This window comes from Manacus vitellinus, unplaced genomic scaffold, assembly GCF_001715985.3.
Source record: "Manacus vitellinus isolate BGI_N305 unplaced genomic scaffold, ASM171598v3 scaffold_3_pilon, whole genome shotgun sequence".
Lineage (NCBI taxonomy): Eukaryota > Metazoa > Chordata > Aves > Passeriformes > Pipridae > Manacus > Manacus vitellinus.
In genome coordinates this window covers 34,052,148-34,124,236 of record NW_021940535.1, presented here as the reverse complement: position 1 = coordinate 34,124,236, position 72,089 = coordinate 34,052,148, and the positions used below count along the sequence as shown (strand labels likewise).

Sequence of the window (72,089 nt, the reverse complement as noted above, 5' to 3'; positions counted from 1 at the left end):
TTTTTATGGATTTTAATCATCCCATTTGAGTCTTCCAGACTTTTCTCTCTCTTTAGCTTCTTTAATGGATGATTCAGTGGGGACCAACTTCCTTACTCCATACTCATTCCCTTCTTTGTTTCTTCTGTGTTCAGAATTGGGGAAATTCTTCATCATTTACTGAACATCAGGAAAAGTATCACTGAAGGCCCAAGACAAGATAACTTTAACTGTGGATGGTACAGTTAGTGAAGTTTTGATATTGAGATTTTGGGGCTAATGGTCAGCTTTTATTCAAGGCAGTACAATAACACAGTTTACCATACCCATTTAATTATAAATATAGCAGTTTGTGCATTCCCCAGGCATGAGTTCTTTACAAAACAAAAGCTGAAAGGCAGTTTTTCAGTAATGACATTAATTTCTTAGATCTGGTATGTTGCAGTCAGATGGTTCCCAAGATGGTCTTTAACCAAAGTTGTAATTACAATATAAAGATGTCTGATGATAACAGTGATACATGCCTGTGACTTGGAAAAGACATTTACAATACTGCTTACTTAGCATATCCCTTTACAACTGATCTTTTCCGCCTTACTATCCATGTACCTTATTTCAAAACCTTCAATACCAAAAGCTTGGATAATTTAAAACAGATTGATGACAACTGAAGCAGGCCAGGTAAGCTCCTCTAATCCTTTGGTTGAATACCGTGGCGTCAGGATCGAGGTCTCTGTTTTTGCCAGGCAGAAGCCGGAATATGAAAGTGAACTGTGTATAAATGATTGCAGCACAAAACAAGTTCAGCAGTAAGGCATCTGATTTCCTCTGTACACCATTTTTTGCAATCATATGTGTCAGCATATATGTTCTGATAAAAATAAGAATATATATTATGCTACTTTACCTTCTGAATGTCTGGGACTGGCTGGATGATAAGCATCATTTTGTAAAACTCTCAGATGCATATGGAAAGAAAGTGCTGTGAAGCCTTATTCTTTTGAAGCTGTGTCATGGGTATCCAGCTACAAAAGGGGTATTCCTGGTTACATTCTCTATTTTCTGAATGATGTAATTAAAAACCTAATGAAAAAATGGACAATTAGTCCGGGAGGCCAGGTCTGAAATGCATAATCTGTGGGATAAAGTAAAATTATCTTACTTGTTTGTTCTCTTGATTAAATTTCCAGTTGCACAGTGGCACATGTGAGCTGAAAAATATTGTTTTACAAAGTTCCCTTCAGCTAGGATTTTGAAGAACAGCTTATTGTTAAGTAGCCTGAAAGTCATTTCTGCCACTTGGTGGATGAGCCCCTCAGCATTAGGAGTTATTTATGCAAACCAAAAAAAAAAAAAAGGCATTGTGCTGTTCTGCCCACATTGTTCTGCAGTAAACTTAGTTGTGCCATGTGATCCAGTCAGAAGATTTAGGAATTATGCTCTGCACCATCACCTCTGGTGATAGGTGAGAAATTAGCTCCTAGCTGGTTAGTCAGCCATGGGGCAGTACTTCTGGACAGAAAAACAGCATGCAGAATATAGAAATTGTGTTTCAGGTGTCTGAACTCTATGATTGTCACCCATTAGGTGCCTGATGTCCATTTGGGCTCTAATTTTTACCTCCTAGGTTTCTTGAGAATCTAGGCAGATAGAGTTTATTTTCTCCATGTCTAGTGCTTGAACGGAGTTGACACCACTCCAGTGTTACCAGAATTAGTTTTCTTTTGCTGGTCTGCAATTTCCTTAACCAATCACTGGTCAAATTACTGAGGAGATGTCTTGGGCTGTTTTGCATGTGACTCATACAGTAGAAGTGGCATGCAAATAAACAACTTCAGGAAAATGAAGTTTGGGTTTTATTTACTCGTTTCTTTATGTTCCCCACTACCACCGATGATGTAGTGGAGTTTTTAGCATTTGGAGGAATCACAAGTTTCAACATGCTGGGAATGAGAGAGATGTGCCACACCCTGTAGGGAAAAGTCTCTTTCCTGATCATGATGTCTCCTCTCGGTGCCTGTTTCAGTTAATGCTTCTGTTACAGCATGGGGTGTGTGTTGGAAATGCCTCAAGTGTTGCAGCACACATCCCCAAGTGGCCAACATGAGACGTATTTGCAGTTCCTGTCACAAAATTTTATCGTACTTGTGCACACTCTGAAAGCAATACCAGTGAACACAAAATTTCTTCCTCCAGCTGTCACTTTTTCTCACACATATAGTCTGTGCTGTTTTTCTTGTTCCTCGTACTAGCTTTTTTGCTCCTTTTGTTTCATTTTTCACGACCTTTATAAGTTGCTAAAAAGCCTATTGCTGTCCCAAAAAGTGCCCACCAGATGTCACACTGGTACTTCTAATATGGGAATATCAGCCCTTGTTTGATGGCTTCATAACCTATACCTGTTTTTTACCATATACAAATGTAAGTTCTGCCAAAGGTAGAAACAGAACTTACCTAGATAAACCTCAAGTACCTGCTGCAGGAGTGGCAGGTACTGCCAATTCCTGAGCCAAAAGGAATTACATGTGCCAAACTCCCTTTTAAATATGTGTCAGTGGTGTAGGAGTTTATATATAGTTTTTTCTATTGGGAAAAACTTAACATAGGCTTATGCATATATTTTCGGAAATCCATTCTGAAGTTTTTGGCAAATATGTAAATGTTTGGATATGATAGTTCTAAATAACTAGATTGGTTAAGCAGTGTAATTTCTAAAATTAACCATAAATCTGCCACTTAAAGTATTCTATTTTACCATATTTTATATGAATCAGGGAACATTTCTCCTCCCTTTGTTGGGGGTAAGAATCTTTTTGTCCACCTAGAAAGAGTGAGCACTATCTACAAATGAGGTCATGATCAGTATTGTTGCTTCTTTCTTGTCCAGTCCTGAATCCTTTCATACATTGTTAATATGTACATCATAGGTGATTATTCCTTATTCTTTCAGTAAAATGATTATAATTTTCAGGAAAATAAAATACAGGTTCTGCATCACCTCTTAATAAAAACATCCACATATGTTGTTTGAAACTATGTGCAGGGCTTATGAGAAAGCAAAGGGATAAAGAGACCAAATGGGCTGTCAGTTGCTGTACTCTGTACTGCCAAACGTTTAGGGTTCTCCAATTTAAGAAAAGCTACAGAAATTTACTTTTTTGTTTTCTGATAACTGCATAGTGTCATCAAGAACAATACTTACTTTTTTATAATAGACTTGTTCCAGGAATCTTTGCAGATGCTAATAATCACTTGGTGTTTTCCATTTGTGTTGTGCATGCTTTGCGTGTTACAGTCAGGGATGAATTGGCCTTGAGCTGTCTAGTAGCACTCTGCAAGTTTACAGCAAAACTTTCTGATTTAATTTGATTTTTATTTAAGCAAAAGTTAGAGCAATTGGTTGGTGGCAGTAAACATTAAAAACACACTCTGAATTTTGGAGCTGCTCTCCAATGTGGGAGCCCAGTCTGGATAAGCACAGTCATCTCCACACTCTTCTGGACTAGCGTGTTTATATAACTCTAAGGATGTTCCCATCCTCTTCTGTTTCTGCTTTTATCCACAGGTTTTGTGTCTTTGTTCATTCCTGATGTTTTTCATCATCTTTTATATTAGTGAATATCTAATAATGCCTTTTTGGTAGTTTAGCTTAAGCACAATGCCTCCACATCTAACACTGCAAAGAATTGACAGACTTTCACATACATATTTTACATACATACTTAAAAAATTTGGTCAAAACTAGTGTTCTCTTCATGTTTTAGCATAGAGGCTAATGGAAATATTGAGGACTGGAACAAAACCCTGAAAGATATGATCTGATAAAACTGCAAATATGTATTCAGGGCAGAGCCAACTGTGTAGTAGTTCTGGCACATGAGATGGTTTTATGACAGCTTATGACCATCCTTATCTTGGATTTAAGGAGCCACAGTTCTTCTCTGGTAGTGGGCCCAGTGAGTTATACTTGCATAGTCCTATTTTGCACAGGAACTTACAATGGTTGTAAAGATTGAATCAATCTTGTGAAGCCCTTTGTTGAAAACCTTCCTGGGAGCAGAGGTCACAGGTATCTATCACCATGCTTGTAGAAGTAGCCAGGACTTTTTTTATCTGAGTGGTAAAAAAGTCTGCTTCCTCTGGAGATTTGTGAGTGCAGGGAGAGGAGGGGTGGAGAATGAATATGGATTAAGTGCTTTATTTTGTTTCTCTCGTGAACTCATAATAAAACTGGTCAGAAAGCTAAAGAAACTGCCCTTTCCTCTCTGGAACATAACATGGAGGCATGTTAAGGGATGTCCTTATCCTGGTTGAAAGATCTGGTTTTAAAAGTTGTCTTCAATGTAGATATACATTAGATATGAGTACTTGGCACCCAAAGAGAGGTACTTGATTTTCTTCTACTGCAGTAGTTAGAGCTGAGGGTGTCAAGAGTGGTCAGATGCCTCTAGTTCTATGGGTCTTTGAACAATAGCTCTTTACTTCCTTGAAGACAAGGCTTTTCATTTGTTTTTGTTTTTGTTTTTTTTTTTTTTTTCCTGGGAGTCTTTCCATTTAATTTGTAAAATCTTTAGGTAGTACTTCCGTAATTCAACTAAGGACAACATGAATATTCAGCAGATGTAATCTTATTTAAACATTTATTATGTTCAAGGTGGGGATTTATGGCACATTCCCAGAGTACATTAGCACTGCCCCTAGTTCTAGCACTGTGATCCCTTTTCAGCTTGCTTTTCATGTCATATGTAACAGATTGAATTTAATTAGTCTATTTTATTACTGTGTATTTTCTAAAACCTAAAGAACCCTACTTAGGAAGTTGTTGCTATTGTATTTTCTGCTGAATTTATTTTTACTGTTTTTCCCAGCACCTCTCTGACAGAAAAAGTGTTTGGACTGATCACTGAAACTTCTCTCCAGATAGCTAAGGGGAAAATCCATGGCTCTTTATTTACACATACTCTGTGCTTGTGCTAGATGACCTACTTAAAAAGCTCTTCACTTTTTTTTTTCCCTCATAACTGTGTGGGGAAAGAAGGAGATGATGAAACAGAATGATCATTTTTTCAGTTGTCTTGTTTTAGGAAATCTCAGAAGAATAAATGAAAGGTATGCAGGTGGTAGCATTCACACAGTCATTCCCATAATTTAGAGAACAAACAAGGATTTTGTGATGTAGTGTAACCTTTGGCATTATGCAGGCATTTAACATTTAATCTAATGCTGTTGACCATATGCTAAACTTGGTGACTTAAGCTTGACTAAGGCATCCATGCTTGACCTGATGTTTGCAAGAGAGAATCCACCCATCTTAAAGAATACTCACCTGATACCTGAGGATGATTTTTCAACTTTTTTTGTCTTCAAGGCACATCCAGAAGGTTTTTAATGTAATTTGTATACCTTTATCTCTGAGCTTTTTTTGTTGTATCTTTCTCATGCTGGGATAATGATATTTGATATTGGCGTTTCGTCTCTCTAATAGTTCTAATGCTTCTCCTAACCCCAAGCATTTACAGCTTATTACTCTTCATGTTCTTTTTTTTTTTAGAAAGGGAAGTTGTAACTGAGCCATATATTTCCTTATGTGTGTTCTTTGAAAATAAGTACAGCAGCAGCAAATATATAATACCTAAATTTGGGAAGAAATGAACAAGTTTTTTTACTCTCAGCCTCTGGGTAGAGTGATTTAAGCAGAGTTTCAACTTTAAATCAAGCCAAAGCTGCCCAAGTACACTGTGGTTTTATCTGAAGCTTATGTGATACTCCCTGTATCTTCTCTCATATCCACTGCTCTGTTAAACAATCTCAGAGTTGCATATGTTTGTATAAATTAAGTTTTTTTCTGCTGTTTCATAGAAGAGACAAGCTGCTTTCTCTCACTTCTCTAGTTACTGGATTATGACATCTTGTAAGTAGAATAGTGATGTGGGTACTTTTTATTACATTCACCTCTAAATTTTTTTTTTTTGTAAAATGAATCAATTAAATTCCTGTAGTCTGCAAGTGCAAGAAATTTCTCCACATTCTTGCACCATTTTTGGTGTAATGGAGTTTTTACCAGAGTCTTCACTGTCCCTTTCACAGTGTGAAACAATATGCAGCCACTCATGAGCAGTTGAATAACTTCTCTGTGCATTTGAAAATCACAAAAGCATGTTAAATCTTTCTCCTGTCCTCTTTTTCCTGCCCACTTAGAATTTTTGAACATGGTTCATAACCCTTTCTAGTAGACCCTCTGTGAATGGTTTTCAGCTGGTGCTTTCCTTGGGCTGGAAGCATGACGTGCAGTCTCAGTCTTTTTTCTTCTACAGTTGCCTTCCTCAGAGCTGCATTCAATGGGGCTGTGGCTGAAAATGCACCACCCATTGAATTGCTTCCATCTCTATCTGTCCTCATTGGGCATAAGGATTTCCAGGGTAATATAGTTTGCACATTTCCTCAGCGGTGATTTTCTGCCACTAATTCCTGAGAAACTCCCTAGAAACCGACTTATGTGGTAGTTGTTCTCCATAAGAATTTACCAGAGTAGGTTACAAAAACTGTAATCTTGCAGGTAACATCCTTGTTTCCACAATGTTATTAACAAACATTTATTAGCTTTTGTTTGGGGGATGGGGTTGGTGAAATTATGGTCAAGTTTGAGATTGTTCATGGTGACTGTTAATATTTTTAGTTTTTTACTTTTTTAGGGTTTTTTTTAATTTTAAAATAAAAAAGTTGTAGTTGGAAGTACCTCAAATTTTTCATTGTGATCACCAAGAAGTTTCAGTGTGTGGTTGAGTTTCCACATATGTAGTAGGACCAGTTGAATTTATATTCCTCTATATCTATATTTGTATCTATGTATTACACTTTTTCTTCTTTTACCTGGGCTTCTTCTCTGGAGTGATCTATATGTTCCATATATTGCCACCATTCTGGACACTTCAGATAAGTCATGGAAATCATAAGTTATGTTGGCTGAATACTACAGTGAAAAAAATCCAGGCTATATATTGACTTGAGGGTAATCAGCTGTCAAAATAATTTGCCAAAAGTTGTGGTGAGCTCTCTAACGTTTAAATCAAGTTCAGCAGTTCTTTCAGAATATCTCTAATGCAGCCTGTTTTAATGGATTACCTGCCAGCAATAACAAATGGTAGCTAGGATAAAACTAAATGTTGTCAGGAAGCTTAAACTTTACAGCAATCTGTATTACTGTTGGAAAATTTGTAGCAGGTCTGTGAACCGAAAAATATGACAACTCCTGATAATTCAGAAAGGAATTAATTTAGGCAGTGTCTGCAGCTCATGTTCTGCAGGAAGAGAGAATAGCTAATCACAAGGTTGCCTTCTGGCTTTCTAATCTGTAAAGCTCCTCGTAATTAGAGAACTATCCTTAGCTCCAGGAAACCTGCATCCAATTCCTCTCATTGCCTCTGACTTCCTGTGTGATGTTTTATGAGTTACTGACACAGGGATCATTAAAGAAACTTGGGATATGTCTGTGATGACAGTTAAGTGTGAATCTAAGTGTCAGCTTCTTTGTAAAAGACAGGGAAGACAGCTTTGCTGGGAAACATGGGTTTGTGCTTGAAGAAGAGATGTTAGAAGTTATTCAGTGATGTTTGTATATATGATATTGTTCCAAGTCAGCCTCTTCACCCTTCTCAGACTTTTGTAACTGGACAGGGGATATCCTTCAGGCCCTGTCAGGACTGGGTATCCTAAGGCTTTATTTATCTCAACAATGCCCAGGTAGGCTTAGTAGTAAAACGAGACTGGAGTTTCTGTCATGTGATTTGAGACTTGACCTTTAGACCAATCCAATTAAAGATGGGATTTGATTTTCAGTCTTTGCTTATGAGATTGGAAACCAGAAGCTACAAGCAAAACAAACAAACTGTAATCCTGTATGTATTTAACATAATTCCCTACGATTGCTTCTGCACCCATCTCCTGTGATTGCCTGGGTTGGTTCTCAGGGACATGGACACTACATCTGTCCTGCTCCTGGGCTCCCAAAGCTCTGTTTCATCTCTAGACAAGTGGGAAGGGGAAAGGACTACCCTATCCGCCACCTCTTCAGGTTCTGCTCAGTCTGTCCAGCTCTCACTTGTCTTCTTCATTGAGTACTGTAGTCTTTCCTTTAGTTCAAATTTTCATTCTGCCTTAATGATTTACCCTTTCTTCAGTGAGATCCTGAAGATTTTACTTCTTTAATTGTAAAATGAAGATGATGGTGTCCCACTTTGAAATATAGCGGTCCATTAAGCAGTCTCCTGGACAATGGCATCCCTCCTAATTCTTTTACCCCAAGGAAACCATTTTTCCAACTATATTCAATTCTAAGACATGCAAATTATGTGCCTGATGCACAACTGGGTTTGCTACTGCTGCTGCTCAACAGTGAGTGGTGTGGAGTGGAGTGGCAACTATCTTTGGAAAGGTTGTTGTAAAGGATGAGAAGCAGATTTGTACCCATTTGACTGGGTAAAGAAGCTTATGGAGGGATCCTAAAGGGTAATTTGGACTCCAGGACTCCCAAGATCAAACGCGTTGTTTAATTCTTTATAAGGTTCTGAAATAATTGGTACCATGCAATCAAAAATATATGACATTTTCTGTCATGGAGCCAGCAGAAAAAAAGAAAACCAGCTTTGTCTTCCTCCTTTTTCTTTCCTTCTCTCTCACTTCCTCATTCTAATAAATTTTTTACTTTTGTTCCATATACTTTTCTCCAGAATATTTCATTAAAAATACCTTCCTGCTTTGATGCCAACACTCTATCATAGATAATATGTCCCAAAAATGCCTTTTTTGGGACATTCTCATTTGGTCTGGTGATGTTCAACCACTTGTGCCCTATAATTATTAGCGTATTACAATAACTTAAGTTTTTTCACTTTTCATTTATTTCTTTCTGAAGTCTCTAAAGAAAGGATTATAAAGACTACTCTTTACCATCTTCCATAAAACTGGGGACCAAAAAATTAATGGGTAATAAAGTAGGAAAGGTCTATGCACTGATGTTTAATAGCTTGAGACTACTGACTGCAGTTAAGCTTTTCCTAGTTTAAATCTGAGCAAGTGTGAAGAAAAGCAAGCACAAGGAAGGGGCTGCATCTCAAATAATAAACAAATCTGGATGTGGAAGCAAAACCAAAGACAGGAATAAAGGGTGCTGTGAAGCCACATGGACAAAATATTACCCCTTCTGGTTTGCAGCATTTGGAGGCATTAGCTAAGTTTTATGCAGTTCTCTGAGGTCTGTGAATGTTCTCTCAAGGTTCTGCAGTGTATTTTTCTTGTAGCACTGAGGTTCCTTATAAGAAAATAATATGTAGGGGTCCAGTCTTGTCAGAGCTACTATTTATGTCTATTCTGTATTTGTAGATTCAAGAACATTCAATTAAAGCAATGTGCAAGAATAAGAGATGTGCAGTTTTTTGTGGTAATAGATAAAAAAATTATGTCTTGATGAATGTAACTTCTTTGAGGGAGTGAACCTTTTATGTTAAGGTCAGGAATTTGTGATAGAAATGGAGATCCACACCAAAATGTATAATGCAGAGAAAAGAAAAGAATCTCTGTAGGAGAGAGCAGCTTCCATAGTGTGTGGAAGAAGCCATATTTAGACTATTATGGGAAAACTGGATGCTTATTAAATATATTAATTGCAGTATGAAAGAGCAGCTGAACGTAAGTTACATAGCTACTGCAAAAGTTCATACTATACACTAGTTCTTTATTTGGACTAGTGACTCCAACATGCTCACCAGTGTTTGAAATAAAAGATGCTCTTGTAAAATCTTGTGTCTGAGGAGGTTATAAGAGCAAAGCTACAAAAACCTGACATACGGCAAAAAAGGAGCTTCGTAGGCTGGATCATGAAACCTCATGTCTTGGAGTGAGAGGTGACTGTTAGATAAGGTAGAGAAGCCTGACAGAAGGTCATGCTGCAGAACAAAACAAGCTGCAGATCTCAGGACTTGCAGTGCAGTGTGGTGGAACTAAAGGGAATTGCTCAGATCTCAGTGATTCAGGATCCAGCAGTGTCAGCTGTGCCAGTCAGATGGTGTCAGCTCCATCCCCTGAGGCCAGCATGTGTCTGACATCCCATTCTGTTTCAAGCAAATCTAATTAATTCACTTATAAGTGAGCATTTTGGTTGAAATAGATATTCCCTGGGTATAATAAAAAGGCAAAGAAAGTGAAGTTAGCTGTATCATGAAGGATGTAGAGGTCTACACACACTATGTTGTCTATCCCACTATGCTGTGGTGCATCAGAATAAAACTTTCTTATGCAATGAAATCCAAACTTAGTTGTTATCATGACAATACCCATGTGACCACTTATTTAAAAAGCTGTAATTTCTATTTTCCAAGTGTTGACTCTGATTTAGAAGTAGATCTGATAATCAATGCTGTATTCCTGCAGGAATTCTTAGAATGGCATTATATATATATATATTATATATATATATTTATATATATATATGCACATAAAAGCTCTTCATGGCTTCTGGGAACCATAGGTAAAAAACCTTTTCCAAAATTCCTTTCATGATTCTTCTGATCTTCTTTTTGACCAGACTTTGTCAGTACATGACAGAAAAAAAAAATACCAAGAGCTCAGCCACGAGAAGTGTATACAAGCTACCAACAGTTTTCGAGGCACTGGTTGTATTTTTCAAAATACTACCATTGAATACTTTAACTGTCCTGTATGATTACTGAAGAAATTGATTTTCTCTGCCATGTTCAAGAAGTAAATATATAAATTTGTAAAGCAAATACTCCCCAGCTGCCCAAGAATAAGAGGACATGAAATCCTTCACTCCATCTGGAAAAACAAGTGCTGATGAGGATCTGACCTATTATCTATGTAAGTCAACAAAGCACCCGCTTCTGAGTTCAGATGCAAGGGCTCTGGATCTTCTCCTGAGAGCTGCTGCACACCCCCCATGTAAGCAAACAGTATTGCCTCCTCGGTTTGTACACAGCAGATATTGGCACTTTATCCTTGGAGCAAACAGCAAATTGCAAATTGTACCCAGCCACTTAGCATTTCCAGTACATCTTGGCCTATGTTTTCACTTAGCAAAACAATAAGGTATCCATCTCCAAAGAAGTTCTCTTGTCTTTCCTGCAGGAGCGACAATCCTGTGGGTGTTTGAGACTGTGGTTTAGATGGCAGTGAGTGTACAAGGCAGTGTTCAGTCAGGCCACTGTTACTTTGCACTGGTTCTCAGTGAGGGTAAAGAAGACCTGGTTGGGCCTGTGATTCTCCTTAACACAAGGCACTCAGAAACACGCAAGAGCCTGTTTGCTGGACGTAAAGGATGCAGAGCATAGCTTGTAAATGGGTGGGACTTGCCATGGCTGTTGCAATTTAAACTCCAATCCACTGACTAAGCTCTGAGAGAGGAAGGGTAGGTTTTAGATCAGGTTTAGATAGGTAGAACCCCCAAAAATATATCCTTTAAAAACTGATATAAAACCCCAATATGTGTCAGTGCCTTGGAACTGATGTTACTTGTGATAATATAAATCTCAAGTAACTGTGTCACTGAGACTAGAATTTGCCACCAAAATGGCAAATCTAGAGAATATTAACTGAGGCTGCTGGTACTTATTTTCTGCTCTGTCTGTCCCTTTCTCTTTTACCTATATACACACACAAACTCTCTCTTATTCTGTCTTGTTTTCCTTCTCTCTCTCTGCTGCTTCCGCCCTCTCTTCTCTGGGGAGCTGTAAAGGTGTTACAGGCATCCTCACAACAGTGTTGTCATTAGGCCTTCTGCAGGAAATGATTCTGTAAGATTAATGTGGAAAATCACTGAAGGAAACTTGAAATGTGGTACTACTCCATCATGGCACAGGTCAAGGAAGACTTCTGTAAAGACTTGTATCAATATATGCATATCAGTTTAGAACAAGTATAACATATGCACCAGTGGTGGTTAGTGAGAGTACTTGGTGCCAGAATTATTTCTAAGAAATCTGGCTCCATCAATTGCTGATATCCCAAACTCCTTTACCTTTCTTTTGGGTATTAAGAACAGATTCTTTCTGGGCCAGAGGATCACATGAGAAGGGGATGTGTGTCTGGAATTAAAAAAGACTCCATCGTTGAGAAATGTTTGGAAAAGTATCATTCAGATAGGTTGGTTTGTTTGTTTGTGTTTTTTTTTTTTTATTATTTTTTTGAGCTGCTTGATAATGCTTGTTTTAAAGCACAGTTATCTATACTAGTTAGCATGCTCATACTTTCACATGTGTGAGTATTCTTTGAATGGACAGGGAGGAGGACAACAGAAAATAAAAAAACAGTAAGCAATTCTCTTCCTATAAAAACAAGCACATTTTGCATTTTCTTTATTCTCCAATCCAAAGGACACTGTTGGATCCTCTGTTTGCAGTTTAAGAGGAGGTCACCATCCCAGCTGAATCCTGTTTTTCCACAACATCCTCAGCCAACTTGGTTGACTAAGCAAAGATCTGCTTATGTGAGCATCCAAGAAACAAAGATCGGGGAAGGTGAGTCCAGGCAGCTGGCTGAAGGCAGGATCCCATTTTATTATGTGTCCTGAAGCTTTCCAAAATCTTTGTGCAACTGAGCACACCAGCAGCTACATCATAGCAAAAGAGGTTCCGGAAGTGATAACAGAGCTCAACAGTGTAAAAAAAAAATCTTTATTGTCTTTAAAATATGTGTATTTTTATAGAATATTTGTAATATAACATCCAAAGATTTGTTTTTTTAAATACCAACAATATTATCTTCATGAGATATAACTATGACATATAATACAACTGCCTCATACAGAAAGGATTTTCCTTCAGTTTCTTTCCTTACAACTCACTGCTTACATAAAAGATCACAGATCATTTTTTGCCTATACTTGAGAAGTGATGGCTTGTGAGCACTTCTCACATCTCTCTGCCATTTTGATCTTTCCTCCTTCCCGTTGCCCCCAAATTTCTGGTAGAGCAGTCCAAGCAAAGATTCAGCAGTCCTTGACCCATACCCTTTGAATATCATTGTACATAAACTAAACAAATCTTACTCAACTATCTCTAAGGTATGAACATAGATCTCTTTGGATCAGATGTTAATGGAGGGATAAACTAATGCTAGGAGGAAGAGATAGCATCCATTGTGCATCTGTTCTTTTGGTGCTGGTGGATTCTGGGGGTGGAAACAGGGAAAAGTGTGGAAATACATGCAGGTGTGTATATGGATCTCTGTGGTGCGTGTGGACCTGAGTCCCAAAGGGCAGGATAGGGAAGAGGAGCGGACGTTGTCTAACAGCAGAGGTTACTGTGGATCTGCCCAGCTCTGGAGGAGGTTTGAAACTACAGAGGAGGGACGTGGATCACCACTTCCTTCTCACATACTCTTCTTAGAAATGGAGGGTAAACAGGCAAGGGGGAATATATAGAGCAGAAGAGAGGGCCTCCACCTGTGTGAAAGACTGCCTGGGGTGTAGAAAATCAATGGCCTCATTTGATTTGTATTTTAAGCTTGTCATTGGGATAACTTTGTTTCACACGGGGTCTGGCCAAGTTTTTCACTTTTTCTCTCCCCCTCCAGATAGAGCAGGCTCAAGATTTCATTTTTATGTGTCTTCATAATATTTTTTGATGATACAGTTTAGTCTAATTATACAGCAGACTTGTTTATAATGTAATTTGATTGTTCCGAGGATTTGGGATTCCTCTCCCAGCCCTGTCGAATTCGTGTGAGAGGTTTGTCCACACAAGGAAATATCAGCACAAATTTGACTACCAGTACAGCACATGGCACAACGAGGGAGAGCATATAGATGTTTGGAAGATACCATTTGTATGCTGATGGGCTCAGGAACCATTTTCCACCGTAAACCAGCGTGTGCGCAGTACACAAAATCAGTGTCAGATATCCCAGTTTGGACTAGGAGAAAATGAAGGAAAGAAACAAAGAAAGAAAGAAAAAAGTGGAGATTAAAACAGAAAATTAAAACAGAACAAATGCAATTTTAAGAACACAGTAAGATTTGTGGCATGTGCCAATTTGGGGACTGGTGAAATGAAACTGTTTTATATAAAGGCTCTTATTGTTTTTAATAAAGATTAATTCAAATGGATATTGGGGAAACACAGTTGGTTTTTCTTCTCTGTCAATATCCATGATAATTTTTCCTGGCTCATGCATATTCCCTAGTAGCTGTCATATTTGTGAAAAAGCAGAGAATGTGCTGACATTCAGTGGAGAGATCCAAGATTTTTTATGCTCTAGTGCTATTCATCCAGAAGTACCATACTGTGCAAGTTTTTCGCCTTGGTAAAACATTCATTGACAGTAATTTCCCCTTCTCTTGCCCCCCTTCCCATCCAGCTCAGCTCCTGCAGAGGCATGGCAGCTTGCACCAAACTTCCTCTTAAAAGAGGGCTGAGATTATAGTGAGGGCAGCCTGTTTATAGTCACATCAGTTTTTACACTCTGCAGAAATTGTGGATTCTCTTTAGATGCTTGGCATTGAGAAGATTTGAGTTACAAAATAACTTTTCAAATCCATTTTAACTGAATTATCTTATGACCAACAAAATTATCCCAGTAAATGGCTAAATTATTTTGCAACTTAGTGTAATTGTGGAATTTGACATCAAAGTCAGCTTCCTGTTTGTCATTTAGGAGCTCACATCTTCCCAACTTTCTCTTGTTTACGTAGTAATCCCAGTTGCACCATAAGCAGCCATCAGAACAGTTGTGGGTTTCTACAGTTAAGCTCTATTGCCATGTAGATTTTTTTTTTCACTATCTGATCATGGAGAGTACACACATCACATTTGGAGATATTAATGGAGGAAAGACATAAGTCTCTAGTAACCTGCCTGTGGCCATAGTTTATAAGGGAAGAAGTTTTTTCTAGAAGTCATTTTCTTACCTGTACAAATCGAAATTCTCGCCAGTTGACACTGTTGCTGACTGAAGGCAAGGAGGTTATTCCCACAAGAACAAAGAAAAAAAACCCTATAATTCCCAAAGCCAAGTAAGAGTCACTAAGCCAGGCGTTAGTCGTGTCGAGTGGTTCTGTTTGATTGTTCAGTGCCTGAAGAAAAGAAGACCAGGTATATTTTCATGATAGCAGTTTTAGGATCAATAAGCAGAAAAAAAATCCTTTAAGGTAACTAGGAGATAAATGTTATACATTAACTCTCTGAAAATCATTGGAGATTTACTTTGAATGCCTGCTCAAGAAGGAGGCATTATATTATGTGTGGTTTCCCTGTACCTGTAATTGTGGTACCTGTTTTACATATCTGTTTACCTACCATTGAGGACAGATATGTGATCCTTTCTTGTTAAGTAGAATCAGAAAGTAAAAATATATTCTATTCTTAAAGGTATATGAAGAAATAGGGAAATATGCTTCTTTAAAGTAGTCTTTATGTTTATATTTTTCCTGATTATTTTATTAATATATCAACTATCTAGAAGGAAGACTGGGGCCAGAAATCCCCTCCGCTCAGCATAATGCCAACAAACTTAAATATATCAATGATTAAAAGGAGCACAGAAAGTAGGAATATGACCCTATTGTAAAGATCATGAGGCTGTCCACATGGATTTCTGAAGCTCAAGATAGATGGTAGTATTTATAACAAGGCCAGAATAAAGGGAGACCTAGCACGAGGAACAAAACTCACCTGGGAGATTATTGGTTTGGCGTTTCTCCATTTTACGAAGGAGCGGAGTGGACTAGCAAGAGTGAACACAGCATGCAAAGAGGCAAATGCCAAGGCTATTAGTCCAAGTTGTTTCCTACACAGCATCCATTTGTCCAGCCAGTCTGGAAAACGGCGGTATTTAGTGCCTCTGTATAACTGAATAATTGCAGCAAGTACACCAGGAAGATAAACCAAGCCAAGAAGGATGAGTGCCACTACAGGGCAGACCCGATTTGGAATGGTCATTGCAATAAAAAATGAAAAGTTGTTGTTTTCGTATATGTAAGTGTAAATTACATCAAGAGCCAAACAGTAGAAGAAGAAGAATACAGTTAGGCCAAGGGACAAAAAGATGGGAAACTTCCACATTGGAAAGAGCTGCAGAGGGTAATTTTCTATTTCCTGAGCAGCCAAGAGGGATCCCTGATCAAGTGGAGTGAGACCCAGTGCACGAACAATATTCATCACCATTTCTTTAGCTTCCGTGTCATCTCCACAGACAAACACCTACAGCCAAAAACAAATAGAAGTTTTATTTTGACAGATTTTTGTGACATTCTCTGCTGCCATGCTGGTCCTGGATATAGACAATGAGCACAATCTTCCTAGGCTGCTTGCTGACTTCCCTGCTGACCTTAATTAAAACAGGCAAAAAGTAACCTATAGGTACATTTGGCCAACCGGTCCATGAACTTAGAATATGATTTTTTTCTTTTGGGAAGGAGATTGTTTCTAGTGGCAAAATTTTATATCTGGAAAGAATAATGTATAACATGCTTAGTATAAGCCTTTGCATAGAAGATTTGACCTTTGGTTTAGCCAAAACCATTTATCTGGCAGCAGAAAACAAACCTAGTAATGGTTTGAGTAGTTGGGTGATTTCATGCATTGTACAAGAGCACTGTCCCTCAAAGTGGCAGAAAATAGGGTAATAATAAATGATTTTTCTTCAAATAAGCTGCCATGTTGCTTCCTATGCCCAGCTCTGTGCTTGCTGGCCTGTGGTTAAGGAGCAGGTTAAAATGCTTTGCACACTCTGATGTTGTGTTAAAGTTAGGTGGTGATAGATTCTAATTTAGAAAATTTTAGTAATTTATTCATCTTCTAGCTCACTTCTGTTGCTGGCCTATCATATCCCTTACCTCCCTGGTTTTTCTTTCTTCATTTTGTTCTTGCTTCATTATATTCCTCCTATCTCCTTTCTGTTTAACTTTACGACCCTTATGAACAACTGATGCACCCCTCATGTCCTCCTGATTTGCTGTCTCTCTCTTTGTAGCTCTGCCATCTTTCTTTCCTTGCTTCTCTAGCATCTCTAAACACTGAGTTCAGAGGCAAGCTATTGATATTCCTTGTCATGCCATATTACAAACCCAAAGGAAATTTTAGCTCAAATTATTTTGAAATGAGGGATTATAGAGAAAATACCATTTCAGCCCTATCTGATTTTTATGTCCCATGTGTGTTTTGTCTAGCTAATAAGAAGCCATACGATGAGTAACTCCATGACAAAGGAAATCCCTGTAGCTCAGACTTACCTGCCGGCTTGCATCCAACGCTCCCGACTGCAAGGCCCAGGCTGACACGGTGTTAAAGGCTTTCACAACCCTGGCACCCGGCAGCAGCTGAGCAAGGTACTCTGCATTGGATTCAGGATACTGGTTTAATTTTAAGTTGTTGCTTATGTCCACCACAACTTTTCCACGGAGAATTTCTGCTAGTGGTGTAAGGAAGTTGTAATGTTGCCTCTGGATTGCTATAATGATGATGGCAGCTTTCTGTGCTGCCTCTGCGTGGCTCAACACCTCTGCATCCTTGGGAATCAGGTTTGATATCTGGGTGCTCCGACTTCCATACACCACGTGGTAACCACACTGAATCATTTTATGCCCCAGAGCTCGTCCAAAATCTCCAGTTCCAAATATGCACACTGTCTCTCTTTTCTTGGAAGTGTTAGGAGCCAAGGCCATCATGTTGGAAGAATTTGTATTCATCTGTTAAAAAAAAAAGAGGAACAAACTAAGCAAAACATGAATCTCTTGAAAATGAAAGGCTAGTATCCACTCTGGAAGTACAGCTCTCAGGAATCTGAGAGTTTTCTTACTGCTTAATATGGTTCCTGCACACTCTTCTGAATACACACTCTCAGAAGATTTCTGTACAATTTTTAAAAGAACAGTCTGAATACTCACTTCTCCATCTCTCATATGGTACCCTCTTTTCCATTCATTTTATGGATTTTAACATTCAGCTGAACTGTTGCAGTGTTTCTCTCTCAAAGGGAAAACAGGAGGAAAAGACATTGGAGCACAGAGAGTAAGGGTAGCCCATATGTCAGAGTAATTTCTGCTTACTTATGCTATAGAAAAGCATTGAGGAGGAGTGCGTTTCTAATCAGATTAGAACCTGGAAGGTGTTTTTCAGAATACTTGAAGAAGAGATATTATAAAATGTAGCTACAAAACTGTCTGTTGTCCTCAATATTTCCTTAATTCAACTAGTCAGTACCAGTTTGTTTTATTGTTGTTCTGCGGTTTTCTGAAGAACGTTCCATGAAGCATTTAGACAGTGGACTTGGAATATTTCATGTTGAACATAGATTTATATATTACTCATAATAAAATTCTCTTTGAAATTTTTATATATCACAGTACCTGGTAGATTCCAAGTCTTTAATGTATTATCCATTCAATAGCAGTATGTATGTTCTGTACTTGCAGAGTGAGACCCATGATACAAACACACAATCAAAAATGTCGAAGGTCTTGCAGTAGGTCCACATGCTGTTTTCCCTTTACAAAAGGTAAACTCAAACCAGACAACCTAAGACCTCCAAGAGGAGACCCTGAGAGACCCCTCTCTTGAACTGGCCATCAATTTGGTACTTAGAGCAGCAATTTAATTAGCAGGACCCCTGATTGTAAGTCTTACACTGCATCACAGGTAACTGTCCTTATTAGAGCTGTGGGAATAACAGATATTCTAATTTGCAGGAAAGAAATGTGTGAAATGGTTAGCTAAACACAAAACAACTGCTTTGCTTCTGCTATTTATGAACCTTTTGCATACATTATTCTGTGAAGCACCATTCAGAATGCTGAAATTTAAACATACTGCCATTTAAAAACACTGAGATTATGTTCTTCACTTTCTTTTGTAATTTTCTCTAGTCAGAACTGTTTTTGCTTTTTAAAAATCTGGCACGATTTTAAACTGTTTGACCCAAACCTTGCATGTTTAGTGAATAAACAATCAAACCTGAACTTTCCCCTACCCTGCCATGACCTAGAGATAAGGGCCATAAGTCAAGGATTCAAACATCCATGGCCTATGCTGTAGAGTGTAAGCCTTGCTAGTGAGATGGACACATAAATGCTTACTCTGAGAATTGTATATGAAGATTTTGGCTTGGACTACCTCTGTGTGTAGCTATGTAGCCCTCAGTTGGCATCAGTGCCTGCTCAGCACCATTCTTGCAATGAGCTATGGGAATCCTGTAATTTACAGAGCTGCCAACAGAGTTGTTTTTGATCATTAGGGGAAGGTGTGGATTCAGGCAGAAAAGGGCCTGAGTGTCTGCATGCTGGAGGATCTGTGTGGCTTGAACAGGTCCTGTTGGAGGCTTTGCAGCGCAGCAAGGCGTTCAGCCCGGCTCTGCTGAGCTGCAGTCCCAGCTATGCATGTACATCATCAAGTAGCACACTGAAAATGAAAATAAATCCTCATAGATTCCCATCTGAATGTGTCTTGAATATCTGGGGACTCTGGCACATGCATAAAATTGCAAGTCCTTCGACATATTTAAAAATCATTCTCTGAGGGCTTTATTAGTGTCCCATGAGGCTCTAATGTGACTAACACTATAAATTTCCTTTTTGGGGATGGTCTGTATTTCAAAAAATGGAGAAGAGTTGCGTATGTAAAATTAATAAATGGTCCAACTCAATACCTAATAAGGCTCAACTTTCCTTTCTTAATTTTTCTTTTTAACAAAGTAGGCTCCTATCTAAAATCAAAAGTAAAACTTATTTGTAACACACAATCATCCAGTTGAAAACATCTGTATTTATCCTCAAGAAATCCTTAAGTTATTGCCGAGTGAACTATGCAAATCATTCTCCTCTCCAAAGTAAGACTGGAAAAACACCCTCCAAAACTCAAGTGGATGTTATCAGGTAATATATTTGGTAGATCAGTCAAGTTATATTTTGCTTGAGCTTAAAAAATATTTATTATAGAAATGGATCCACCAGCAAGAAATAAGTCTATGGAGTGCTTCTGTTGTTCACTTATACTGAATACCTCATTTGCTAGTGAACACTGAACTCGTTTTGCCAGAGAAGAGAAAAAGATGGAGATGAAAATAAAAAATTAATGGAAAAATTAATGGAAGGAACATTTTTTCTTTAAAAATACGGTTTCTTGGAGCGCTATCTAAGATGTAAAGGGAATGTAGAATACATAGAAAGCTGAAGAGAGTTAAGGTTTTCTTTAGTATTGGTAGTCTAATTTATCTTAATGCAATTTTTAACAAGAGAGACAATTTGCTTGAATAAAGTAAGCAGAATTTACCTTTTCTTTTTAATAATTACCTAATAGAGATGCTCATAGCTGTTTTGATGGCACATATTATATATTAGAAACAAACTGTTCACCAATGGCCTTTTTAACAAATTAAGTATACTGTAAAGCTGATAGTAATTTAATAGTGCCTCTGCTACTTCTGAAAATCACATTTAAGACAAGGCAAGTTTGCTTTTAAGTCCCAGGCCTTCTGGACCATGCCTCCTTCTAATAAGGACAGAAATTAAGTTAATTTTCTCCATAGAATTCTACTTTTCCTTTCTTTCAACATGTCTTTGTGCCAGCTGGCTGTTTTTGAACTAAAAGAAGGTTGTGGGCTTGGCAGTTCTGGAGGTTAACTCAGGCAGTAAGTTGCAAGCATATAGAGAGCTCATAGAAAAATTCTGGATTTGGTGTGTGTATCTGAAGAAAATGCAGCATCTAATGGCAACTGTGTGGTTGTAAAGTCAAAAGAATGGACTCCCAGATTCATGACAGCGATAGCTGCAATGCAAAAGGATAGTAATTTTCTGTAGGACAAGGTGTTTCATTGTCATGTCATTGTGAAAGATGGGAAGCAGAAGTATATCACAAGGGACACAAGGCTTGTTTAGTAACTTGAAGTTCAGCCCAAAGGCTGTCACTGGGCTATCAATCAGCAGCTGGTGGCAGTGGGGCTCTGCTCCATGCCCATAGATTATGCTGGGATCTCTCAAAGCACCAGAGGAAAGCAGAAATACCAGCAAAGAAACATGCGGTAACCATTGTCTGTTCCTTTACATAAGTAGCCAAAGATTAACTGAGAAAAAGCCAAAGAGTTTTGTATCCACACATAATGTTTTTGCTTATATCCATTCCCTTAACATGAGAGCACTAGTGATGCCTTTTGTTATTTAAAAGGTAATCCATGTAAGCTTCTCCTCTGCATTGTTGCTGTATTCTTGTACACTGAATTATCCTGTTTTAAGGAAAATGGTGGCAATCTCTGAGTTTATTTGGTCAGTAATAATAAAAGGAGGTGCTGAAGGAAAAAAGAACCTAATTGCAACACTGTCATTTTTACCCATTGCATAAACACTTAGGGGAGGTGAATGAAGATACAATGTTTAGTTAAGCAGTTATAGGCAAATGCTTTGATTATGTAGGGAATTGAATTAAGACAGGCACATTGCTTTGCACTTGGGCAAAAGGAGGGGTCCTAGCAGAAGCAACACCACAAATAAAGTACAGTGCCAAAATCAGAAAGGCAGAGATGGGATCAAGACATAGACTGGGACGGATAATGGAAAGATCAGAAAGATGTGACATGAAATGCAGATGGAAGATCAGTGGAATGATTCAAAAGTTAGACAGACAAGATGAAAGGAGCAGGAAAGAGTAATTTTACTATTTACACTTAAAACAGAATCAAAACAAATGGCTCTGGTAGTGATCTCAAGGGATTGTCTAGTCCACCTCCCCTCCTAAGGCAGAATGAACTGTGTTTAAACCAAGTCTGACAGATGCTTGTCTAACCTGTTTGTAAAGCCCTCCTGCATTGTGGATGCCGAAGTCTTCCTGGCTTACTGCTTTCTCAGCCCTTCTATTAGGCAGATTTTCCTATTAGCAATCTGTATTACCTCCCCCACAGTAGACAGAGCTGTCAATTTATCCCCCTTCTCTTTGCAGCAGCCTTTGTTGGACATGAAAGCTGTTACCATTTCACCCTTTTCTTCTCTAGATAAAACAGTCCCAAGTCTTTCCCTACAACTTGTGCTTCTGAGAGTGGCGATCTTTCTTATGGCTTTCTTCTGATCTTTCTAGGCTAAACTACTCCAATTGTTAATTAAAAGTATGTTGCTGAAACTGAATGCAGTACTCTTGCAGACATCTTACCAGACACTAGAAGGATTGCTTCACTTGTGTCACACATCACACGTAATCCTGCTGTCACATTTGTCTTATTCACAACACAGCTGATTCATAGTCAGCCTGTGATGCTTTAAGGTGATGAGTGCTTTTACAAGTAGTGTGTGTGGCAACAGGAACCATGATGTGGAGTGCAACAGCTGATGCTGAGCTCATGATTTTCACACTATCCATGTGTCAGAGATTGCCACCTTGGACTAATTCTACTTAGCTAGCTATTAGGTGCAGTGCATTTGAGTCCACCTAAAACATGTCTTCTGGCTGAGATTTTGTGGAAAGGAATCTAGTTTCATATGTTCCAAGAGCTCTCTGTGTATAAAGCAAAGCTTGAAAAGTGACGATCTACTTCTACATCTCATCAGAACAGAAATACTAATGCAATGGCATCCTGTTACACCCAATCCTTTAATTGGACTGCTCCCACACCACTTATTCCATCCTTGATTTCTGCAGTGTTTTCCAACTCAGAGCTGCATTGTGCAGTCCCTGTTGCATAGCACCATATTTTTTCAAACTGTAGCTTCGATTTGCCAAGATCATTTTGATTTCCAAGCCTGTCCTCTAACGTGCTTGCAGCCCTTTTCAACTTTGTCAGATTGTCAGCTTTCATGAGTATAGTGTCTATTCCAGCATCTATCCCAGCCTTTTAATTAAATTCTGGAACAAGACTTTTACCACAAGAGACTCCCTGTATATCTGCAGTAAATGCAGTCTTCTACTTTGATAATATTTAGTGGAGAGACTGAAAATGTTTCTTTTGTTATTTCCACAAAACTTTACCTTATATAAGGTTAATCTGAACTGCATTTTCCTAGTTTGCTTTTGAATTTTTTTCCTGACATATAACACACTAAAAACTTTGCTCATGCCAAGTTGTATTCCCAAGACCTATTGTCCTTTTATAAGAGGAAACAAGGTTTGTTTGAAATGATTTACTCTTGATTAATCCTTATGCCTATAACCCATTTCTTTCTTATGTTCTATTCACTTCCTCTACTTGTTTGAGAATTGTATTTAAATTGATTGGGCCGTAATTCCGCACCTCCTCTTTCTTGGTACATTTAAAGATAGCTTTTATTCTTGCCTTTTCAGTCTTTTAAAACTTTACCTCTTCCACACAATTCTTAAAGATAGTTATTTACAACTGTGGAGATGCTTCAGTTTTCTCTTGAACAGTGTGAGGTGAATTCCATCAGCCTCGTTGATCTCAGGTCATTTAACTCACCTAAGCAAGGCCTAATCTCTTTCTTCTGTCATTTAGCAACAATTTCCAGCTCTTTGCTACTGATATAAACCCTTTTATCATGGTTGACCCTTCTAGTGAACAAAGAGCAAAATAGACATTACAAAGTTGGCTTTCTTGGAGTTGTTAGTCAATGGCTTTCTCTCAGTTGAGTGGTGGATCAATTCTCTCCTTGATTTTTCTTCCACAGTTCATGTTTTTATAGGAAACTTCTTGTTATTCTGTATGTACCTTACTAATTATGTTTCTTTTTGTGCTGTGTCTTTTCAAATCTTACCAATATATCAGCACAATTCTGTGCTAGTCCATAGATTTTGGTTTCTGTATGCTATTAGATTTTGAAGTTTTGGAAGAACTGACAGCTCCAGCTGCATGGCTTACTTCAGCCCTTGCTCTGCGTTGCAATCTTTATGTCTCTACTTTTAACAGTCTCTATAAGCAGCTGCCAAATCTCCTGACCTTATTTTCTCATCAAATTATACTTCTCATGGAATATCACCTTCCCACCTTCAGAGTCTAGTATACTCTGCTTATTATTCTGCTAGGTGGACAAATCCATTTTTGAGCGCTTGCTGTTGCCTGGTGGCCTGTGCTGGCTCCCAGCTGTGACAGACCCTCTATATTTTTCCCTCTATCATTTTCCAAAATCTTCTACTGGGATTATATTCTTTTATCTTTTGACTCAGGGCAAAAATTTAGAAGACAAAGCAGGATATAAGGACTGTGAGAAGAGAAGTGGCCAAAGTATTGCCAGGAATTTGATCTGCTGCCATGTAAAAGAAAGGTTTATAAGTAGGTTATGGTATTGCCTACTGTAGGAACTAGTCCCAAGATTTACAATGCTGATCCGTCTATCTTTTTTTTCCCCTCCCTTTTTAAACTCATTGTCAGAATCATAATCCCAAAGGTGGACATAAGGATTAAAAGCAGAACAAATATTATGGGAGCATAACTTTAAAAAATGAAATTTCAAAGGCCTTCTTTCTAAGTAAACAAAATATTTTTACTGCTATTTCCTTGTAAATAACAGCAAGGATTCTGTTACACTATGCAAATAATAAACAGTGAGAATGGCCCCTCTCTCGGGTAGCTTGCCATTGCTCTAGTGCAGCATTCTGGAGGCAAATAAAGGTTCTGCCATAATTCATCTTGCTCATTATATAGAATTCTTGGGGTAGATTCAGCTGTGTGAATTCATACATAGTTATACAGAAGCCATGACATGTAGACTGCATATTCCAGCAATTCTGTGTAGCAGAATATGTGTATGAAGTCTGTTTTCTGGGTTCACCTTTCTAGATAAACCTTGTTTCTCCAGATTTCAAAAGGGTTATTTTTCTATAATGATGGAGACACACTTGGATTGACTTTGGAGCTTATTAAATTTAGTCCATTGCACAGATGAATTCTAATAGTATCTTGCTGCATGAAGAAACTAGTTCTTCCCTCAGGTTTGCTAACCTTTGGTGTTTAACTCTGCTGGTACGACAGTGAAACAGGGACATCTGGAATAAGCAGTTTGGATTCAGACTATACCTTCATTTTAAACTGCTGACATGACTTCTTACATCTCGCTGTAACTCTGCTGGTCTTTTAACACAAAAGATTTAGCTGTTTCTGATTATTTTTTTTTGATCTTCTGTATCTCTTGTCACTACAGCAAGGATCAGCTGAACTTTCTCACACACCATCCACATATATTAGTCCTCAAGTCTCTGCTGGAGGTTTCTTCCAGTCAAAGCTCTGTATCTCTCTGGTCAGGAAAGCATGCAGTTCCTCACATGGATTCAAGAACTTGCTTACATATTTTGAAACACACAGGCAGGGCACATGGCAACTCATTTCACTAAGAGGTTTACAGCATGTCTTTTACAAAACACTTTTAAAACAGATTCTCACCACCACTACAGACAGAAAGCCCTGCATGCTGTTGGACTTAACATGATTACTCATCCTGAACTTGCTGGGCAACTGTGAGCTGATCTTGAGTTTGCATTTAAGGCTGAACTGGTGAAAATAAACTCTTGCCCCAAGTCCTGTAGACCTTCCTCATACCTCTTTGAACAGACCAAGCAGGTTTAATCAGGTTTGCTTCCCTGATGCCTCTGTGCACACCTAATCCCTCCCTACTGGATAAACATACATCCTTTTCAATCATGGCTGGGCTGCACTGCTGGTGACTATGGTGCTTTGACACCAGCCTATGGACACATACATAAGCTGGTGGCAATGAAGAACAGTGCCTATGATTGAGAGTGACAAAGGCAGTGGAAACAACCAGGATCTGTATTTATGTATATATGTATGTATGTATGTATGTATGTATTTATTTATTCATTTATATCAACCCTCTTTTTTTCATTACTTCCTTTAAGTTCTGTATACCTGTGGATGGGCATGGTGAACTTGAACCAAAGGAGTAAATGTGTACATATTTTTGTTTGGATTTATAGTTTTTGCACTGATGATTTTTAGTTTCCCATGCTGTTGAGTTCTCCAAAGTCAAACAGTTTCTTTCAGGAATAGAGTTAATTGTCATTATTGTTTTAAATATTTTTTGCATGTACTGGCAAGTAGAAGTTATCCACAACTGCTGGGTTTTTTTTTCTAAATGAAACTTCTGCTTTGTCTTGTAATCTATGATCAAAAGGTGTATATTAGACAAAAATACCCTAATACACTAAAATTACATATAGTAATTCATTAAAATATATATTTATATATATATTATATTTTACAATAGAAAAAGAGAGAGACTGATGCTTCATTTCTTACATATGTAATACTGCAGCTTTGGAATACTTTATGAAGTATTTCACACATGCATAATATACAGTAATTCTGGTGTAGCTTGGAAAACAGGTGAAATGCAATTTAAAATTTCTCCTTGGAAAGACATGTGCACTACTCGGAGGCAATCTCATTTACTTAAAATTTCATGTTACTATTCCCACAGAAAGAGAAAGAATGCACTCTATAACAAATACTGTTTCTCATAAGTTGACAGCTGCAGAACCAAATCTGCTCTAAATTATAAATTGCATTTTCTGTTTCTTGATACACCTAAAACTGAAAGGCACATGGCTAAACTACTCTCCCATGATTAATCCAATACTTAAACACGTAAAGAAAACAGCAGAATAGCTCCAAACAAATGTATTACAACAAATTATTCATGAATTTTCTTTCAAGCAAATGAATATCTGCTGCTCTTCTCAGCAGAAAATCCTGGGCTCCAAGTTTTGACAAAGCTGATAAAAAATAATTGTTTGAGACAATAAATCCTCCTACGGAGGACATCACATTTACCACATCTTCACTTTTTATCGGGAGTACACTAAAGCTGCCTGGAGGCTCTTCAAACAGATAAAGTATCGTCCTAAATAGATGTGCTTAATGTTGTCTGAATCATAGCAAAGTACTGAGAGGGCTGGAAATCTCACCACCTCCAGCTGCTCCCATAAACCAGCTATAACTTGAGTAATTTCCTGTCTCTTCAGGGCTGTTGTACTGTTCTGAGGTGTGTAGGTATTAAGCTTTAATCCAGCCTAGTCAACTGCAAGAAGAATGAAAATATTTCTTAAAACAGCTGAAGGTGAGCAAGTGTGAGAAGGAGAGACAGACCTGTCTACAGTGCAGGGTGCACTGGGTTTACCCCAATTGGTCCAAAAGATGTGCTGAGACCTTGAAAGACATGCTTGCAGATACACCATGCATGGAGAAGCACCCCTTGCCCTCCTGCCGAGTCCTCCCCTCCCTGTGAAGCTATTCTTTCGAGCATCTGCCATTTAGAGACATTAACAAATAGCTCTATCTCAGAGAGAAATAACACTAGAAATAATGAAGCCTGGCCTCCTAGGGGTTTGTGTTTCTTGGCTGATTACAAGCGCTGTTTGAGACTGTTTCCAATCACAGGAGATGACTCCTAGAACACTTCTTCTAGTGGATTTTAGGTATTTCAAATGTATATAGTCACAGTCTTTAATTTTTCAGAACTTTTCTGTGGGGTCTTCAGCTGCCCTTTTTCATGCAACATATGGAAAGGAGAGCACTCTGCCCTCCTGGTACATTTAAAATCATCACTAAAAAAGTTATTGAGAAACACACAAACATAAGACGCTCACATACCCCTGCATGAGCAGAAAAATCTCACTTCCTGCAGAAATGAAGCTGAAATAATGGACACCCTAAAAAATTTGTGATGTACGTACACCCAAACGCATGTCTGTATCACCAACAGAGAAGGAAGCAAGTGAGAAATGGCTTTCAACTGTGACCCTCTGTTATTGTGGTCAAAAGTCATGGAGAACAAGTCAGGGGATGTTTTGCAGGAAACTTTTACTGACAGACCATCAGAAAACTAAAAATGCAAGAGTTCATGCCACATATTTATTATGAGCTCTAGGAGTGTGTGACAAGCCTGACTCTCTTCCTGTTTACACTGATGAATTGTTGGTTTTCAGTTAGCTCATGTTTGGATGGGGTTGCACAAGTGAGAAAAAAAAATGAAGCCCAGTTGCTTCATAACACCTGTGATAAAAACAGAGGCAAGGTGGCTGCTGTGGTGCAGTGACAGTGTTCTTGGCTGTCCTATGCCCTTAGAAATCTGAGGAGTGAGAGTATGATGAAAGATTTAAGAAACGGTGCATGAATATGAAGTTTTCATGCCAAAACAAATTAATGTGTGTTCACAAAATGTCTTGAATGGGGCCAATCAGATTTTACAGAAAGTTCATTAACCTGTGTTCTTGCTTACACTAGCTTATATACTAAAATACATTTAAAGACATACGATTGAATGACAATCCAAGACTGTAGATAACTTTGTCAGCTCCCTTACTTACTTAATGTGAAGTATATTAAATGTGTTTACTTGCTCCTTTTGGTTTCCTTTATGTGGACTTGAACATTTTCCTCTCCCACTTGAGTAAAGGCAAGTGACATCTGCAGAGACATGCCTGCCTTCAGGGCAAAATGAATACTGATATTTTCAGATGAAATTATGTTCCTCATCAAAAAAAAAAAAAGAAAAAAAACAAGAAAAAACCCCAGTTTTAAGTACTGTTGCATTTTTCAACAAGGTAAAATTCTTATCAGGCAATCTTTTACAAACTAATTCTTTTGCAAGATGGGAGTTCTCCTTACTGAGCCAATGATTTCAAGATGCTTCAAGCAATAACCTTAACCTAGAGGCTTTGAAAATTAATTGCTGAGAAGCCTGAATTTAGAAACATGTTTTTAAAATAGAAAAAAACCCAAAATAAAACAGTAATGGGATTATTAAAAAAATTACAGAGCTGTTCAGGGCAGCATGAAAGATCTACTTTGTTTTTTTAATTCTAATCAAAGCTCCCTGTGAATTCAGCCCGGGTTTTGCAGATTCCTGAGCTGCTGCTGCTGCTGATTTCCTCACCTGGTAAGCAGAGATGGGTGTGCACAGCAGTGGGACATTACCTTGGCTCCCAGCCAAGATAGTGGTGGTATAAATGACACCTGTCTGCCAGGGCACTGCCTGTGAGGCACTGCTCTTGGGGCACAGTTGCCACTGAATTGCTTGCAGTATAGCCCAGGGCAGCCAGTGTTATCCTGTGCCATGGCTCACTGCACAGGGGCACAGGAAACTTTATGCAAGATCTCTTACAGATCCCTGCTACCTGCATGCTCTTATGCAGAGGGTGCCATCTTCGGAGGGAAATCACCCTAGTTTTTGTCTTCTACTTTCTCCTGGGTCTCGGTCACTGCCTCTCTTTTGTTCCTACCTCTGTGAAATACATGAGATCAAGGCAGAAGTCACCCTCTTGGTTCTGCACATCAAGACCATGCAATAAGCAAGAAAGGAGTGAAGCAAAACGTGGGTATTTGGGACATGATGTAGAGCAGAGGCAAGTGAAAACTAAACTTAGCTGAAGAGCAAAGAAGAGGGTGCCAGGAGGTACAAAACACAGTGTCATGCTGCTTTTGTAATTGCCTAATTGGACAAAATAATTCCCTCCTGCTGGGTGACCCTCTCTTGCATTTCTAGCAAGGAAATGCAATACAAAATGAGGAACTGAGTTTTCTGAATAAACCCATTGTCTTTTATTCGATTACCATTTTATGCTATTACTATTATTGCATAATTATCCACTTGTTCTGAGTACTTGTGTTCTTTTTACACATTTCCTGCTCTCACAGTCATCATAGCATGGGACCACCCAGAGCAATCCTTTGTCAAACATTCCTGTGCTCTAATGATGCCAGAAAGTGTTTTGCTCTTTGGCAATCAACCTCTCCACTACATTTCTTAGCTCTTAAGGCTTGTTTATTTAGATGCCTCCAGAAAATTTCTCACATGGTGCTAACACTAAAGGATTGGTGACAGACAGCAGTAAAACACTTTGATCCCAATCACCAGGTGCTCAGGTGTAACTCCTCAGGTGTAACTTCTCTGAATTGGGTGGTTGAGCCATTCCAGTATTGATCAAGTAGTTTGTAGGAGATTATTATAATTAAACACCTTTGAACTGCCAAGTTATAGGAGGCTCTGGTGCAGTTCAAGTTGTAGGATTCAAATGAAATTTAGTAATGTTCTTATTTTTTAGGGATATCATGCCGTTTATGAGAATGTTTTTTCTGCACATTCTGATTAGTCCTGGTGAGGCTGTTCCACTTGAGAAAAGCACATGGAGGGAAATCATCCGGAACTAAGAACCTGTCCTCACTCCTGACTTAATCTTAACTTCATGTTTTCCTAAGCAAGTCATGGGAACTGCATCTCCCAGTGCAAGGTTAGACCTAGCCTTTCTCCTGACCCAGGGTGATCTGCGTCGCTCTGCCAGCGCAACACGCGAGGCAGCTCAGCCAAGCATGAGAAGAGCAGTTCCAAGCTGGGTGGCCTGAACCTGTGTCTCAGTATATTGCCACCACCAAAGTTAGAGCATTTCTCCTGTAACCCCACCAGAAGTCACCTCAGCAATTTAGTAAAGTTAAAAAAACCAAAAAGTCACCGTTGCAATTGTGTGTCCAGGGCTGTACTCAGTAGTCGCTATGAAATTGGGAAGCAGCTTTGTCAGTCCTCTAATTAAAGTCTTTGCCAGCAGCTGTTCCTACTCCTCCTCTGTCCAAGAAGCACCAATATAACCAGTGCTTACCTGACCTGCCACCCACTACCCACCTGAGCACCCTGTCCAAACTGCTGCAGCAGGTAGGAGAGCTGTCAGCAGCAGCCCAGGAGGAGCTCACAAGGACATTTGAGAGTGAACCCCTTTGTCACAGCCCTGCCTACACCACCAAGTAAGTGAATTTACTGACTCTTACATTGTTCAGTGTTCTCATTAAAGGGAGTACATGTTGGAGAAATCTTGACAAAGAAGAAAGTATGTGGTTCTAAACAGTGATGTCAAAAGAGGGAAAAAAACTCTGGGGTTTTTGCTTTAGAGCATGAAGGGACAAAAAGACCCTACACGTTTGGATGGGAATAGGCATGTAAATGTGACATTTAAATATGTGTACCTACCTTTTCTTCACCAAAAAAAAAAGCTTTCAAACACCAAAGTCAATATACATGAAAATCTAAATAGAATAAAAATGAAGTCAAAATGCCAACATCTCTAAAATGTGCCACAGAAAATAAAATGTTGAAAAAGTTGCAGTTCCAACAAATAAGATCAGAATGGGAGAAATGGTTAGCTTAAATATTGAAGTTGCCAAATAAACAGCTTTTAATAAAAATAGATGGGGAAGCAGTGAAAGAGGCTTTAAAATATGTAGATTTTAATTGCCCTCCCTGAAAGCCTTAGTTGCTGTCTGTGTTTTTGAGGGTCTGCGTTTATATGGAGGAACCTGAGCACTCAACACCCATGCTGATGGGGTTTTTACTTTGGACTAGCTCTGGTCTGGTCCTGTGAGCTTAATTGCAATTAGCTGTGAGATTGTTTTGTTTCATCCATGAGCAGCTGAGGTTGCATGTCCCCAACTGCTCTGTCATGTGAAACATGGCAGAATATCTGGTGAAGGGCAGCAGAATAATTCCGAAGTGAACTTCTGCTCAGAAATAAAACACTAATGTAGGTTACACACTTTGTGAATAATTTCTGAACACAATGTAGACCCCTTATATGGTCATCATTTCTGCCTGTAACTAAAAGAAGTAAATTAAAAACATGTCATCTGCCTAAAAATGCACAAATATGAAAAGTGCCTAATATATTTGCATAAGAAAATTTCAATATGGAGGAAGAAAGTACAGGGATGCTTGATTTCTCAATGGCTGTTGCAATGTTTTGGTATGAAGTTTAGTGCTACTTCATGCTAGTCTAAATCATTGCTATTAAGAAATCCAGGAGCTTCAGAAAGGCCACATCTAAAAAAAGATTTACGTCTTCCACTAATTGCATCATTTTATGAAGTCTCAACAGACTTGAAAAAATTGGCCTTTCGTCTGAGTGACAGTTTGTGTTGCAGATTTAGAGGGGATATGAAATTTTCCTATATCAAAGTTGAAGAACAGTTCTGACAGCTGCAAATGTTCTCTGAATTAATAATGTGGAGCTGATATAAGACAATATTTAAGAAAAATCCATTTCTTTCTGCAGCATTGAAGCCCCTTACTTATAAAATATTAAACAGGATTAAAATTGGTATGCTGCTTGAATGGAATGAGAAAACTTGAAATCCACATATAAATCCAGAAGTGAAAAGAATCATTAGTTCCAACTTTTATTAGTTATAACTTATAATTTGGGGAAAATCAACACCCTGCGATTCCTACTAAAATTCAAACCAATATTTTGGCTCTGGCTTAGGAAAGGAAATCCACTTTCTAGATCCATCATTTAAAGCCCACTGACCAACCCTTATTTGCAGAAGCTTTCTTGACTTCTTTAACTATAGCAAATGCCTCTGGAAGATTAAATAAACTTGTTATCTGATATGTAAGCTCTCTGAATACTAATTGACAAATATGAAGCTCTGGTTTGTCCTAAATTTACAGATAAAAATACTTTCCTATGTCTCAGTGCTCCCATACATTAGCTCTTAGTTACAAATAGGTTGTATAATGTCAATAAAATACCAGCAGACATGGCCTAGATCTGTGGGTTTTTTGTCTACTGGGGAGAAACACTGGGGTAAAATTTCATCAGAAGACTTAAAAATTTAAGTTTGAGCCCACCTAAGCTTCCCAGGTCAACAGTTTAGCTGTTTTGTTCCCAGTTCCCACCTGCAGAAATGAGAGAAACTTGTGTCTCGTTTATGTAAAACTCACCTGTGCGCTCAACCTGATGCAGTCCCCCTAAGCAAGCCAGTGCTTTCCGAGCTGCTGAGATGCTGTACGTGCTGGACCAAGAGAGACCTCAGGAGCTGCAGAGAAGAGTGCAGAAACCCTGGCAGCCCGTCTGGTGTTTAACTAGTGGAAGCCGGGGTGAGTGCACGGGGGAGAAACAGATGAGGGGATGTCGCAAGCCTTTTCTGTCTGCGCAACTTGAAAGAACTTCCCGTCAAAGTATCAGGGAAAGTCCCAGAGCTTGTATTTACAGCTGAGGTGAAGCTGTGGTTGCTTTTGCCATGCTGGCACTGACTTGCCCTTTGGCTACTGGCCAGACCTAAGGTTTGGCTGCCTTTCTCAATTCTTGGAAGCCTAACCCGAGAATTGCAGAAGCCAAGAATGTTGTAGAAGCACAACAGTAAATGCTTGCCTGGAAGGAGAGCTGCTTTTTTTTGTTGGGGCTCTCCTCTGCCATTTTACCTGTGAGTAGGGACAATAGGAATGTCACATTGGAATGAATGGAATTTGGCATGGGGATGCTTGAAAGTACCTGATCTCTGAGATTCTCTAGATATTCTCGGTAGCGAGAGCTATCCTGCAGAGCCAGAGTCTGCGATGGATATGCATTGAGAAATGAGTCTTTAAGGGATAAGCTGCTGTGAGGATGCAAATTTTTTGACATTACATATCTGTTTGGAATGGGACATAACTCCAAACAGATGACTTGAGCATCAAGAGATCTTTGGACTGGATCATAGTCCAGATAAGAGAAAGGGTCTAATACAGTCCCACTAGCACTGATACTTTATAAGTTTGAAAAATGAATTGAAAGGGTTTTAAATAATATAGCACTCTAGACTTGCAATCAATGTCTGCCATTAAAGAGGAAAACAAATTAAAAAAATGTTGTTACACAGTCTTGCCTTTGGGAGACTTACTGGAAACTAATTAGGAAAACACTAAGAAGGAAAAGTCATAGAAAACATAAAACATAAAACATAGAGGTGATTTCTAAAAACAAAAAGAGAGGAGAAGAAGTTTCTTTCAGAACAACTTTTAGCTGCAGTAGGACTGAATAAAGTGTATTTGAGAGCTTGAGCCCTAGAGAAGGCATCAGGTCATGTTTGAGACTTAGGAGAGGAACAGTCTGTATCACTTGTACACTGTGACAAAGTGTGATGCCTGAACAACTGGAAAAGATCCAGGAACTGAAAAAGGTGATATCACTTTGGAAGGAGTTGGAAGTTTCAGCAAGGCACACATGGCATATGCAGAGCATATGACCTGGCTCAGAATGTCTTACAGGAGCAAAGGACACTGAGGCAGTGGATCTGTCTGGGGATAAAGTGCAGTATTGATTTTCCGGTGACCCATATACTAAGATGCTGCCAAAAGTTGTGTTATTACACTTAAATTAAATGGAATGGAAAGGAAAATAGTTGAGTCACAGAGTTTAAAACCACTAGGCTAAGTCTACACAAGATATATGAGAAACAAATGTACAAATACATAATAGATGGAAAAAAGGGAAAGCGCAGTGCAATTCAGTGCATCAAGGTGATGTAAGCATTCAGATGCTGTATAAGAACACAAACAAAAAAAGCTGAAAATAATTTGAAGTCATTTTATAGTGGATCAATACCTTATGAATACTAAAAAATTCAGGAAAGCATTGAATTGTCCAACAATTCCCACACCTATGTGATCCCTTCACATTGAAAGGCCATGCTTTAAAGAGGAGCAGGATATGCGCATCATTTTGGAATGACTGGAAAAATAGACAGAATAGTTCTTGCAATTATAGAAAAGATGACTGAAACTCCTTGTTTGTCCACTGATAGACCTGAAGAAACAGAACAGGTCTGTTACACTACCAAGGGGAGATATAGTCAGTGACAAATACCTCTGTCCCTCACACATCATGGGGCTCCTGGCAGGTATTCATAGTAGCAAAAATAAAGGGTGGGGTTTTTTTGAACTTTCTGAAGTCTTTGTGAGCTGCACTGTTTTCTCAGATGCCTAGTTAGGCTGCATTTGGCACCCAAGGAAAAATGTGTTAAATTTTTCATGCCTTTCAAGTTAGTAAGATTTATACAGATGACATTTAGATTTGATGAAAAATACTGGCTGAGAGCAGCCACAGAAAGAAAGTGTCCTTCTGGGCTGAAGTTGGACAGACAACACTGTAAATACTATGTAACACAAATAATAACATACGTGAAAAAAAATTGGCACAAACCCAAGTAAATCACCAGAAAATATTCATCAATATGTATTCTCCAACAGTATTTGGATGTTGAATTTTGAAGAGAAATATGTAGCTAATGTAGCTTCTGGAGAGTGCTGTCATAATCATCTTACATGTAATTATTGAAAAAATTGAGAAAGAAGGAATTAATTAGACATTTCAGACCTTAAAGTAAATCATCCATGGAGGATTTCAGGGCATATGTTGATGTAGTCCTTCTAAGCAGTGTGGAAAATAATAAAAAAAAAAGATGATTGTAGTAGTTTATGAGTTAACAAAAACTTAGATATACTCACAGGGGAAAAAAAAAGATTTAATCTCAGTCATGGAAATAAACAAAACCATACATTTTTATTTACTGAAGGCCAGTGCTATTTGAAACTGATTGTAAATCATAAGGAATTACAAAACAGAACCTGGCCAACGGTTATTTTTCATTATTTTTCAGTTATGGAGTGTGACTTGCAGCTTCAATATATCCTTGAAATTGTAAGCTGGATTTCTAGAGAATTTGACAATGGAACCAAGTCCAGAGAGATATTTGTTCATCACTCTTAATACAACAATGGTTACTGAGGCTGAGATGCTTCAGAAAAAAATTCATATCATAAATGCAAGATTAAATTTATCCTGGAAACATGAGAGTGGTGAACTCGAAAGCACTACTGGGGAAGATCTTCCAAAGCATATATGCCAATAATTTCAAGATTCAAATGGGTAAGGAAAAGGCCAGGGACCTCTTGTACATGAGTCTCAGCTTAGCAACTGTGTTTAGAAGGAGAATAAGGTATATCCTATGTAATGTAGCCATGGTGATCATAGAATCATAGAATCAACTGGGTTGGAAAAGACCACCGAAATCATCAAGTGTTGATCAACATCAGTGTTGATCCAACACTGCTGTAGTTACCAGACCATGGCACTAAGTGCCACATCCAGTCTCATCTTAAAAACCTCCAGGGATGGTGAATCCACCACCTCCCTGGGCAACCCATTCCAACGTCTAATTACTCTCTCTGTAAAAAGTTTCTTACTAATATCCAAGCTAAACTTCCCCTGGGGTAGCTTAAGATTGTGCCCTCTTGTCTTGCTGCTGGTTACCTGGGAGAAGAGACCAACCCTCATCTGGCTACAACCTCCTTTCAGGTAGTTGTAGAGTGTGATGAGGTCTCCCCTGAGCCTCCTCTTCTCCAGGCTGAACAATCCCAGTTCTCTCAGCTGCTTCTCATGGGACTTGTGTTTGAGTCCCTTAACCAGCCTTGTTGCTCTTCTCTGGACCTGCTCCAGCACCTCAATATCCTTCCTGAACTGAGGGGCCCAGAACTGGACACAGCACTCCAGGTCTGGCCTCACCAGTGCTGAGTACAGGGGAAGAATCACTTCCCTGGTCCTGCTGGCCACACTGTTCCTGGTACAGGCCAGGATGCCATTGTCTTTGGCCACTTGGGCACACTGCTGGCTCATGTTCAGCTTCCTGTCAATCCAAACTCCCAGGTCCCTTTCTGCCTGGCTGCTCTCCAGCCACTCTGTGCCCAGCCTGTAGCGATGCAGGGGTTGTTGTGGTCAAAGTGCAGGACCCGGTACTTGGCCTTGTGATGGCTGTACCTAGTCAAAGTGTTTACAGAAAAACAGGAAAAACCCTGGATCATGAGAGGATGTGATTATTAATGCTTTCTGAGTGTTTGTGATCCAAACCATTATTCTTCTTTTTCTGAGGCAGTATTACTATCTATTACTATTGGCCCCTGACAAGAAGACTCCAGAAAACTGTAGTGTGAGTCAAGGTTTTCTCCTGCTCAGTCCAAAAATCATGGAAAAAGGAACTAAAATACCATGTAGATGTATAGAGACAGGTGAATTGCACCCATGTAGATGTCATGTGGGGTTCTGGGAGCTTCACAGGCCGTGGGATGCTGTGGCAGAAACACCAGCTCCAGCACAGAATAAACCCTGGGCCCAGGAACATAGGGCTGCTTCTGGCAGGGTTGCACAGGTGATGGGCTGGAGGGGCCTCCTGGCCCTGGAGGACGAAGGTTAGGGCTGCTGGTCTCTTCTTCAGGCCCTGGAGACACTCTCTCTGGAGGAGGCAGTCTGATGTGGGGAGTGCCAATGTGCTCTTTCCTCCATCAGCACCAAGGGCTTTGCTGTGACCACCCTCTACTGATCCCTGCAGTAATCTGCCTTTGGGAGACTTTTCTGGGCTGCTGGTCTTCTCCCAGGACCTTGTCCAGACCTGGGATGGGGAAGCAACCAGGACCCCTGAAGCCACAAAGAGGCAGGAGCTCCTTGACACCCCTCCTGCTGCACGTGCAGGTGGCAGCTCCCTGCAGTCCCTCCTCTGACTCCCCCAGTACTTCTCACAGCTTCTGAATCCTCTCCTTCTCTCAACTCTCAGTTTTTGCCTCACCCATAAATCACAAGACCTGTAAATCACAAGACCTGCTTGCTGATGTTCTCTTTACTCTGGCCACTCTGTCCATCACTGCCACCAGAAAGGCAGAGCACAAGAGGGGGGATGCTGAAACCACTGGGCTTACCTACCACTCCTAGATGGCCAACAACCCTGACAACCCCCAGCAGCCTGCTGTGAGGAGTATGCTCTTTTTTGTGTCCATCTTTGGGGTCCTTGTCATACATTTTTGAGCTCTCATCTCTCACACTTCACCTTCCTTTTTTGTTTATTTCATTTGTTCTCATATCATACTTGCCTGTGCTCCTTTTTTTAGGGAAAAAAAAAAGAGCAATGATGTTACAAAGCTGCATGTTGTTTGTAGGAGGTTGTTTCCCCAGGCTCATAGTTACTGTGGAAGAAGAGATGACAACCTTCTAAAAAAACCCAGAAGGGAAAGAGAAGAAGAGGCACAAAGCCTGTCACTTTGTGCTGCAAAATCTCCATCAGACAGCAAACTCACACTGAAACCGGGGAGACCCAGGACACACAGCTAGGCTATCTGCCCATGAGAGAAGCAGTCCTCGTGCCTTAGGGGAGACAGCACACCCACAGGGACACCACAGGACACCTCAAAGGCTGATGGAAATTTACTGATAAATACAGCCTCAAGGCTACTGATAAACATCTGTACCCTCAGCTGTAGCACTTTTTGAAATATACTTATTATTATGTTTTCCTTAGCAGGGAAGGTATAGTCAGGGGAATGTACGTAGAAGTTTTAGCATCTGAAACAAAAGTTCTGACTATAGCATTTTAAAGCCTGTCTTTGTTGTGTGCAACCTTCACAGAAAGACAACATAATAAACGAGATCTTGTGCTGGGGGCTTATTCTGAAGTTCAAGTTTGCATAGGTATTCAGGATGGAAATCAACACATCTTTGAGGATTTATGCATTAGAGATGACAAAACATCATCAAGTAGACTAGTTAATCCTAATGTCAGTGATGCCAGAGTAAGATGCATTTCTACCTGAAAGCAGGGCATGCAGTAGCATGATTTAAATATAAGCTTTGTCCTGTATTCTTTACCCCTATCATGGCATTTCTGCACAAAGCATAGTTTCTTGGGGGTGAAGTACTGGGTCCTTAGTGTTTAGGGGTAGCTGACTTGACATCAGCTTTGTCAGAATCAGGAAACAATATCACCCTTCACAAAGTCACAGATACAGGTGTCACTGTTAAATCCATGGTTTTCCCATACAATGGCACCATCGTTGGTTGGAAACAATTCAGAGTAACTTCAGTGAAACTTGATTAAAAAAAAAAAAAAGAGGTGTTCAAGAGACAGATCAAATAAAGTCAACAAACTTTCTTGAACTTTGCTTGACTATTTCCTGTGATGTTTCTCTTGTTTCATGTGCTCAGACGGTGCTGCTGACAGTGTTTACTATCAATTTCTACTGAGTGGGAGTATCCAGACCATTACTGTGCATAAGCTCCAGAACTTTTGACAGCTTTAGTTTTCTTTCCTGAAAAGTGATTTATCTGTAGACTGTGAGGGAAGCACTGGGCATGCAAGCTGGTGAGAAACACATGTTGCTAGAAGTTGCAGACCAAGATAAAGAGCATTTCATAAGGTACTCAGTGAGTGAAGTCACAAGCCAAATATATACATACAGAGGTTCAAAGCTAAGGGAATGAGTGACTTTTTGGAGGAGACAGTAATTTCTACCTTCTTTCTTCCTATATAAATCACTAGGCTCGTCCAGCCTGTCCATGCTTCATTGTGATCATCTTAGAAAGTGTTTGAGAAGTGAGGAACATGAGAAAGGGAATAATTTTTCTTGTCTTAAGTGAGACTGACACATGGGTGGCTGAAAGTCTGTAATGGCTGAAATATTTTTCCGTTTGCTGCTCCCAGCTTGGCCAAAGCCAAATACTCTCTTGGATTCCTTCCTCTAAAGTTAATATTTTCAAAGGAACTACACTCATATATATATGAGATGTCTCAGGTTTTCATTGTATCTCATTAGTTTTCAATGTACATGTGAAGATCAGTAAAGATGATCCTAGAGGGACCTCTTACTTGTAATAGTGTCAGTAGGAGATGGGAAAATGTAACTGTATAAGCTTTTACATTCTTGGTGTTATTTTCTATTTTTTTGGCTACCTGCCATTTTTGTTTTTAAGTGGGAATTAAAGGCGCTGAAGACACATGCCGCTAAAACATCATGATTTTTTATGCTAAATAAAGATAATTTTGTTCAGCTGGTGTTTATCATCTATTTACAGAGTGACACTTCCATTTTTGAGATGATAATACCGTTCAACCTTCCTTGCTGTTTCAGCAGATAAAGTTACCCTGTGACCAGAGATAGCTCTTGTGCATGCATTTGTGAAGGCTTTCTGGATTCCTGTTGCATTCAGGCTTGTTGCTTTGTTTCTAATTAGTCTTTTCTTAAATTACAACAAAAATGTAACGCTATTGCTCACTTAGTTTCTGGGAACATACTCTGCTAATGACAGTGCCTACCAGGAGGCCAAAATATCCCCCAAGGCAGTTATTGTCTGCTATAGAGAAATATGCAGGATTTTAATTTCCTAGCATTTCACAGATAAATTATACTGTGATTTTGCGTGAGATGGAAGACAAAATACTTGCTGCTGAATTATTCGGTGAAGAACATTTAGGTACAGTGAAAAAAAAGCATGAAGTAAAGCACACAGAAATATTTCAGTCAATGGCCCAAAGCAGAGCCTACATTCTGAGCTTCTGACTGATGTATTTTGTATTTGGATAAGTGTACTTTTCCTTGGGCTGTGGGGAGGTACAAACATTGCACAAAAGTAATGGTGTCTTGGTGGGAGTGCTTTATGTCTGTAGAGTGTCCTCAACAACTGGAAACATCATAGTCTGAAGCTCACAGGAATGGGTGCTGTATTTTAGATTGTGTGTTAATGCCCAATACAATTTCAAAATGAGGCTAGGAAAAAAAGGTAAATATAAGAAATATTTATTTACAGACCATAATGCCTTTGAACTGAAATCTACCTAGGCTATGTGGAATACATCCTTATGGTCTACAAGCCCTGAATGTCATTCCCTTACATCTAGTGCTTTTTCTTAGAAGAATTTACAAACATCCATAAGTCAGGGAGGATGATATTTTTTGCTTCGTAATTCTAGCTGAAGTTGCTTCCATTCCATGAAGCTAACCTGTCATATTTAGAGGAGGTTAACAAGAGGTGTTTGATGCATTCTGGAAAGATGAATATCTCTTTTGGAGGTTTATATACCTGAAAAATGTTGTAGAGCTTCCAAATGAAACTATTTTTCAAATTTCACTTAAAAAAACCCAAGACCACTGTATCCTTTTCCCACATTTGGGGTGCAACCATATTTGGGAATTTAGAACTGCTTGTGAGAGAGAAAATAAGCTGCAGAACTTCTGCCCATAACCATACCAGACTATTGTTCCTATCTATGTGATGTCTTTACAGCTACTGTCTAGCTAATTAAAAAATAAGCTGCAAGGAGAAATATAAACCCTAATAATAGTGGAAAATATAGAAAGGTGAACCAGTCAATTTTATGGACTCAGAAAGACTACAAAAGCCCCATATGCATTCTGAGCAACTCACTCCAACAACTGAGTAATCACACCACTGGCATAGCCAGACTTTTTATTGAGTTCAATAGCTGACAAAATCACCCCTACTGTGAAAATACTCACACAGATGATCAAGTCACAGCAGCTGAAGGAATTATTACATATCAGTTGAACCACACTACCTCTTTATGCCCATGCTCTCCACTTATTCCAGTGAATACTACCATATTAGTTTAAATCTCTTCCTCTGAGCTCTGCTCAGTCCCCGGTCTGACTAAGTCTGACTGAATGTGCACAGTATTTGTGTCCTGCTTTAATCCTTCCTTACCCATTGTAAACGTAAATTTTCTGGACACAGATCTCTTGGTAGATATTTCTTGGTATCATCCAGCACTGAAAGAGCTTGTAAAGCATCATTTTGCTTCTAGGCTAGTTGACATACAGAATGTATTTTTGTTTCCCATCTTTTTCTTTGTTTTCCTTTTGAAAACAGGAACTTCATTATAATGTGAGCAATAACCAGCAGACACAGACAGAAATAAAAGTTAACATTTAACCTAGGAGAAGTAATTTTTATATCTTTTTAGCTGTGCTCCCTTAAGAAGGGTAGAACTTCTTTTCTAGTGATACATTTATGATGTTATAATTAATCACAGAAAAAGAATTTGTACTGCATTATGACAGGGAGCAATAAGTAGGGGACATGAAGATGAATAGGCTACTTAAGTGAGTAAATGACTTCTGGTGCCAGCCTGGCAATGATATAGAGGACTTTGTCTGTAGTGCTATCAGACCTCTCAGACTTCTCAGTAGTTTATTCAGGGCTTTTGAGTGCATATGATATTACTGGCCATCATTGCTATGCTTGGCCACCAGAAGACAAAAGAGAAAGTTATTTGAACAATGCAAGGTGCTGGTTTCACTGGGTAAGAAGAGTTTCACTGAAAGGATGAGTATGAGTTCTTCAGAAATGATTGTGACTGTTATTAACTGACATAATCCTTCCAAAAGGTCTCGTTTTTGATCATTGAACAACAAATGGTCTAGTCTCAAAGTCTCTTCCCTTCACACTTTCCTCTTACTGACCTCAGAGCACTGACCCTGCTCTCTCTGCTCCTCTTCTCTTTCTTCTAGATTTCTTGTCCCTTCAACTTCTTTTAAAATATGCTTATTATGATCTGTGAACTTTTCTCTGGTTTCTTTGTCAGACACTACCCCAGCCACATAAGGATTACTTTTTGTGAAGGTAGTGGCTAACTCAATGAAGTGGGAATGAGAGGTCTCACAGAACAAGTACAGATGTGGACTTCCAGGTTTCATAAGTAGTGTTTCACAGGCAGGTGAATATGGACTGGAAGATATGCCAACAGCAGCCCCAAGAGACTTTATACAAACAAGAGAAAAATTTCTACCTTGTTTTATTGGGCCTTCTGTTCTCCATTCCCCCTGTCCATTTTGTTATTTAGAAAAATCAAAATGCAAACAGGCAGAAGATTCAGGTGGACTGTATTAGATGCTAGAAATGGTACTGGAAACACAGGCATGTATTACAGTAGAGCTATTGTTATCTTGACCATTCTCATCTACACCCTTTTATTTCTGTGAGACGTTATTTAAATGTGTCGTATACCTCAGAAAAATACTCTATTTTGCATTTTTTAAAAGAATGTCAAGAAATTGAATAAATATCTCCATGAAATTTGTTTAATAAGAATTTTCAGAAGCATTTGTCATATTTCTGCCAGCAAAGTCAACTGAAAGACTAATTTTAGCAATGTAAAAAGCTGCTTCTATTGTGACAAAAATTATGGCCTAAGGGACAGAGCCACCCCCTCTAGAAATTAATACTTACAAAACCACATTTCTGTCAACAATCTGATGGCAATGCCTTGGGAAGCTACTAATGGGAAAACAGAGTTGTCAGAATAAAAAGTGTTCACCTTCTCTAAACCAAAGAGGCTTTATTTATTCTTCCAAGCAATAGGCACAACTGTCTCTCTGAAATCTCTGCCTCCTGTAGATAATATGCTTGGTTTAGTACTAACTCATACTTCATCTTCTGTCTCATGTACTCAGTATTTTTTGTCATCATGTAGACCTTATGCTCCAGAGAATAACAATTTTGTTAATCTATTTTTGCATTGCATCCACAATTACAATTAAGAATTATGGGTGCAAAATACACAAAAAACCCCCATATCACAAAATTTGTATGAGCTGAAAAACAAAACCTTGCATATCAATCCAAGAATTAATTAAGGTATTTGCAGTATAATCAAAGCATTATTGTTAATCCCATTTTGAAAAAACCAACACTTCAAATTTTCCAATTATTATAGCTCCATCCAAGTCATGATGCAATTGATACTAGTACAAATCAATTTGCTCATGTCTACCCCTTTCTCCAGTGTTATGCTCACCCTTCTTAGTCCTCAAGAAGCAGGGGAGAGAGCTATGGTGAGTTGTTAGTGTCCCGAGTTCTTCCCTGGAAGAAGTATGGTGCTGCTGAGGATTTCTTTCACCTCACTCTAGGATCGGTGTGGGGCTATTTTTATATGTTTCTTAGCACGTACTGCACGTTACTCTTTTTTCATCGGTCCACAATTCCAATTTATATCTAAATATATATAGTATGTTTTAATTGCTCAGTTAAATATTTGTTCCTTGCTCCCTTTGTTATCTCTAAAGCTAGTTTTATTGGCCTTCCAAAGGGCTTAATAACCAGTAACTGATCATTAGTGATTTGCTTATAGCCCAGGAGTGTCTGGTTTCATCCTATCTCCACACTTACAGAACCTCTTCTATAATCAGTTGCTTCTATAATCCTCTACACTAGTTTTATTCCACGTCATAGCTGCTCTACACAAAGTAGCTACTGCTCCTCTGCTATCTATTATATACAGAAATTGTAGAGGTGTTTTAACAATAGGCGTTACAATACACAAAGCTACAAAGCTAAGCTAAAACTTAAACAAACTAGGTAACATTCACCTGGCAGCTAAACAATTTCTGTTACAGCTCACCTAGCTAAAAGAAAGGTTCAGGCAGTCCAAGATAATACAAGAATGTCCTAGCTCCAAGGCTTTCCAGACGTGATACAAAGTTTGTGGGCTCCTACTAGCAATGACAATGCCCTGCTTGTTAGGCTGTACAGCTCTGCCCTGTGGAACCAAGAAGTCTTGGGCATGGGTCTCATCAGCCTTATAAGGTGGGAACCCAAAATGAAGACTCCTGGAGGAGTTGGGTTCCTATGTTCTGGGTTAATTTGTTTGTCTAAGAACTGACAGCTGTCATTTTTCAGTTATACAGCATATTGCAGTCAATCAAGCCACATTCAATGTAAAATCTGCTATGTGGTAAGAAAATGTTAAAAACAACTTGCATAAAATTAGCTTCATTTTCATGCCTGAGTCCTACTGAGATCTGCAGCTTATCTCTTTTGAGGAGCCTGGTCTGACTGATGCTTAAAAAAAGTGAATACGGATGTCACGGAAATGAGGACACAGGGAGGATTTCTAACCACCTGCTTTATAGAACAGAATTCCTTCCAGGCTGGAACTTTGTCTTCTAGTTTGACCTCAGGCTTGTTCAGTGCCTGTCCTGGGAGGGAGAAGATCAAGTTTGAAATGGGAAAGAGGGAACACTCTACTGTGGACCACAAAAAATTCTCTGTCAACACTGACTTTTCCCTGTCTCCTGTCCAAAAGTGTTGTTTAAATCAAACACGAAAGAAAGCAGAGTTAAGTACACTGGTGGTGTTTTCTTTAGCTGCTTCCAAAAATTAATGTTCCTTCCCAGGACTTGTGCTGTCTTATATGCAGCTTCCTTTTCAGAGGTCTGGGATAGAGCAGGGATAGACAAGACAGTGGCAATAGTGCTGCCTGGACAGACATTTGTTTATCCTGTAGTTGTCTGGAGGTGTGCTGGGTGAGAGAGCAGACTCCAAACTTTCCTCATAGCAGTGAAAACTCTACTCTTTGCTACAGAGCTGTGAGCTAAGAGCACCGTCAGGGAATCCTCAGGTGGATTTCTTTCCTCCAGATGAATATTGTGACCTTTTCTGCAGCATGCAATGGTGCCTCACAATAAAACTCTGGTGTACTAAATGATGTGACCCATAAAGCATCTGCCTGAAGGGAAAGTAACTGTCCCATCTAAATGTTGCAGACACAGTAGAAACTCCTACTGGTTTATTATAGCCAGTTTATAGGATTTATTTCTGTTTGACACTAGGAATAATTCTCAAAACATCTCTAAGACAGAAGAAAATCATTAAATGTTAAATTACTTCTACCATGATAGTTACTGTAATCTTCTCACATCAAGAAGAGAGATTGTATTTAATTTGTTTCTTAAATTCCAGCTCAAATCATCAGAACTGCATATACTCAATATATTTTTGTACTAAATAGAAGAATATGCAGTTCCCATGTAGATTTTTATGTTCTGTTTATCATATAAAATGAGCTTTTTAAATAAGATCCAGGATTATAAAATTACCAGAGAAAAAGGAATTAAAAAATTATCACAATACACATGCTTCTTTAGAAAAGTATGAGGGGCTTGGTACTCCAATCCTTTATATGCCATGTGGTCACTAACCTCCTTGTTACTGTTTTTGTCTTGTAGAATGTAATTTCTATCCTATATTGACAAATCTGTGTTGTTCGAAATTAAATTTATAACAGCTTTTGAAATATCTTATTTATTGTTACATTATAGTCCTATACTCAGGTGTACACTTAACTAATGCCCACTTATGTAATGTTGATATAGAACTCGATTATGTGCACTTGTTTCACAAATACCACAAGGAAATAATGTTGAAAGATCTTTTCCCTAAAGGATTTTTTTCTGCCTATTTTAACAGTAATTGGGAAAAACAAAGGTGAAAAGTTAAATAACTTAAGCAGAAATTATCTAGTTACAGTTCAGTAGGGAGGTGGTTGTTGGATGTATGATCATCACAGAAAGTTGTTAACACTGATCATCACAAAAAATATTCATTTGAAATGTGCTCAGATGTAGGACACAGAAGAGACATACCTTTTAAGTGACAGTGATTGAACTGAGGATGAAAAACCTCATCCTGTTATATAATATTAAACAAATTTTTGCAATGATCTGTTATAAACTGAGAAGCGTGTATCTGAATAATTGCAAATGGATGCACAAAAGGGTATGTTGGTCATTTTATTATAACTATGTTGTCTGAAGCCTATTTTCTAATATATATTTAGATATATATAGCTAATGATCACAGAATAAAAATCTTAATAATCTACCTAAAAGTCTTTCACACTGGTCATAAAAATACACTTAGTTGGAGTGGAACTTTACATACAGATTATATTGCAAACTGGGAGAATGCATGTCAGATTGAGTGGGTCTCTCACTCTCCCCAGAATTAATGTTCTCTTGTAGGCAGAAGGCAAATATAGAAATATAGGTCAGCAGTGGAACTGCAGGTGTGTGAGATAGCAATGCCACTGAAGTAAAAACAATTCTTTCTTCAAAAAACCACATTGTGAACATAAAGGCAAATATAAATACGGAGGAGGCAATGTGGATGGTCTGTGAAACTAGTATATGGTCCTGCAGGGTCACTGAAAAACATCTTGAGAGAGTTTGTGTAAATGTAAGTAACACTTTGGTAGATTTATAGCAAGAAAACCAAGAACTATCAGAAGTGATATTTTCTTTAAAGATAAAAATAATGCATCATGTAGGAGAAGTTTCTTCACTTACAGAAGTTTTGTGCTGCTAATGTACAATTTCATGTTGTAGGCAACTCTACTATCAAACACTTCCTGGAAAACTCTTTAAAAGGAAGTCATCAATGATGGAACACTTAGCAAAACGGGATGAAGTACTTTGAAAATCATGTGAATAGACTGAAGAAATAGCTGAAAGAAAGTGATGTAGAACCCTGCTATGGTCTAAGTAGGATAGCACACTGTTGTAAGAGCTTGTTCTTTTCCCAGGAACCAAGGCAGACCACCTCCCCAGTGCTTTCAGGATGTGACAAATACTTGATCACAATTAAACCAAAGAGCTAAACTTAATATCAGAAATTATTTTTATAGCTATTTAGTGGCAAATGTTGATTATAGCCACATTTTCTTTTCATCATCTATGCAATTAATTACAAAAAATGCTTAGTCACTGTTTTCTTGGTGTCATTTAGCAACATACTTTCCCTTTGTCCTTACATTACTCCAGGACCCTGATGGTTCTTGTCAGCATAGCAGGGCAGAGGCACTTTCCTCTTAGAAAGGGGCCTTTTGAGAGGCCAGATGTGCAACCCAACACAATGTAAACTTCGGAATCAGGAAACACTCTAAATGAAAAAATTATTCGCATTTTCCACATCAAATAGAAAGCAAAACCTTTTGGTTCCCCATGTTTTAATTGCACCTGTTAGCTCTGATGACTCAGTGATAGTGTCACTAGTACTTAATACTTTGGTATATGTTGGTATAGTTAAAATTACATAAATCAGTAACCTGTCAGTCAAAATTGCTTCTCACCTTTATATGTACCTTGTAATACTCTAAAAATTACAGTTTAAAGAGTGTCTTTGATTTTAACTACGTGAATATGATATATTAACATTAATAATGCCCTGGATGAGTACTTATCTTTCAATTTTGGCCGAGGATGCAGATTTTCTAGAGGCTTCCATAAAAGTTCCCATTGAGTTCAGCTGTGTAATTTGGAAACACTAATATATGTATCCACTCATCACACTGGTTGGATTTTTTTTTCCCCTGTTCTCAATGTTTCCTGAATTTTTTTGTGTTCACGGGTGTAAGTAGGGCTACAAGATCTAGCTCTAGGTAATTGTATTATCCCAGCTTAAACTGGCAGGTTAATATTAATCAGGAGTCAGTTTCACACCAACAGATAAAATCCTACAGGATTTTACTGGGACTCTGTTAGCAATTCAGAAAAGGATAAAAGATATATTCTTAAGTCATACAGCTGTGTGAACAACTGAAATCGATTGGAGCTGTTGTTGAGCTCACTTAGATCCCTAGTCACACAGATATTTTTGGAAACGATTACACAGCTAAAGTAGAAAAGAAAGCATTAAGAAGGATTATGCTGATATTCTAGTTTCACTGTGAGGGGTGAAACCACATCTCTTATCTACTCATGAGCAATAAAACCTGCTCTTTTAGGGAAAAAATGTGATCAATATAGAAAAGATTTTATTGTATAATGTGTTTAAGCGTAAACCAGAGATTTGGCATGAAAAGATTCAATAGAAAGCCTCATGAATAATTAATTAGAAAAAAAAGACTCATTATTTACTTTAGGAGGTAGACCAATTGTTCACTCATTTTTAAACTGTAGATGATTTCCTATTTGTTTATGCTATTCCATTACCCCTCCTGGAACTCTGCTCAAAGGCTGCTGTTCATTCCCCTGTTTGTCCAGTCCCACAGCCTGCTGTACTTGATGCTGATATTGAGCCTTCTGTTTACTACTGACTTAGGTAGTGCTGCTTGTATTGATAATAAGAAGGTTTGGCAGTGCTTTTGCAAGTAGTGCAAAAATTAGAGAATATGCCGTGTCGGAAGATAAAGCCAACATCAAATAACTTTTAAAGTCTCAGTAATCTATTTAAAATGCCACTCTAATGGTTTAAGAGACTCTTATTACCTACTGATTCATTGACTTAATATGAAAGACTTGATATCTGTTTATTGCACGGTTATAGCTGGATATTATTAGGGCTGTCGTTATTGATTATCAGTGGTGCTGTCACTAATTAAGGTTGTTTGTGGAGAACACCCAGCGGCTCCAAAGAGCGCTTTATGGCCAGCGGGGCTGCCCGGGGGGCGAGGGCCAGGTGCGTGGCCCTGCTGCGTGACAGGGCACAGGGACACAGGGTGGTGGCTGGACGTGCACAGGGGCATGGCAGCACTGGAGCTGCCTTGAAGGCTGCTTTTGATTTCTCCTGAAGTTTGCACTCAGAGAGGCACGTCCACACCATCGTCCTTTCTCCACACAGGAGCACTGTGCAGGGGAGGCACAGCCTGGAGGATGAAGGTAGCCCTATGGAGCTATTACAACACCATGTATAGCAATACATATAATGACTGTATAGCTGGAGAAAGTCTCCTGCATGTCTGTGCCCCTCTGTGTGCTGTTGCAATCAGCAGTAATTTACCAAATCCTTCTGTAAACTTTTCAATCCCATCTCCACCTGGCTTTGGATTCGTGTTTGCAATTCTCTATTTAAGGAAGCTGCTACAGTACCTTATTTTCTGATGTCTGGGAAATCTGGCCATAATTTCTAGCTTAGACTGGCCAGAGTGGTTTCTAATATGTAACACTACCAGTTGTTAAGATATAAAATAGCAATTCCTGTATGTTAGAAGCATCTAAAGAGAAGAGAATAATAAAGGACATGTGTATATCTGTTTTGTTTTGAAAAGAAAAATGTGGATACCTCTGCTGTGATTGATAGGAATGCATAATACATAAATATCTGTGGTTCCAAAAGCTGACAACCTTGCCTGGACTGATAAATGTTCGGTTTCTGTAGAGATAATATAATAACATATTAGAAACATCCTTTAAAAAAATAATGTCTGTCTCAATTTGAATGATCTGAAAGCCTTAAAGAGGAAACAAATTAGTACTGAAAACACTACAATGCTTCTGTGTTAGACAGTTATAAATATTTTTTAAAGATCTGAACTAGTTTCTTGACTGACAATTCAATTATTTAACCTTGTGCTGGAGAACATCATAACAAAATTTTTCTCTGTACTGACACTGTAGTAAATCTGAAATAAAAGATGGTTTTGGAATAAACAAAGAATCTACTTATTAATTTTATTTATGTGGTATCAAAGGAAAAAACAACCTACTCAATTCACCCACTCACGTGATATCTCTCGTTCAGTGGTCTAGCACACAAAAATATAGGAATTTCATCCTTCCATGTTAAGAACTTCCTCTTTTTTGACTGCACAGTAGTTCTTTCATGAGGTTGTACTTGATAAATACAGTGAAATTAGCACTTAAAAAATCAGGAGCCCCAAGGAGGACCTACATGAAGCTGCTGAAGACAGAGAGGTTACTGCGGTGCTGTGAGCTGATGCCTGCCCAGCCCAACCAGGAGCTGCATGGCCACAGCATTTTGGATGTGGTCAGTGCAATCTCAGTCTTGCCTGGGCTTCCTCCTGTAGACAAACACCCACACCTTCTCCATGGACAAGGCAGTGAACCACTAGCAAAGCATCCACTTTTTATTATTTTCCTGCAGCAACCAGCTTAAAGAGGAGAACTGGTCCTTATCACCATGTAGGATGGATGGGATGCATCCTGCTGGCGAGGGCACATTCCTACAATGAGTACCAAACCCCATAGATTTGGCAGAAAGTGACTGAATATCCTGATCAGATTTTCAGAATATCAGAATATCCTGATCAGATTTTTTTTACAGCATTGACCCTGGGGGTGTGACTGCTACAGGAGCAGGTGTGGCCCAACCTGGAGGACATGTTGGAACATGGACAGACTCAGGTTGGGGTACACAGGTGTATGCAAGACAGGTAGTACAGGTCTGATGGAATGTGGGAATTTTTCTGACCACAGTTACTGGGTGTGCCCAGGGCACATGTATCAGAACCTGTGCTTCTGGAGTCTTGTGCATCATAAGACAGCTCTAAGACCCTTTACAGTAAAACCCTACTGCCTGTTCACTCTCCAGTAATTGCATATGAGCCAGAAACTGTGCTGATCATATATCTTGAAATACCTTCTCAGTGGCTGAGATATATTTTCTGTCAGTATAATATGTAACCATCATTCTGGGACCTCCATTAATTTTCCTAGCAGGAAGTAGTGCACAATCCTTAGTGATGGCCTTGATCTGACTGTTGGTAGTCCACCTCTGTTCTCCAGGTACCTGTGGAAAAAACAAATTGCCACATTCATTTTGAAATGCTTCCCCTTTTGTGCTTTTCACTGTAAGGGTGGGAGGAACATCTGCACAGACCAGGGTGCAAAATGGTAACTGAAATATGCTAAATTCTTAAAAAAGTTTAAACCCTGGACTTAAACTCATAGGTATGAATGGCTTCCTCTTGTTCCTGCACTTCCATCTACATGGGGGTATAAAAAAGAGAAAAAACGGTAAAAATCACTCTTGTATTGATGCAGGAGTTTTGAGGGAAAGGCCATAAACCCTTGCGGACAAAATAAAAACCTCAGATGTTTATGTACCCTTGGTCAGTGCTCAGACATATGCACAAAGACCAAAAGGGGAGGAAGTCACAACAGTATGGACCAGTGTGAAAGGGAAAGCCAGAAGAGAGCAGTTACAGTGAAGTAACTAGATGTGGACTGCAAGGGATAGAGGATTCATATGAAGCTCAGTGCCCTGTGTGTGCTGCTTATAGAAGAGTTTACTTTACAAGGGACAGCCTCTGCGCTTCATAGGGGGACAGGTACGAGCATCTTTTTGAAGCAGAACAGACAAAATGAAAGGGTCTTTGGAAAAATCAGACAGCTATAGAGATAAGGCAGATGTTTCTGGAAAGTTCTGTCTTTTGACTTTGTATGCAAACACTCAGACCTCACATTTGACACACAGAACACAAAGCTGTTCTCTCTTTGTCTCAGTCATGGGTCAGTGTTGCAGGGAGTGATAGACCTGACACATTACAGGTGGAACAATTCATGAGTTTAGCTACTCCCAGCATGAACATTCTTGAGCACTTTTGCGCTACTTTGTGTTCTCTGGTATTACTGTTTCACTCATATCACTCTCCGCAAAGAGGTTTTGTTATTTTTATGGATATAACTCTTTTGGAAAGCATTGTGCTGGCAAAGATTAAAGGATTACAAAGTGGATGAGACAGAAGAAAGGAGCAAAAGGCGTGTTTTGAGAGAGTTCAGTGCAAGATGTTTTCAGGGACTACTCTACTTGCACAGATAATTTATATTTCTTGTATGCATAGCAACAGAAAAAACAAAGATAAGCTTAGAATAGTGCTCTCAATGAATAAAAGTTGGATTTAAACATTTTACTGTATCACCAGTAAACAGAGAAGCCAAAGACTCTATTTATATTAATTCCTTCCTGAGTACTGATGAGAGACCTACTGGTGGTTAACTTTACACAGGCTATCAACTCTGCCTTTGCTGGAGGGTGGAGCTAGTGATAAAGGCTGAGGAGGAGGAGGGCAGTATGCAGAAGATCAGGACTGAATCAGAAAAAATGCTCACATCTCAACAGAGGATGTTGTGAGGGCGTGTAGGTCTTAGTTCAGCACAGGTGAACTTTGTGAGCATGGTAATCTGACATGAGGCGAGGGCGGATGAAGGTGGGCTGAACACCCCCTAATGCTGCCGCTGTCCTGTCTGCAGTATGTGGGGTGCCACTGCTGCAGGGTAGAGCTTCAGTGCAGTCACTTTAGCAAAATTGTGTAGGTACTGTGGGCCTTGTTAATGACCTGTTTTTTTTCACCTTGTGAGAAATAGAAGAACTTGCCTTTAATCAGTTCTGTACAACAGTGACCTCCTGTGTGGGGCAGCAAGTCAGGTCAGGACAAGCAGCAGGGAGTAGGGGTCACAAGCCTGGGAGTCTCTGGGCTTTTTTTCCATTGGACCTCTCTGTGCTTGTATCTCTCTTTGGGTGATGGCTAATGTGAATGCAAACCATGATGCTACAGTAATTGATTTCTATTAACGCAGTTCTCTGCTGGGAAAGACTAATGTATCTCAAAGAGGTTGAGCCACAGATGGAGCTACTTCACATAGTAGCTTCAACAGTTCAATTTTCTGCTGCCACAGCTTGTTGGTCGTGATGTGTACCATGGCATGGGCAGAGAGCCTCTTTGATACAGCCCGTGGTGGCTTTGCAATCACCCTGGTTCCCAGCATAGGAGACAGGAGTGCTTAGAGTTCCAAGAACTCTGAATGCAGCACAAAGCACAGTGAAAATGATTGCTCTTGTTTAGAGATATGACTGGAAATGGAGTAACTCCTGCTTCCAAAGCAGCTTATGAATTCTACATTGGAGGAATTGCTGGATAACATAGACAGATGGTATTGGGAGCTTGGTGAAAACATCCCATGTAGCACTAAGTGAACGCAGATGTGGCTAACATGATATTTTTCTGAGTTTTGGTTGGTTCTTCCAATCTCATCGATTTGTAAGTGTCAACTGAAGTCATGCTGACCTGCTTTCTTGGGTCTTAAATGCTTATATAAGACAGATGCCAAGCCTGTAGGATGATTACAATACTAATTACTACTTTTGACATGTATTTCTAGTGATTAGGGTTGTTTCCAGAATGCCTTTGATGCTATTTTGCAAGGGCACTGAGCTAAGACTTTATTTTCTGTATTATTTTTCAATGCTGAGGTTTGCTTGTTCTGTACTTTTAGATATAGGAATATAACAGTAGATAGTAAAGCAAATTCAGCCATAGGTTTTATATGTAGCAGAAAGCATAAAGTAAACCAAGCAATAGATTTTTGCTACAGGGAAAAGATATTTCTGTTTTTCTCAGTAGTTTTACTATGCAATACCCTTATTTAATTTACTCTTCTTGTATCCTTAAAAACAGGACAAGAATCACCTGAAGGTAAAAGAAGTTGAGAATCGTAACTAAACATAATCACGTATCTCTTGCCAGTTTCCAACAGCAACCTCCTGTCAGTAGTCCTTCCGTTTCTTCTTTATTTTTGCTCTCCTTATTAAGGAGAGAGTTTGCGCACATGTATGAAACACATACATCTCCTGCGCTTCACTGAGGCAGAAATCATGAGATATTAAAGGCAAATGTTGTACAAAGGGCTAAAAAATATGATAAATTTATAGCAAATGCTGAGCTTTGCTAATGAGCTAAACTCATTAGACAACACCTGGATTACTACAGCCAGTTTTGGGGCCTCAATAGAAGACAGACAACAATGAATTGGAACAGGTTCAGCAGAGGGATCCCAGAGTGCTCAGGGCTGGAGCACTTCTCCTGCGGGAAGAGACTGAAGGACCCGCTTGTTCAGCCTGCAGACGATATGACTTCAGAAGGCACCAAATCCCTGCAATCCAGAGAAGCAAGTTATGAAAACATGGAGCCAGCCTCATCACAGAGATGCATGGTGGAGCAGTATAAGCTGAAAAATGGTGATCCAGACTGAATACAATGAGAAACTTGTTCCCTCCGGGAACAGTGGAGCTGTGGAACAGTTCGACCATATAGGCTGTGCTGTCTCTGTCCTTGCAGGTTTTCAAGACCTTACTAGACAATGTTATGAGAAAGCTGTTCTGATCTCACACTCATCCTTGCTTAAGCAGGAAGTTGGATGAGAGACCTTCTGAGGCCAGTTCCAGGGTGAATTATCTGGTGGTCCTTTAATTCTGTGAGAAATACTTGGTGCCTGTTCAGAGATCTGTTACTTCAGGAAAGTAGGAAAAGTATTGGGAAATCAAGGGATCAAGACAGATGGGGAGCATCTGGTGAGTGCAAGACTGGTGGTTTGTTTTAAATTTTCCTTTTTGAAATGGACTTGACTCATCTTACTGCTTCAAGCAGCATTGATCCTTACAGTGTTTATTCCTCTGTAGGACTTCATAGGCAGGTGAATATGGAGTGCCAGATGCAGCACAGTTTCTAGTGGAGCTGGGTAGAAAAGCAACAGATTGTCCATTGCTTATTTTTCTTTTGTGCATAAGCAGTGGGTTTTTGAATGCCTAACTTACTTCCTAATGAGTCCCAGCCAACAACATATCCTGTCCTTTACTAATAGTGCTGGAACCCATGGCCTAATTGAAACCAAATCTGTTGGAGCAGCCTCAGATATTACATTTCCATGTGTTTAATGAGAGGAAGAACTTACGTGATGGAGAAAGACTCTGTCAGTGTCTCTCTCATCAGCTTAGTCACTAACTGGGATGAAGGTCTGAGCAGGGGAGATCAAAGGTAAGCGCAGGGAGATAAGAGCCCTACAGATCATCTCATGCAGAGTTCATACCTCTCTCAGTACCAGACACAAACTATAGCAAATGGGCCCACAGTTATTCTGCAGCTGGTGACATGGACTATTTGGACACAGAAAGTCCATGCTCCATGTCCCAGAGGGACAGTTTCTTGAAAACAGTATATTTCATGTTGCTGGGCTTTCCATCTCTCCTGGCCTCTCTCTGCAATGGGAGCTGTAACTGAAGAGGTTTGTTAGTTCACTGAAATTAGGGACTTTCTCCATAACTGCAAGCTTATTTGCCATTTTTTAAATTATGAGTCTTACCACTAAAGCACCTAACCAGAGGCATCTGGGCAGGCTGATTTCTGCTTAGCTGAGTGGCTTCGTATGGGATATGAAGAGTCAGAAAGAAGTCCGTATTATTGGGTTGGGATCAGAAGTTATGCATAACCAGAACCCCCAAAGGTACATCTTCTAAGAGGGTTACTCTCCACTGCTACCCCCTATGGGATCTGAATCACCAGATACACTGCCCACCATAGGGTCCATGCCATATGGCACTATCTCTACACTAGTGAAAAGTTACCTTTAAAGACCTCCATCCCACTATACCTCTAATGATGTTGCTTTTTTCTGAGCATGAGGATAAGTGGGAGCCTCAGTGATTTGCCACCTCTAGGTGGCATGATGATACTATAAAATGTTAAAGGTATTTTTTATATATTAAGCAATCATTAAACTATTGCCATGGTAGAAACATGTTTCAAAGAGCAACGCTCAGGACCCATATTGGATGATACTGATTCCTAGCATGCCTGGAGTGGTGATGATTCTATTACTGCAATATAGACTTAAAAAGCCAAAAGAAAATAACTGGAAGGGTACTGAAGATACATTTTCAAATATTACTTATTCATTCATTTTTGAAATGCTAAGAAGGCATATCTCATAATTTATGAAAGCAACAGTTCATGATTCAGTTTTTGTAGCAGTTGTGTTTGTGTTGCAAAAATGCAAAATAAGCCTGCTGTTGCTGAACTTGTGTAACAAGTTTTATTCTCTAAATCAACTTACATTTGAAGGACAGTAAAATGCAATAATGTCTGTGCATACTGGTCATATAGATTCTAACACATCTGCAAATAAACATTAAGAGGCTCACAGAAAATTATTTACCCTTCACTAAGCATATGAAACTCTTTGGAAACTTCAATGGGAAATGGGAGCTGTGCACATAGGTTTGACAACGTTCCTAAGTTTTCCCTGTGGCCGTGGAAGAAGTCCAAATGATAATTAAAGGAAAAAAAAAGGTTTTGTGCATTTTTGTTTGTTTGTTTGTTTGTTTGTTTGTTTTGTATTGAATTATTTTTCTGGTTGGTGCTTTCTCTGGGCTCTTCAATTTGTTGATGTCAAAGAATGCCCAAATGCCAAATCCAAAGTAGTCTTCACTTTTCAACCATCAATGAAATGAGTTCCATAATGAGATAAGAATTTACACCAGCTCAGGAGATCCCCTGTGGTTCTCTGCTCTAAAAACCAACAAAAATGGGACTGAGATAGGTAGATAAAGTATATAATTTGACAGCGCAAACCCCATGCTGGTGAGAAATTGCTTATAGAAGCAGTTGAAGAAATGAAAAGTAATTATAGGCTGCAGAAGAAGGAATGGTTCCAAAAATAACTTTCTGCTCTGCAGTCTCCTGTGACACTAGACAGCCTCTTTGGGTCCTGTCATGTTTTGCAGAAGCCACTCTATGTCTGACTGAGCATTTAGTCTGGCACTTTTAAAACCAGACCTACCAGATGAGATGCCTGGTTTTGCAGATCACTCAGTTCTCATGTCTCTGGAGCCACTGCTCCTCACACGGTATGCCGACTTTGCAGAAGAAGAGAAGCATTTCCCAGCAAATGCTTAAAACTGGGGTACACTGACTCTGAAAATGAGCTTGCACTAGTTAAAAATCTTGGGCTACTTTGGTAAGAAAGGTGATGAGATGATCCCCATGGCCTCTGCACCACAGTTTGCATAATTCCTTCATTCCATTACCCTGTAAGGCAATACTAAAGTGCGAGTCAAACTTGGGAAAGTTGTAAAATTCTAGATTGAAGGTTTTCTTGGCAAAATAAATTCAACTGCTTTGGATTTATGCACCATGTTACTGCCTTGAATCACATACTCCTTTCTACAGTGTTCATTCCATGTACAGAAAACTACTGAGTATGTCTTTTAGCTTTCATGACACTAGTGTTATGTTTTTAATGCCTAACAAAAACAAAAGCCCCCACCAACCTGAATACACAGAAATTCAGTCATACAATATGTTTGGACTTATTCCTAAGGTCTGCCAACTTAAATGCATTCTCATTTGTCCTCTAGGCATTGTAAAATCCATTAATATTCTGAGTGCCTCAGTTATAGCAGACCCTCACAAGGCACAATCATGCAATGCAGCTCCCAGTCACTTGCTCAGCTCACACTTGTGTGACGGATTTTAGATGACTGGCCCTCAGGATAGGCCCATATGGTGTGGTATGACAGGCTTTCTGTTTTTTTCCAGCCTGACTAAGAAAAACAGTACAGAAGAGGAATAAAGAAATTCAGAACAACTGTCTCTGGTTCTGAGTTTCAGAGGAGCATTCTGTGCTGCACGTCCTGCTCTGCTGTCTCCTCTCATCACTCTGCAGAATCCTGCCCTGGCCCTCACCACCACTCTGCTTCCAACCCATTCACTACCATCCCACCTGGCCTGCAGTATCCAAGTTCCACACCTTCTCTATTTTGTTTGCTCTGTCTCAAACCCCAGGTACCTCTTTCTCTCTGCTAATAGATGACCTTTTATTTTTTTTCCCCAACTACTTTCTCTGTTTTTCTCCATTCCCATACAGGTTTTTTTTTTTTTTGTACCCTGAAGTCTTGGCTACCTCTTCTCTGAAGTGCATGTAAGGTGCCTCAGAGACCACAGAGAGCAGCCCTTAACTCAACACCCTGAGTCCTTGCTGCTTCTTTCCCCAGACGGATCCTTCCTGAGATTGTCTTCTCTCTTTACCCAGGACCTTCATAATTTTATGGCAAATCAAATCTATTTAAAGCCTTGTAGTTTTGGTTAACCTTTGAGTTCTTACAGGAACAGTGTCATTTCCAACATCTCAATAGTACCTTTCATGCTAATTTTCAAACGCTTCATTCAAAGCTTAACAACAAAACAGATGACAATAATGTATGGCCCAAGCATGATATATTTTCCTTACACTCATGGCACTGGTGGGAATACTCTTGTGGTCAGACCCATGAATCTGAAGGTTTAATTGTCATATCGTTCCTGTGTGAGCCTTCCCAGCAGTAGCTGATGGTTGCAAGGCCTCTTTTGTTGCTGCAGAGGTAACTAGAACCTGTTGAAGAGGTGGCTTTTCAGACCACCTGAAGCCAAATGAACTCACCTCACCAGCAATGCCCTTGTTCTGGGAACAGAGGAAAAAAATTGATCTGAGATTTTAACTCAAGATAGCCTCTGGGACAGAAAACCTCTGGCTCAATGGTTAAATTAAAATTATAAGCAACTGAATCTGGAGCCTGATAAAGGACTTTAACTGCAGGCATTGGTCTCAGTTCAGTTTACAATATCTTAATTTATATTTTGTGTCCCTGACCCCCCATAGCTTCACTGGATATATTGTTCAGTGTTTGGTCCTTACAATTACCATATAGTGCTGCTGTGAGTGGTGAAAAACTGCTCTGCTGAGCTGCAATGGTAGAGATTCTGTAGTGTTCTGTATGGACCTGTGTGTATGAATAAAGAGTTTGTTGCAATTTTAAAGTGCTTTAGGTTCCTGAGCCTGGACAGAGCTCAGCAAAGGATGTCAAAATTCAGGTTTTGTACTAGCACCCAAGAAATGGCGAATCATTCATACTGTTTAATACATCCTTCTTTGCTGCTGCTGGGAATGTAAAAAATTACAAAAAGCAACAACAATACAGTGTTTCTCAATATGAATAACGTAGATTGAAGTAGTGATTTTCTTGCTCATGTAACATATTGTCAATAGTAATTTATTCATCTGTGTGGTACTCTAAACAGATTCAGCACTAATATTAGAGAAGACATAAAAGTGTGTGGAAGAAGAATGTGACTGTTGATTCCTTCTCCCTTATTTATAAGGGAATATAATGGGATTCTCTTTACATATCTGAGAATGTGCCTATTGCTTTAGTTTTCTAAAATAGCTGCAAACCGATGCCTAACAACATTGCTGTATGTATTTTTCCCATATTTATATTTTAAAAATCTTGATTTCTCTGGAAGTCTGAAATGGTTTGATATCTTTCGTACTTAATAAGAATGGTTTCCAGCTAGTCCTGTCTTATGAATGCATGGAGTCATACACCTTCCAGTGAAGCTGAGGCTTAGCGCACCAGAGGTAGTGCAGAGCTAGTGATGGCTGTCCATCTGCCAAACACAGTCCAGAGTAGAAGTTGGGATTTCTTTTCTTGCAGACATTTCTTCATTATCCCATCTCTCAGAGAATTATAAGGTCGTGGTCTTGTGATATCTAATTCCATTAGACTACGTTTTTTCAGGCATGAGGAAAAATTATAGGCTCTGGAATGGATTCCAACCTCCATTCACAATAATTAGTTAAAATAAATTATTTGCTTCAACATGGATTTTCACTAGTGTAAATTAGGTCTGACTGTGGCTATATTTCTTTTCAACAGAGTCTGCAGATTGCTAGAGCCTGAAAATAATGATATCTCTCTGTGCTGAGGCTGTACTTCTGTGATGATCTCCCTGTAATTTTCTTTAGTTGAGGGACATCTGTTATCTCTGCAGTGCATTAGTGATTCTTGTAGCAATGTTTAAATCAAGGGGAGTTTGAGTGGAGAATGTTGCTTTGAGAGCATTCACCACCTCCTTAATTCCTTAAAAAAAATTCCTATGTCCTCATCCATATTTGTTATTAAGGTCTTTACTATGGCAAATATAAACCTCTTTTCTTAATAAAATTTTCATCTCACATTAGTTATTTTCATTAATGAAAGAGAAACAGAAGGGGCACATGATATTTTTCTTCACTAATTTACTCACTAAATCCCTAAGGCAGCTTTTTCACCCCATTTAGATACTACCACCCTGTCCTGATCTTTCAAACAAGCCTGCACCAAAATCATAATCTTAGTGCTGCCTCTTCCTCTCCTTCAACTAGAAATGTCTGAAAGAGCTAGAGGCTTGTTAATTTGGATGGGAATTTTATGCTTATTTTAATTTTTCCCCACTGCAGGTCAAGGCTTTAACTGGACATTCCACAATGTCATCTCATAAAATGTCAGAAAATTTACTGCAGCCGGTGGGAGTTGTGAAATCTGTTTGCATTTTGTCTGTGCAGATTTCTCTAGCCCCCACAATTTTTCTCTGAATTGACTCCTGTTCTGCAGAACAGCCTGGTACTGTCACCCATGCCCTTTTTTGCCACTTCTTTGTGTGGGGTTGAGTAAATTATTTAACCTGCCTGGGATGCAGCATCCTCTGTCAACATGCTACTCATATCAATACCATGTTCACTCTCGCTATTTATTATTCATACTTAATTTAAAAATGATCTGATATGTTCAGTAATAACTTGAGAACTCTGAGATTTTTTTGATGTACGATAAGCAAAAGTGGTAAAAACTGAAATTACGATAAAGTTGAAAAATGTACAGCTTCAAATCTAGCTTTTGGTTTTATTTCTATGGTAATAAAATTGCACTCCTTTTGCCCCTGTAGTGTTGATTGTTGTCTAGGACTTTAAATTTCTGTCATTAGGAAAATGCAGGAGGCAACATACTTGTGCATTTATGAGAAATATAAAAAGAAGGAATCCAACTGTGAGTGCATCTCCCACTGAGCCAAAATTTACTGTGTTCTTCCTTCTTTTCAAATTGGTCTTTTTGCAACATCAAGGAAAAGTGGCAAAGGAAATGAAAGCAGCTATATTTAATACAGTCTTCACTGAAATCCAAAGAACAAAAACTGTTCTTGCTTAAATTAATTCAGGACAGATAAATAATGTGTAACAGAGCAATTAACACAAGCAAACCAACTTGCAATTTAGCTACTGTGTAGCATACTCAGTGTCAATGTTAATTAGTTGGGACAAAACTGCATCTTTGTCAGAGGATAGTAGACCTCAGTTTTCATATTTTTAAAATTCTATCCCCGCCTGTTAATTACATGATTCTCAGCAAGCCCATTGATGGCAGGATATTCAAACAATGTGCTCAAGACTGGAGACTTGTAAAATATAGAACATCACTTGGATGGACAACTAGTAAAAGTAAGTGCAAGTGAGAAGAAATCTGAGGCTCTTATGAATTTTGTATTGGAGAAAACCTTCACATTAGGACGTTGGATATTTTGCTGGATCTAGCTGGACCTTTGGTTCTCAGAGCGGCCAATATTTCCTGCAGTGAGTACACACATGCTGTGATATCATTGGTTTTATGTTTATTGAAAAAAACTGATCTACAGAATTAATGTATTTCACACTGCTTGACAAGAAGAAATAAGAGATTACAATGTTCTTTCCTAGAAGAGTACTGATTTGGGCACTAACATCAGTTCAGGAGGAACAATTATTAAAAAAATGCAGAGAGTTATCACAATGTGAGTTCTTGTTGCTTGATTAAAAATGATTGAAGAAATTGTTTGTGATTGAAGTAATCCTTTAGGACTTCATATATTTCTGCAATTCTTTTTGTGCTACTCCCTCCCTTACCCTTAAAACTAGGAAGGTTTCCGTAAGTAGGAAAGTTAAACAGGAAGTATGTGGTGAGAGTAGGATGCAAAGGAACCTGAAACAAAGGGAGAAAAGAGAGAGAAAGTACAGTTAGCAATAAGTTCAACTTAACTGTTACATTTTCAGTGGGTGGTTTCAGCAAGACAATTTAACTCAACTGTCTTACAGCCCAAAGTGCTGCTTATCCTTAACTGGCCACAAAATAAGTAACCACACATTTAAACAATTTGGCAGTTGCATACAGTTGCAGGTAAAAAGCAAAGATCATACAAAACAATTAGAGACAAAAGGTTGGTGCAGCATAAAAAGAGTTTTTTAGCTGGTGTATGTCACGCAAGCAATGTACTCATCAACTCACCTTAACAAATATACTGACTTGCCCAATCCTTTCTGAAATATATCAGTTAAAATTTGTCTGTACATACAGCAGTAGCAATAGCAAAGGAAAGGATGAAGCTGATGTACCATTTTAAAAGTATCATTCGTAACTTCAGATCTTGCATAACATACTGAGCACGTGCTCCAGCTCTGCAGAAGATTCAGAGTCCTTACAATGTCTGATGTAACACTTGATTTCTCATAAAGTTGAAATCATAAGCTTGTGATAAATCTTGAAGTAACTAATTATTGTGTGTCACTTTGCCATTGTAGATCACAAGAAGTAAAATGGTTTGGTTGTATCTGGCATTTGTCACCTAGAAATATTGTACAGTCATCTTTGCTAGGATTGTGGGATGTACCAAGGTTGCAAAGTTGATCGGGTCACTGCAGATTTCTCATTACATTTGTTTGCAGGTCGTTCTCAAACAAACCTTGATTTTTCCAGCTACATCTGGAAATACAGTTGTTTCAGATCATTTATATACCAGTTCATCTGAGTAGAGTGTTTCAGTTCATAAGCTTTTCGTTATTGCTTGTTTCAACTATTTTCTTTTTGCTTATCATGGGATCTATATACTCACTTAAGTAAGCTACAAAAATAGATCTGATCTTTGTTCTCCAATTAGAAACTTTATTTACTGTACAGAAAGCTCTGGTAGATGATAAGGATTGAATAAAGGTCTTCAAATACAATAAAATTTATGAAAGCTATGATTTAAAATCCTAAAGATACAGAATGGTGAGCCTCATGGATTAAATTATGATTCTTATTTAAATAATTCTACATCCCTTTGCCTGTCCCAACTGACTGTAGGAAATGGTCTATTCTGAGCAGTGTCAGCACCGTGCGTTCCACCTTTCTGACTTCATCCACAGTTAAAAGTTAATTCCTTATTTTAAATCAGTTTCTGTAGATTTCTACTTGCTAAGCCTTAGGCTAGGATGGACACATTATGCAAAATTTACTCTACTTTTTTGTTTTTGTTTTTTCAGGCTTTGTTTTGTATTTCACATAGGTGATTTCCTGGTTTCATAAAGACTGTGCTCAAATAATTTGGTTACACTTTTGTTGTCTTTTCCCTGGTATGTGTGTGAAGTGACTTTGCCTTTTCTGCAGAGGTATGGCTTCCCTTTCTGTGCTTCCTTCTGTTTTAACTTTCTCTACTACATTCATTCTTCCTTGCCTAATATCACCCTTTCCAAAGTTGGACGGTTAAAGAAATGATATTTCCATAGCTAGAATCTATTGATAGGATCAAACTCATCACCCTAGAAAATCACATTTGCTAACCTTATGTGTTTAGGTGATAGGGGAGAGTAGGAATGATAGCTGCAATCTATCTTTTATACTACTCCAGTCAGTTCAGACTTAGTGCTTGCTCTACGCCCTAAGCAGTACAAACTCCTAGTGCCCACCTATCTGCCTACAGTAGAAACACCCAGAACCCTGAATTCCATGTGGAGGAGGATTAAATAATGCTGAAAAAGGACTAGAAGATGGTGGTGAAGTGTTAGATGCTGTGATGTATTGGTATCTGACAGAAGCTGCTGTGGTTGCATTTGGCAATTATTTTCTAATTAGACTTTGCTGAAGCCTTCTCCATCAATGAACGAGCAATGTGTGTGTCTATTGTCACCAGCTGAACCTTGGTCCGTGTCACTCAGAGAAGTCCTCACACTTTGATCCGTTTTGGAAAGGTCTTCTGCTAGGAAAGTCATGAACATCCCAAAACACTGTTATAGCAGACTCAGAAAGACTCAGTGGGAAGGGGATAGGAAGAGAGTGCTGCTGAAGGAAAGGTGTTGGTTGATTTGGCTCAGCAGGACTCTATGGACAGCAGGAGTATGCAGACTGGGAGCTCCTACACCAGGAGTGGCTGCAGAGAAACACATAGGCGTCAGGAGAAAATATTCCTTGATGGGACATATACTTGTCCTTATACGCTTGAATTTTATTAAGTGATTTGCCACCTAAAGAGCAACAATTGCAAGCAACATGTAGGGCTTAGGGTACCATATGTTCAGAGCACTGATCTACCACACAGTTAGCACTGCAGTTCTTCCCTGGACAGGAAAAAAGAAGAATAAGGTACCTAAAAAGTGTAGTTGTAAAAACAGCTGGGAAGCTTACACAGTCTATGCTTTTGCTATGAAGGTTAGGCAATCCCTGTTGTCTGGTGATTTCATAAGCGCTGAACTGATAGCTCGTTCTGCAGCAAAACCTCCCAAGAGACAGCAAACTATAGTAAGAAAATCAATATTAAAGATAAGATGCTAATGCTATGTATAAATAGAATAATTAAGTTGAAAGGGATACCTGGAGGCTATCTAGTCCAAGTTTCTGCTCAAGCTTACAGTTAGATCAGGCTGCTGGTGGACCTATACAACTGACTTTCAAGTAACTTCAAGTATGGAGATTTTCTATACTTTCATTAATAACTGCAAGAGTATGTCTGTGTGCTGGGTCATGAGAAAAGTTCATTTTCTGCAAACATTTGCCTATAGATCAATAATAAATGTTAGTATATTTATTATAATGTTATATATAGATTAGCATATTTTGATCCAAACTCCAGGTCTGAATAAATATAAATATGAAATAAATGAAATCAAGTTACCCTTAAAAGTGAATAACATACTGCAGTTTGAACCATATGAAGGTTGAAGACTGTTCTGCTGTTACAAGTATGACAGAGAATCAAAATAATAAAAGAGACCCAGGACAGGAAGGCAGGCTCAGTTCGAAGGTTGAGACTGCAAATACTCGGCACATCTATCAAACCACTCAACCCCAGGCAGCAACATGTGAGAACTAAATTGTGTTGATTTGCTTTGGTAGGGTTTTCATACACAATCTGCTAAGAGGATAGCAGCAACAATATTACCTCATAAAATATTTCATAAGAATCATTGTCAATATTGCAGCAAAAGTTTAGAGAACTGCCAGCATGAAAGGAAATGGTATATTTATTAATTTCAAGCTGGATAAGGATATAGTGCTAGCAGCTGAGATATTACTTCTGAAAGAAAATCCACAAAGAATAGAAGGTGAAGAGGTAAAACTCGTGTTTGCTGAGGTTACCTAACCTCCATAAGGTAATATATGAACTAAATTTACCAGTGAATAAGCTCAAGCAGATGCAATTTTTAATACTAACAAGAAATAAAATTCCCATTATTAGCTTAAGAATATACAAAATCCTTGCTTTCATCTGAGGGTCTGTTCACTGGAAATGGAGCTAAATAGGCACTAAAAAAATTTTAAAACATCTTTCTTGAATACAAAAGCTCTCAACAGAATGGGAAAGAATACACAGGAAATGTGCATTTTTCTTGATTTTAAAAATGTTTTTAGAAATTCACCTTAAGGTTAAGACAGAAAAAGCTTAGTAAGTTGTTTCCTCTGGAAATCATAGAGCCAGAAGAGGAGTGAGGGAAATATATGGTGATGTTCTCATTGATCTCTATAGTGCCGGTGATGTTCTCATTGATCTCTGTAGTAGTAAAAGTTGATCCCTTCACTAGAGAATAAACCTCAATCTGAAAAAAGAGAGAAAAAAAACTAAGCTGCATATGCTCAGAGACTTGTCAATAGAAACCAAAAGCCTTTTTTTTTTCTTTTTCTGCATTGAAGAACAAGTAGGCCTCTGACAGTTTTCACTAGGGTAATCAAATATATTTTAATGCACTGTCAATACTTTTTTGTAGGGGCACATCTTCTGCAGACATTGTTTTTTAAATGTGTGTTTCCTGAGATGTACCACAAGATGATGTCAGAAGTGCAGAAAGCAGACATTAAAATTCTGCTCCAAAATATATTGGATAATTGCATAAAAAGGTGGAGAAATTCCAATAGGAGAAATGAAAATGTAGTCTAACAATAAAGATATTCTTGCTGGAAGTCTGTGCTTGTACTTGAGATTTCTTGTAAGGTGTAGGAGGAGGAAGGATTTGGATCTGGCACTTTTACATCAATGGCAAACAAGACAGCAAACACCAACCTGCCTGCTGGGCATGAGGGGAAATTTAGTCCCTCATATTATTATTTTTTTTAATGAAGCCCAAGATGGCTGGTGCCTTCTGAGAATCTGATGGGTTCATTTCCATCAGACCAGCAGGTGGAAGGGGTGGAAAAGGGAGATATGTGTGTGACGGTAAGTGTGGGACACATGCTGGTAGCATGTACAACAGTACCCTGGGACCATGTTGCTCAAGACCTAGCAAGGAAGCATAGATGCCTCCATAATTAGCTGAACATTCAAGCTGGAGACAAAACTTTGGATGAAGTACCGCAGCCTTTTTTCTCCATCTGAATCAGAATGTCACAAAATTTGCTCCAGATGGAAAGAACTTAGATGGGCAGAAGGAGGTTAATTTGAGATAGGTTATACAAGGAGTAAATATGTGCACTTCCTATCAGTATTGCAGGTTCACTGGAGGTTTTTCAGAATGGTCAAACCTAATTTAAACTCATGATGAAAAACTGCCACTCCTCTTATTGATAGAGCAGGTTTGTCAGCTCCAGGATTTGAGCTATTGGGAAATTCCTCTCTCAGCCAACAAACTGTAGCCATGAACCGTGTCCACAGTTGCTCATAGGCTTGAGGAAATGAGAGGAAGTGGCTGAAAAGAACATAGTTTAAAGCCATGAAAAGTACCTCTTTCTTAATACAAACTACAGCTTTTGCCAGGCTCCTTGCTTTGGTGGGGTTCCTCATGTAGAGCAGTTTAAAGCAACTAGCTTCAAGTGCAGCTTAGCTGCATGATGAGCTTGATACCTCTGTAACTATCTGCCCACATTGTAGGAGGTCAGTCTGCAACCGGACAGTAAACCTGGTGGGCTGGGAGGTGTCAGACCTCTCCTGTGTGTCCATAAGGCACCTCTGGACAGCTGTGCAGTGTCTGCAGAAGTAAGGTTCTGTTTTGGTTAGACTCTTCCTAGTGATGGCAAGTATAAGCTGTGCAGAGTAAGATATGAAATTAATCATATGTAGTTCTCATTAAATCAGAAGTTAATCCTGCTGTTAACTTCATTGGAATTAGTCTCAAGGGGAGGGCACAGCCTGAGATAGGAGTCATTTATTGGGTATCCTTGAACTTCACAGTACAAGGTGAGAAAGGTGAGATTTAAGAACTAAACATGCTTACAGTAGCTAAAATGTCCCTATATTCTCCAAGTGTCAGTGTCTGCCTACCACAGTGACGTCTACCTCAGTTCTTTGTCAAGCTTGTCTTAGATGAGTTTTTAGAGGATATACATCACAAAGTACTTCAGAGACACTAGACTGCACACACTTTTAGCAGCTTAAAGGGCTGTTTTCCTTAGTATGGTGGTAATTTATCACCCTTCCTTGCTTCTTCAACTGCATTTAATAATGAACATTTAGTTCGGTCACTGTGCAGGGTAGATATGGACTCAAAGGATCAGACTTACATGATAGCTCATTTAAATACTTAAATTATTTAAATATATGGTGTAGGGAAACCTGCAGCCTTGGAACTGCCAGTCTGATCTTAAACACACAATAAACATTTATTTTCTTACAAAACCTTAAAGAGGAAAAGTCATTTAAGCATAGTACGTCTTATCCATTTATTAAAAAAAGGAATATTTATGTTCAAGATTTCAGAAGCAGCCAAGAGTTAACATTTGGGGTTTTTCACAAGGGAAATACCAAAACTGGACACACACATTGAGTCTCCCTGGCACTGTTTCACATATTGTGTGGCAGTAATGGCTGAAGGTCCCCAGTGTCTTCTATATTTCTTTTTGATTGATTTTGTGACAATTCAGTTGCATATTTGGTGTGCTGGCAACCTGGGGTGAAATAATAAGGGAAAGCATGGTGGTGTTGTTTTACCCTATGACTCCTTTGCAATGTTAAGTCCTTTAAAGCCTGTCTTCCTGGAAAAGAAAGGGAACTCACCTCATTCCTCATCTTGTAGTGAAGGATGCATACTGTTAGAAACAAGAATTTCTTTGAGTCCTTGCATGTAAAGTCAGTACTTAGAGAAAAGTAGAAATGACTGTCATTAACTCTTGCCTCCAGCTTCGTATTAATGTATTTTTAAAGCTGTAAAATTTCTGCTTCTGGTAGGTGGTTTGAGAAGGAATAAATAAGTCAAGTTTAAAATAAGTTATTGCTCTGAGTAGGGCAACCTGTGAGACTGTTGAATTGTTGATTGCTAATGGGACTTAGAGAGAAACACTATGAAACAAAGGGAAAAAAATGCATCAACAATTACTGATACTGCATTTGTCTATCTTATGCATAAGAGCTGGCATGCATTTATAAAAGAACTGAGTGGTCTGCTGTCAAAGACAGTTCCATCTCACTAACCAGTGGACGTCTTTTATGATATTAATAAACAGTAACCTTGTTATTCAAACACTGGTCTATCCAGCTCAGTATTTTGCCTCCAGTAACAGGAGGTACTAGATGTGTTTCAGAAATACAAAGTTTGCAGTTATTTAATATCCTAAGTACACAGAAACTTTCTTTTTTGTCTCTTTGAGAAGCAGTTTTGTAACTCGAGGGAAGAACAAGGAGACATATTCCACCAAAGCTCTTGGTATTCTCCTTATCAGTACAAATGCATAATCATTTGGGGGATCTATGAAAGATGTTGACAGAAAGGAATATTGTGAAAGAAGTTGACCACAGGCTAATTGTGCTTTGCCTGGGGAAAGTGTTCTGCATCTGCCTTTCAGTATTAGGGAATGCCCTTTTCTCTTGCATTAGCAGAGAGGACAACAGAAATGAGGACTCATTTTAGATGTTGAATAGGAGAGAAACATGAATGGTAATCAGTGGAAAACATCAGAATGGCTCACAATCAACACCAAAGCCCTGCTGCTGTGAACCCCAGGCTCAAGCCTATGTTCACGTGCATTTTCATGTGATATTCAGGGCAAAACCAATGATGTTTTGTGAGTGAGGGTGGAAAGCAAAAGGGACAGATGTGCCACTGGCGACAACACATAAGGCATGTTGGCTGAATGCTTTGTATGTTGGGCCTAGCACAGTCCTGACCTTTCTAATCTTCCCTTAGTTTTCTTTTACATAAATTCTGACTTTTACAGAATAATTCTGAGAAAGACTAAGAACTGTGTGAAACAGACAGCATGTGGCAAGTGTGTCATCACTGAAACTCTGAAGGAATATAATAATTCAGACAACAAATCAGGCCAATGACTTTTAGGACTACACTAATGCTTTTTGCTTGGATCTGAATACCAATATGCCTGAAATTGTTTTTTTTTCTATGTTCCCATCATGATAACTATTATAAAAGGGCCTTTAAGAAACGATTTCTGGACATTGTTTGTATTCAGAACCTGACTATGAATTACAACCAGACACTAGATGGGTGGAATATCTGGTACCTTCCAGTATTCACATGAGAACTGGGATTTGAATCTGGTGAGAAGTGAGTCAAAACATGACTTGGTAGTCCAGTTAGTTTGCATGGTCTCAGGTGTAATTACTATTCTTCACAGTGCTGCTATGAGATAGAACTCATAGTTCACATGTCTATCATGAGATAGAACACATAGAATGTGCAGATTATCACTCCCAGGTCCTTCATGTGAGTGGTACACTGGTGCTGCACTCCTGGGGCTCAGCCAGGCAGTTTCCACAGCCTCTTGGGTCCCAGTATCAACCTGCAAACCACTTTGTATATACAGAAACAACTGACCCAACTTCTGGCATTTCTGTGGGAGGACACTGAAAAGGTGTGAAACAACTAAAAATTATGAGAAAGAGATTCCCCTCACAAAATGAGGAGGGGAATACAGTAAAAAGAGCCAGGCTAGCAATTCTAATTGCTATACAGCATTGCTTCAAGAATTTCCTTCTTAAGAAAATAAATATGAGTTACTTGGGTGCACACGGGAGGCTGCTACGTGCTTGCAGTGCCCCTAAAACTTGCAGTTGAGGGTGGGTGGCATTTGAAAACCAGAAAACATTTCAAATTTATTAGCTGTGATGCTCATTAGCTGAATATGGGGAAAAAAGGAAAACTTTGAATGAAATGATCTGATTCCAAAACCAAGTAGCACACTTTAATTATGGGAGGAAAAGAAAGTGGGATAAAACAGCAATCAGCCAGAATTTGAACTGTCTCTAGCATCTAGAAAGGAAGACTGAAACAGAAATGCAGCCAGAACTCTAAGTCAGAGCCTCAAAGCAAATATTTTTGTCTGAAATTGCATATTGCCAGCATCCCCAAATTGCTAATTATCTTCCCTCTCTCAATCTGCTACTAGTCAGCTGTCCAGATAAACCCACTATTTACCTGCATCTCCATCAAGCTTTTTCTGTGAGCAATCTTGAGTATGTGGTTTTCTCATGGGCACTAAGGGGAGGTAAGTTGCTAATGTTGTATGTCAAATACTACTTGAAACTTTTTCAGACCTTACTGATGCTTTTTGAGACTGAGGTAGAACTTAAAAAGATACTGCATCCAGGTCACCATGCTACCCTGGAGAGGCAGTCTTTTTTCTTGGCCTTCTGTCACAGAGGACCCTATAGGCCTCATTAAATCTGTAGTATTCTCTATACTATCAGAAACTACTGTCATGCTTTACATCGCAAGGAGGAAAGAGTTGGAGACCGGCATTTCTTGCTCTTATCATGTTATTCCACTTCTGTCAGGCCAGAAGGAGCGATTATCAAAGTCAGCACAGAGGAAACATGGGAGTTTTTTTGTATGTTCCTTGCTGCCTCCACTTGGAATAACATCAGATCCACATGGCAAGGATGGAGAAGATGCTTTCTCTTTCAGTGTTGCCTTGACAGAGTGGTTCTGATCATCCACAGCACATCCAGAGATGTGTGCGTATGTATGTGAAGGCAGTGGGATTACAGTGGGAGCATTGTTGGAGGATGAGTCTGGGGGGCTTTGGGGCACAGCATTGTTTTCCAGACTGCAGTGGCCATCTGACATAAACGTGAGAAATACAAGTGATCCTTACTTGTTGTTTAGTTGGGATCCAACTGTGCTAGCAGGTCTCAAACACACACACACATACACACACACACAAGCACACATAAGCACAAATAGGTCTCTCTGGTAGCAGGTCCAGCCCTATGGTGTCCTTCACCTCTCAGGCCCCTGGATTGCCCAATAGCTGGCTCAGACCTATGGTCCCTCCATTAGTCAACTCTCACACTTCTGGTATTTGTCCCCCAGATCTCTACTATTCACTGACTACTCTGTCTTGAAGTTCTCTAGAGTAGATTTGCTTAGACTGGAGAGCACTCTCACCTGGGGTAATATTTAGGAATGGAGTGTAACAATGACATACTGCAGTGGTCAAGCACAGACTTGGTGGCTTTGAACTGCCCCCCTCTTCTCTCCTTTTTTTCCATCATTGGTCCTTCCCTACCTGCATTGATGTCTATATTTCCTCTCCCACTAAAATTTCATAGTAAGTTTATCACATTGCCACAATTTCCTCAAATATCCCATAGTACGGTTATGTCCTTAACACCCATGGTAATCTTGCTTCCCCCTCCTTATCAGTTAAAGAGTTTTGGTGCGAGCTCCTCAAAGCTTTAAGTAGTTCCAGCAATGCCCCATTAATAATCAAGGTGAGAGCTCTGGTCTTTGGTACAGGCTCAGTTTTATCCTGATCTTTTTGGATTCTGTGCCTGGGTTTTTAATTTATTCCTTCTCTTCCTGTCTCTTGTCCCAGACTTTTATGCTCATCAGCCCTGAACCTGATTTCCTGACAAAGTAAATAGCCTCTCAGTCCCCACAAGAGTATTTTGCAGTCTTCTCTAACAGACATTCAGAGCATCTTGTGGAGATGAGGTGGGACAGGAAATGACTGTGCTTAATTTTGCTCTTGTGTGAATTTTGGACTAAAAATATGTATTGTCTCTATAGCAGCCAAACAACTTGTTATATCAAGAAATCAAGCTAATGGAGGGAAAGAAAACTAAATACAAGCTCTGTGTTAAGGCTCATTAAATTACAAATCATTGAATGACTCGAAATAAGATTAAAATGCGAGTTCTCTAGTCTATTTTTAAGCTGTTCTACTGTTATGGTTTTTTATTATATAAAAGTTAAGCTACTCATT

General features: G+C 39.0%; 1 protein-coding gene across 1 annotated transcript; it reads right to left on the bottom strand.

Annotated features, from left to right (window-relative positions):
• Positions 1-13,213: 13,213 nt before the first annotated feature.
• STEAP4 (STEAP4 metalloreductase) lies at positions 13,214-32,742 on the bottom strand. The gene is made up of 5 exons (XM_008933776.2): positions 32,639-32,742; positions 17,219-17,674; positions 15,660-16,187; positions 14,897-15,061; positions 13,214-13,902 (listed from the first exon to the last, which is right to left on the bottom strand). Exons 2-5 carry the CDS (start codon positions 17,672-17,674, stop codon positions 13,633-13,635), a joined length of 1,419 nt encoding a protein of 472 aa, XP_008932024.1. The 5' UTR covers positions 32,639-32,742; the 3' UTR covers positions 13,214-13,632.
• Positions 32,743-72,089: the final 39,347 nt, after the last annotated feature.

Bases quoted from the DNA above. Each gene is read 5' to 3' on its own strand.
- STEAP4 (XM_008933776.2), bottom strand. From the start codon at position 17,674: ATGAATACAAATTCTTCCAACATGATGGCCTTGGCTCCTAACACTTCC. The intron at 16,188-17,218 runs GTAAGTCTGAGC...TTTTGGCTGTAG, and splicing joins CGTTGGATGCAAGCCGGCAG to GTGTTTGTCTGTGGAGATGA. The intron at 15,062-15,659 runs GTGAGTTTTGTT...TCTTTTCTTCAG, and splicing joins CCAAACCAATAATCTCCCAG to GCACTGAACAATCAAACAGA.